At 35.5% G+C, this 72,089-nt stretch overlaps 2 protein-coding genes and 1 long non-coding RNA gene across 4 annotated transcripts; 1 reads left to right on the top strand and 2 right to left on the bottom strand.

The window, feature by feature from the left end:
- Positions 1 to 24,691: 24,691 nt before the first annotated feature.
- On the bottom strand, positions 24,692 to 29,290 carry LOC130716243 (uncharacterized). Its single transcript, XR_009011902.1, has 5 exons — positions 28,805 to 29,290; positions 28,147 to 28,242; positions 26,439 to 26,515; positions 26,097 to 26,257; positions 24,692 to 25,170 (listed from the first exon to the last, which is right to left on the bottom strand). It is a non-coding gene; the product is annotated as an uncharacterized LOC130716243 (long non-coding RNA).
- A 10,760-nt stretch (positions 29,291 to 40,050) lies between these two features.
- Positions 40,051 to 41,442, top strand: LOC130714497 (uncharacterized). 2 transcript variants are annotated; one of them, XM_057564396.1, is made up of 4 exons: positions 40,051 to 40,194; positions 40,281 to 40,568; positions 40,909 to 41,082; positions 41,170 to 41,442. In XM_057564396.1, exons 1-4 carry the CDS (start codon positions 40,180 to 40,182, stop codon positions 41,227 to 41,229), a joined length of 537 nt encoding a protein of 178 aa, XP_057420379.1. In that variant the 5' UTR covers positions 40,051 to 40,179; the 3' UTR covers positions 41,230 to 41,442. The 2 variants fall into 2 exon arrangements, with proteins under 2 accessions (XP_057420379.1, XP_057420378.1); XM_057564395.1 differs by having other exon boundaries at positions 40,281 to 40,577.
- A 743-nt stretch (positions 41,443 to 42,185) lies between these two features.
- On the bottom strand, positions 42,186 to 71,649 carry LOC130710528 (uncharacterized). Its single transcript, XM_057559834.1, has 35 exons — positions 71,367 to 71,649; positions 71,139 to 71,232; positions 70,844 to 70,938; positions 70,254 to 70,756; positions 69,949 to 70,165; positions 69,550 to 69,861; positions 68,473 to 68,623; positions 68,156 to 68,293; positions 66,342 to 66,423; positions 64,399 to 64,673; positions 64,176 to 64,289; positions 61,561 to 61,823; positions 61,054 to 61,296; positions 60,816 to 60,971; positions 58,734 to 58,871; positions 58,399 to 58,638; positions 57,984 to 58,111; positions 57,374 to 57,497; positions 55,363 to 55,524; positions 55,120 to 55,267; positions 54,921 to 55,021; positions 54,148 to 54,309; positions 53,458 to 53,505; positions 51,729 to 51,836; positions 51,238 to 51,312; positions 50,360 to 50,410; positions 48,740 to 48,883; positions 48,528 to 48,658; positions 45,821 to 45,908; positions 45,285 to 45,344; positions 44,956 to 45,196; positions 44,627 to 44,778; positions 44,472 to 44,542; positions 43,170 to 43,326; positions 42,186 to 42,667 (listed from the first exon to the last, which is right to left on the bottom strand). Exons 1-35 carry the CDS (start codon positions 71,544 to 71,546, stop codon positions 42,503 to 42,505), a joined length of 5,517 nt encoding a protein of 1,838 aa, XP_057415817.1. The 5' UTR covers positions 71,547 to 71,649; the 3' UTR covers positions 42,186 to 42,502.
- Between the last annotated feature and the right edge of the window lie 440 nt (positions 71,650 to 72,089).

Below are 72,089 nucleotides of genomic sequence, written 5' to 3'. Positions count from 1 at the left end.
CAGTGAGTTACTGCATCGTCAATGGGAGGTATGTCTTGAGCGTATGCTCCGGAAGGGGAATTCTTGTGCCGACTTCTTCGCCAAAGCAGGAGCTAGCCAGGATCAGAGGTTCAACTTGGTTTTGTGTCCACCTCTAGATTTAGCTCAGGTCCTTTTAGCGGATGCTTTAGGCACAACCTTTATTAGGTGTTAGCTTTTCCCTTTTGTGTTTGTTTTTTCCTTTCCCTTTTGATTCCTTGTATAAAAAAAAGTTGTAAGTTTCGCGTGCAATATGAGTGTAGTTCGATTTCATAAATATAGATATAAATTTTAAATTAGAATACATCATTTTTCTAAATTGAATTTATCTTTCAAAAAAAATTGAATTTCATTCTTTTTTTTAAAGGGAATTTCATTCTTTTAGAAAATATTATTTGATTTGATAATTTCAGAACTTATTTTTTTTTGAAACATAATTTCACAACTTATTTATAGAGAATCAATTTGTTTCATAATTTCAGAACTTATTTAATGGAAAACATTAAACATTTATTGATTAATATCCTTTTAAAAAAAGTAAATAATGATCATAATTTTGATTGATTGAATATCTATTTAAAAATAAATTAAAATCTATTTAACTTATATATATATATATATTTTTTTTTTTTTGAAAAATATTCGACTTATATTTTCTTTTTACAAGAGTAAAGGATTTGACATTTTGACTTATAGTTAAATAAAGAAGTTCATGACGTCATGAAATAAAATTAAAAACATAGCATGGTGAGATTCAAGATTTCTTTTGGCATAGAGATTCAACATTGTGTTCTTTTTTTTTACATAGAAAAGATAAATTGCACTATTTAATTATTGATCCATGTACCTTTTTTTTTTTTAAACTCGTTGATCCATGTACCTCTTCCTCCTCAATCTTAATAATATATAAAGCTCATCCACCAAAGTGGGTCACATTGTTATTTAATTTCCACATGTTTTGATTCTATTGGTTGATAATATTGAATTTCCAAATGTCTAATTTTGATTGGTCTCATATTGTTGACATAAATCATGGAGATGAAAACAAGGTGACAGTTCCGTAAATAAGTAGAGTTTTAAGTGAAACAGGTTCTAAACTTATAACATGAGTCCATGATCGTGAGTTCGAATCTGGCTGAGATATAAAAATAAGAATTTTGACATTTGGTCCATTTGCACTTTGCAGTCTGCATCAATAAAAGTATTCTTTTATACATTTTTTTTACAGCAAGCATTTTTTTATACTGTTTTTCATGCTGTCATCGATAAAAATAATGTGATTAGAGGACTATTTATACTGTTTTTGGTGTTGTCAATATATTGAATATGTATTATAAGTAGTATATTAATAAATGTATAGTACACAACAGTATTAACAATATACGTATTTGACCGTCAAAAAACAATATACATATTTACTTTTAAAAAACAATATACATATTTGCTTCGTAGAAAATAAATATACGTTTTTCCAAAAAAAATAGACCTAAACCATTGATAGAAAAATATATTTATATTTATATATTAATAGAAACACAAAAATCGTTAATATCATTAAATACATATTGTAAAAAATTATTTACAAATTATTCAATAATGAATAGACAAAAATATTATCCTAAAAAAATATACAAAAAAATTATCATTATCCAAAAAAATTGAAATTTATATAAACTATTCATTATTTATTATATTCAAATTATTTTATGAATATTATAGAAATAGTTGAATCAAACACATTTCCAATGAAGTTGCTTTCTTCTCTTATTTTTTTAGGCATTATGTTTCTAAGTCTAAGTATTTTTCTGCATGATGCTTCCAATGTAAAATATACATGGATGTGTGTTTGGAGATATTGATGAAAGATTTCGTGGCAAGCTATCCGCAATACTTGCTTCTATTAACAATGGAGCTAGCTGCATTTTAATGTCTTTGTTGCGAGAAGGCTACATTTTAGTCCATAACGCATTTAGAGAGATTCGTATCAGTTTAAATTTGTTATATTGTTGGTCTATCATACACTATTGAACTGATTTTCCCTTTATAAGAAAAATATACTAATATACTTCTTTTGTCTGACTATTCTGAAATGAATAGAAAAGGACTATGAATCCCAATTAGATTATAATCAAATTTATTATTTGAAATCTTTCTTTTAATTCTTATTTTTTTCTTTTATCTCTTATTAGGATTTTCTTTTGAAAAACCAAGGGAAAAATACTAGATAATTGAATCACAATCTAAACCTAATTGTGTCCCCTTATAAAATATCATCTTATTTTTTTTTGCATAATACAAAATGCATTCCATCATTGTTTTCTCTTTTGGTTGGTTGTAGACACAAAGTATAACAGGACCTATGACATCTTTTGATAGTCATTTACCATTTCAGCTATTGTTAAATTCTGAGAGGTTTCCATTTTTATATAATTAGTAGTTTAAATGTGAAGCACTCTTCACAGAGTGGCGGTATACTGTCCATACTTGCCCTATATTTTCCCATTTAATTTTAGCTTTTGGGGAAAACATAGTCATCCTCAAATTTTCAATGGGTAAGAGAATGCAGTATGTGAAGAATTATGGGTTCTTATGACATTGATGAGGTGGCATATAGAATTGCTCCAATTTCATGGATGACATGTCAGAAACAAATCAAGCCAAGGGATTGGTTGTAGTTCCTCTATATAATAATAGGCCCTCAAGTAATATGCGTTAATGTATTTTTATTTACAGGTTTTTTACTTAAAGTATGGATCTGGAATGATCACATCTCACGAGATCATGCATACATGGCTGGGATGGCGGGAGGCAGGTCTATTTTGGTAAGTGGAAACTTAATTTAACTGGCACTGTTTGATTGATGTATTAGTTTGAAGCTACTTTTGTGTCTGTTTTATATTTTGGTCCATGTGTGTGTTGGTTGGTTGAATTAGGCTAATCTGAAATCGGAACCTCAAAGAATCAAGGCGTCGCTGGACATACGCAACAAGAAGCTGAAAGAAGGAAATGGGCAGCAGGCAGGAGCATAGAGAGAGAGAGAGAGAGAGAGAGAGAGAGAGAGAGAGAGAGAGAGAGAGAGAGAGAGAGAGAATGTTGATTGGATACAAAGAAAGCTAATAAAGTGGTTATATTATTGTCAAACAAAAGCTATACGGGATAAGATTTTAAAAATTACTCTAGAATTTTAAAATGTAAATTAAAAAAAAATGATTGTGTATCAGTTTCATACTTTAGTCTATGTTGTCACTTATCGAGCACTCTCTTCACAACCTAATGCAGAATTACACAAGATAGTGAGCAAAGCACTTCATTCATATAATTTTGGTCTTCTATATTGAATATTTTTCTACTTCTATTCTCAAATTTTAGGGGTAGTTGATGGAGCATGAACTTTATTCATAAGAGTTCATATCCAAGTGATTTGAAATGTGGAACTATTGACATTGAACATATTGGAGTGAAACATATATGATATGTAAATAAGTAACACAAGAAAGGGGGGGTTTGAATTGTGTTCTTAAAAATTACTTGTTAAAACTTTAGTTTATGAAAAGAAGATAAGTTCTTAAGAAAATTGTTCTGGTGACTTTTCAAAAACTGTTTAGTGCAGCGGAAGTAAGTAAATAAAGCAGAACGATCAGCACACAGGAATTTATACTGGTTCACCCTAAACGATTGGGCTACGTCCAGTACTTGGCCACCACCAAGATTTTCACTAGCAAGTATCAAGGACTTCTCCAATACAAGTATTAGACAGGACTTCTCCAAGTATTATCACGGACTTCTCCAAGTATTGTACAGGACTCCTCCTAGTATTATCACGGACTTCTCCAAGTATTGTACAGGACTCCTCCTAGTATTATCACGGACTTCTCCAAGTATTGTACAGGATTCCTCCTACAATCAACAAGATTGTTTGGCTCTACAAGAAATCTCTTCTCAAAAGAGTTGGTGTAGACAATTTATGGCACTGGAACTCTCAAGTGTTTTGGGTTCTGAAAGGACGTTGGAACACACAAGAGTTCGGAATCTAAGAGAGAAGTAAGAGAAGAGGTTTGACTCTTTTAAGGTTTGGTATTCTCTCTTGATTTAGCAGAGGTATGAGATCGGATTTGACTCTTAGGAAATCTGCTGTGAGCTTTTAATGCTTTGAAGAATGTTTTGAGTAACTGCTCTGAGTTCTTTCTTTTCTTGCAATAAATTTTTCTCTTCTTCTATTCTTCAATCTTCAGATATGTCCTTTATATATGATCTTGCTAGTTGTGTAGCCGTTGAGACACAAAATCTGGCCGTTGTTTGTAGCCGTTGTGAGTGTCATCTAACCATTGATTCAAATCTCCGGTTGGTAGCTTCATTAAATGCATGCTGCTGTTCAAAGCTATCCTTTAGCCAAAAAGGTGTACTTTGTCAGCTAGTAGGTGGTGATAGCTTTGGGCTACTTTGCAGAAGAGAGACATTTTGGAAAAGTGATGTTGACGTGTTGTCCTTTTTCCTCTTCATTGGTCATCGAGACTTCTCTCTTCAAAGGTAAATCAGTTTGCACGTGACCAGATTAGTTTCCTTCTGACTAAAGCATGGGGCAAATAGTTGAGATACAATTTTGACTTTCCCGCTCAAAGGCTTCTTCTGAAATTCTGAGGTATGACGTGGCATGAAACGATACAGAATAAGTGTCTTCCTTGTTTACTGGACGATGCGGTCATATCTTGCGTAAACTTCTTTTTCCTTATAAGGCTTAGACATATTCGTTGAAGCATGCGACCATATAATATATATTTCCTGAAAAATGTCATTAACATCTGGAATTAGATTTTAGTAGAGAAAAGTATTTATAAAAATTGTTAGGATCAAAATAAGATTGAAACACGTTGTAACACGTTTGAACTTAACAATCTCCCCCTTTTTGATAATGACAATTTTTATTGAAAAGGATAATGATCAAGAGTAAAAAGAATTTATGATCCCCCTAAATTGGGTAAGATAACTCCCCCTAAATTGGGTAAGATAAAAGTTTAAAAAAAAACTTATTCAAATCATATTACTCCCCCTGAGTTGTATAAAACTTTGGTGTTAGGTTAAGGAAACAGCCTTGAACTTGATCTTAAACTTTTCTATAATTCCTAACCTAATTCCTATTTTCTCCCCCTTTGGCATTATTAAAAAGAAAGGGAAAAGAATTTAGTAGAAAGGTATAATATGCATAGTAAACATGGCAAACGTTAGTTATAAAACGATAAGCATGATAGAACTATAAAATATGCATAATCAGTGAACAATTGTCTGAAAACATAAAAGTAAATGCGAATTGTTCAGGATAGAGAGTTGGCCATTAGCCAAAGCGTGTCAGCAGCTGATCGATTTTCTGGGCAAGAGTCATGAACTGCTGGTTGATGTGGTCACGGTGGTCTTCAAAGTCTTCTCTGGTGACAAATTGAGTCGCCAAGACTTGAGCACTTGAGCTTCCACCTTCAGTCTTGAAATCAGCTTGAAGTCCCTCAGATTCATCTTCTTCTTTTCCATCAGCAGAACTGTTCAGTTGTGACTCTGTATCATCTGCTTCTTCAAGCATCTTCTCCTTTCCTTTTTCAGTGTTGGCTTTCTCAGAATGAGAAACAACTTCAGGAATGTGAGTGGGTAGGAGGACAAACACCCAAGTTCCAAATTTCAGTGAGAGCGCGGAGGTCCGATTCATGAGAGAATATGGCAGAGCACCAACATATCCCTCAGAGACACTCAATTTCCAGAACTCTGGATCAGGAACTTTGCAAGCGTGAAGTTGGAACAAGTAGTTGTCACCCTCTTGTCGTTTCCATGTAGCGGTGAGCTGATTGCTTGAAGACTTGTCAATCTTTCTTGCCAGAAGGTTCAGGTAGCTTTTGAACGATCCCTTGGTAGTCCTCAAGGTGCGTCTGCGTTGGATAGCAGAGGACACTAGCGTCTGAAGGCGCCTCTTTCTTGCTTGAGAAAAATAGAGAACAGTACCGGATCTGCTTGCCTTCTTAGTGCTTGCTTTCGTGAACGGTTTGAGAGTAGAAGTCATATGCTCATCGGCAATCAATGACTTAGGCAAAGATTGAACAAGTTGGAATGCAGAGGCATTCTCTTGTGCAACGACAGTTTGGTCAGTGATGAAAGCAGTGTTCATGGTAGAGTTTGGTTGAGATGTGAGTGGTTCATTTGTTGTTTCAGTCAAGGGTTCATTGAGGTTTGTGTTTGGTGGGAGTTTTGGCAATGGTTCAGTGTGGTGTTGTGAATGTGTTGGAGAGGAGTGTGGTGTTTGAGTATTGTCAACAAACAGTGAATCCAGAAATTCTTGGACATTTCAGAAGGAATTTCTTGATAAGGTAAGAGAGAGTTTGCTAACCTTGTGTGAAGGACAATGTCCTCATCAAAGAAGGGCTCCTCAGGTTCAGCAGAGAGAATCTTCCTTTTCTGATATGCAGGTTGTGGTTCAACAGTTACTTGAGATTCTTCAAATTGCTTCCTCAATCTCTTTAGCTTTTTGGGTTCAGCATTCTTGACAGTCGGAGAACCTTTTCCTGATCTGGTTCTTGAAGCGATGGGGTTGGATTGAGACTGCAATGGTTCACCACTCTTCACAATCTTGATTCGAACAGACTGTTCTTCCTCGTCCTCAGGGAACGGTGCGATACGGAGAGCTGCAGGAACAGTTCTCTTGGACGGTTCCTTCTTTGACACATCGGACAGTTCTGTCAGATTTTTCTTCCTTGTCTGGACAGTCTGTTCATCAGATACCTTTTCTTTTCCTCTGGTGTTTTTCCTTGTTCTGGGCAAGTATTCTTCAGGAACATCAGAGGCATCAAAGGGAATGTTCATTTTGCTCACATCTCCCAGTCTGATCGGTGAAGGAAAGATCACATCTTCATTCAAGCGATCCTCTGATTCCAGAAACTCTTTGATAACACCTTTCTTTTCGAAAATAACGGTCAGCAGCGAGCCAAAAGGAAGGTATCCTTGGCTTTTCTCCAGATAGTTGATCAAGTAGTTCCACATCAAGTGTGCAGGGTTAATTTTCACTCTTTTCAAGATCTTGTACAATGCGTACCTTGCATGCGCATTTACATAATTTCTTGCACCATCCTTTGGTAAGACAACCTTGCTAATCACAGCATTGTTGAACTTTACATCATCAATGAGATTGCCCACTTCCACAGTCAGTGGTTCCTCTTGGTTCTTCCAAATGCACTTCCAGTCATTAACTTTCGCAAACCAATTTGGGGAATATTTTTCACCAACTTCCAACTTCACATTCAGTGCTTCAGCCATGTCGTTGAGAGTCACTGAGATGATCTTGTCATTTACTTTGGACTTAATGACTTGTCTGTGATTTATCACAACGGCACAGTCATAAAATTCCTTTACCAAAGGCACATACACTTCGCGCTGAGCCATGGTGTACACCGTCTCCCAGTCCTGATGAAGTAAGTCTGCAAGCCCAGCCATCTTCACGAAGGCAAACACCTTCAGATCAAAGTACCTTGTGGACACAAGAGAGTTGTCACCCAGTTTCTCAGTTTTCACGGCTCCAACCTCCTTGAGTTGAACAGAGCGTTGGCGGTTGATCCTCTCTGATCTCCTCTGGATGATCTCCATTTCTTCAGCAGAGTAAGGTGTTTTACCACCTTTCTTGAATGGGGCCTTAGATTTGGAAGGGGCTTTGGAAGAGGTAGCAAGAACTCCGGCCATTTGGGAATGAGAGGAAGTTTCAGAGAAGGCTTAGGGTTTCTTTACTTGGAAGAGAGAGAGAGAGTAAATGTCAAATGAAGTGAGGTGAAAGAGAGAGAAGGAAATCTTTTGGATATATTTGATTTGGAATAAGGAATGGCAGTTTTGGGTGGTGTGCAGATGGCGGTTTTCTTTTCATGAGAGGGAAACTATTAAACAATTGAGCAGTTGAGACCACGCGCGTTAAAAGTAAGAGAGATAACTGCTTCGCATTTAATGTGATGAGACCTTTCAAAGTTCACTGTTGTAGCACGTGCAAGAGTAATGATGCATTGAACTAAACAATGTCTTTGCCAGCTGTTAACCAAACGATATAGATTTCCTGAGAGCAACTTCATTGAACGGAGAGTTGTTGAACGATTTGATCTACTGGTTGAACAGTGAGGAGACAGAACAGTGCGGATGTTCTTCGAAGAACGAAACCTGCAAAATAGAAACCTTTGTTTCCATACCTTTTATTGAGCAGAGTGCATATTTATCCTTGTTCTTAGATCTGAGAATCTGCCTTCTAAAAGAGGTTTCGTGAGTATGTCAGCAAGTTGATCTTCTGTGTGTATATGAGATATATCAATGTTTCCCTTTGCCACAAGGTCTCTAATGAAATGATGTTTGATCTCAATGTGCTTTGTTCTTGAATGCTGAACTGGATTCTTGGCAATATTGATCGCACTTGTGTTATCACATAAAAGAGGTATCTTGTTTTCATGAATGTTGTAATCCTCAAGTTGATGCTTTATCCATAGGAGTTGTGTACAACAAGAACTTGTTGCCACATATTCAGCTTCAGCAGTGGATAAGGAAATAGTGCTTTGACGTTTACTTGTCCAGGATACTAAACAGTTTCCCAGAAAGTGACATCCTCCACTAGTGCTTTTCCGTTCAACTCGATCACCAGCATAATCCGCATCACAAAATCCTTTCAACCTGAAATCTTCACCTTTCTCATATAATAGACCAAAATTAGCAGTACCAATTAAATATCTAAAGATTCGCTTAACAGCACTAAGATGAGATTGCTGTGGGTTTACCTGAAACCTTGCACATAGACACACACTAAACATTATGTCTGGTCTGCTGGACGTTAAATAAAGAAGTGAACCAATCATCCCTCTGTACGATGTTGGGTCAACTGGTGAGCTTTCATCACTTTTGTCCAGAACAGTGTTGGGATACATAGGAGTACTCATCTCATTTGACTTGTGCATGTTGTATTTCTTGAGCATATCCTTTATGTACTTGGACTGATGTATGAAGATCTTGTCTTTCTCTTGCTTGATTTGAAGTCCCAGAAAGAATTTCAGTTCTCCCATCATACTCATTTCAAATTCAGTTTGCATGAGAGTAGAAAATTCTTTACACAGTTTATCGCTAGTTGCACCGAAGATGATATCATCAACATACAATTGTACAAGGATGTAGTCGTCCTTCAATTGCTTCCTGAAGAGGGTGTTGTCAATCTTTCCTCTTGAAAAACCATTCTTCATGAGAAAGTTGCTTAGACGATCATACCAAGCCCTTGGGGCTTGTTTTAAACCATACAGAGCTTTCTTCAACCTGTACACGTAGTCTGGAGTGGATGGTTCTTCAAAACCTGGAGGTTGCTTCACATAGACTTCCTCTTCAATTACTCCGTTCAGAAAGGCGCTTTTGACATCCATTTGATATAGCTTGATGGAATGTTGACATGCAAAAGCTAGGAGTATCCTTATTGCTTCAATTCTTGCAACTGGTTGGAACGTTTCAGTGTAGTCAATTCCTTCTTGTTGGTTGTAACCTTGTGCTACTAGTCTCGCTTTGTTTCTAGTGACTTTCCCATTTTCATCCATCTTGTTTCTGAAGACCCATTTAGTACCAATGATAGATTTTCCAGTTGGTCTTGGAACTAGGGTCCATACTTGACTTCTTTCAAATTGATTTAGTTCTTCTTGCATAGCCAGAATCCATCCTTCATCTTGTAGAGCCTCTTCAACGTTCTTTGGTTCAATCTCTGAGATGAGTGCACTGTTTGATTCTTCTCTGAATGCTGATCTGGTCTTTACTCTTTCTGATACACTTCCAATGATTTGCTCTGGTGGATGATCACTTCTGTACTTCCACTCCTTTGGAAGTGAGATTCCGCTTGAAGTCATGACTTGGTCAGACTGTTCAGGAATAGTACCAGGAGGTGACGGAGATTGATCTTCATGAACTGATTCTGATGGTTGAGCTCTTGTTGTGTCGTCATCTGCTTCATCATGATCTTCTCCAACAATGAATCCTTTTTTATTTCCACCAAAGGTTACAAATCCACCATCAGATCTAACTTGAATCTTGAGGAACATAGACTTTTCTCCCGTCATATGACGCGAGCATCCACTGTCCAGGTACCATTGTTGGCGTTTCCTTCGTTCTGTTAAGTAAATCTGCAACAGGAATTATTGATTTCTTAGGTACCCAGATTTTCTTGGGTCCTATAGGGTTAGTTGCACGCTTGGGAGGAATCTTCTTCTCATAGAAGATTTTCTTTCCTTCCCTTTCTATTGAACAGTTCACAACAAATTTAGATTCACTATCAATAGAAGAAGTAAACGATATATCAGACATAGTTTCATTAGACGGTTCACTGCTGTCAAAACCCAGACCACTTTTATCATATAAGTCTCTACTGTTTCCACATAGTTTAACTAAGTTGTCATGCCCTATTGTGAAAGTAGATAAATCATCAATCAAAACTTTGATTCTTTTCTTTAAAGCAGATACTTCCATTGTGGAGTCTTGTTTCTTTAAAAACTCATTTTCATGAATAATGGAATCTTTTTCTTTTAAAACTTTCTCATGTTCTTTTTGCAACTTGGAAAACTGTTTCTTCAGGTTCTTGTATTTTTCATATAAAGTGTAAGAATGTTCAAGCAGTTCATTAAACTCTTCTTCAAGGTTTTCAGATCTTACCTCATCATCTTCATCATCATCTGATCCATCTACTGAAGCCATGAGAGCGAATAGAGATTCTTCATCTTCTTCTTCCTCGTCATCTTCAGAGTTGTTTTCAGAATCATCCCAGCCAGTTACTAGAGCTTTCTTCTTCTTGTAGAATGGTTTCCTGACAGGCTTTTTAGCTAGTCTAGGACAGTCTGGTTTGATGTGACCTGGCTTTTTGCATTCGAAACATGTAATGTTGCTTTTGTCTGCAGTTGAAGTGCTTTCACCTTTGTGTGGAAAGGATTTCTTTTTCTGACTTGATTCTCTTTTGTTGTCCTTCTTCAGGCCTTTTCCTCTTTGTTGTTTGATCCACATCTTTTTGAACTTTCTGTTGAACAGTGCTTGCTCATCATCGGACAGTTCTTCTGAGGAATCTTCTTCATCAGACATTTCTTTCGTCTGACTGTTTTTGGAGATGTTAGCTTTGAAGGCGATGCTTTTCTGCTTCTTTAGGCTTTCATCTTGAGAAAGTTCAATCTCATGAACCTTCAGAGATCCCAGGAGATCTTCAAGTTTTAGTGTGCTAAGATCTCTTGCTTCTTGGATAGCAGTAACTTTGGGTCTCCATCTTTTAGGAAGGCACCTCAGTATTTTTGTGATTTGATCAATATGTGCGTATGTGCGATCGAGATTTCGAAGACCATTGATAATGGTTTGAAATCTTGCGAACATTTCATCAATGGTTTCATTTTCCTTCATTTTGAAGGTTTCATATTCAGCCACTAGTAAACTCACTTTGGCTTGACGTACATTTGCTGTACCTTCATAGGCAAGCCCTAGAGCTTCCCATACTTCTTTGGCAGTTGCGAGTCCATCAACTTTGTCCAACTGAGCTTTGCTTAAGGCACATAAGAGAAATAGTTTTGCCTTTGAATTGAGTTGATAGTCTTTGCGTTGAGCTTCTGTCAGCTGATCTTTCTTGATGGGTTCACCAGCGTCATCTTTATAGACGATGTTGCCATTTTCAATGATATCCCACAACTTGTAGCTTGAGGATTCTATGAAAAGTTGCATGTGCGTCTTCCAGTAGGGATATTCGGTTCCATCAAAGAAAGGAGGCTTGTTGGTGGATGAGCCCGTAGCGATAGCTTGATCTTCTGCCATGGATCTTTACTCTACACCTGTTAAGATGTTAGTTCTAGAGCCTAAGCTCTGATGCCAATTGATATGTAAATAAGTAACACAAGAAAGGGGGGGGTTTGAATTGTGTTCTTAAAAATTACTTGTTAAAACTTTAGTTTATGAAAAGAAGATAAGTTCTTAAGAAAATTGTTCTGGTGACTTTTCAAAAACTGTTTAGTGCAGCGGAAGTAAGTAAATAAAGCAGAACGATCAGCACACAAGAATTTATACTGGTTCACCCTAAACGATTGGGCTACGTCCAGTACTTGGCCACCACCAAGATTTTCACTAGCAAGTATCAAGGACTTCTCCAATACAAGTATTAGACAGGACTTCTCCAAGTATTATCACGGACTTCTCCAAGTATTGTACAGGACTCCTCCTAGTATTATCACGGACTTCTCCAAGTATTGTACAGGACTCCTCCTAGTATTATCACGGACTTCTCCAAGTATTGTACAGGATTCCTCCTACAATCAACAAGATTGTTTGGCTCTACAAGAAATCTCTTCTCAAAAGAGTTGGTGTAGACAATTTATGGCACTGGAACTCTCAAGTGTTTTGGGTTCTGAAAGGACGTTGGAACACACAAGAGTTCGGAATCTAAGAGAGAAGTTTTTTTTTTTTTGAATAAAAAAAATATGCCACAATGAAGCTCCACTTCAAAGCAGATCTAACAGGAAATAATGAAATCATAAAGCATAGTAGTAGAAATAATTTCTATCCCTTTTACTATGCTCCATACATGTATAATAATTAACTGCCAATAATTTGATTTGAAAACAGAATGATGAAAAATTTAGTTGGAAAAATAACTCAACATTCCTATTTTATTTACATGTTGTAACACCTAAAAAACGAGCTCCGCATGTACCTTTACACCTTGAAAATGTGGCGAACCGATTCAACTGCACTTCTGCCACAGCCTTTGATGAACGCCCCAAATTAGGCCATTATTTGAGAGGGAAGGAGGATATTACATGCAACCAAAAATTAGGCATCAGAGAGTAAACCCTGATTCATTATATTAACATACAGGGTAAGGTTGGTTAGTTTCAGAAACTCATGATAAATCAAAGGATCCCTGGCCTTCATTGATTGCATATAGTAGCTTCTTGTACATTATTTCCTTGGTAGAATAAGGAGGAAGCTTCAGGTAATTAGCACATGTCATCACACTTGGCAAGTCGTCATCTGCTGTTTCTGAAGGTCCGTTGCCGTTTGATGAAGCATTAGCTGCAGTTGATGAATCTAAGAGAGAAGTAAGAGAAGAGGTTTGACTCTTTTAAGGTTTGGTATTCTCTCTTGATTTAGCAGAGGTATGAGATCGGATTTGACTCTTAGGAAATCTGCTGTGAGCTTTTAATGCTTTGAAGAATGTTTTGAGTAACTGCTCTGAGTTCTTTCTTTTCTTGCAATAAATTTTTCTCTTCTTCTATTCTTCAATCTTCAGATATGTCCTTTATATATGATCTTGCTAGTTGTGTAGCCGTTGAGACACAAAATCTGGCCGTTGTTTGTAGCCGTTGTGAGTGTCATCTAACCATTGATTCAAATCTCCGGTTGGTAGCTTCATTAAATGCATGCTGCTGTTCAAAGCTATCCTTTAGCCAAAAAGGTGTACTTTGTCAGCTAGTAGGTGGTGATAGCTTTGGGCTACTTTGCAGAAGAGAGACATTTTGGAAAAGTGATGTTGACGTGTTGTCCTTTTTCCTCTTCATTGGTCATCGAGACTTCTCTCTTCAAAGGTAAATCAGTTTGCACGTGACCAGATTAGTTTCCTTCTGACTAAAGCATGGGGCAAATAGTTGAGATACAATTTTGACTTTCCCGCTCAAAGGCTTCTTCTGAAATTCTGAGGTATGACGTGGCATGAAAAGATACAGAATAAGTGTCTTCCTTGTTTACTGGACGATGCGGTCATATCTTGCGTAAACTTCTTTTTCCTTATAAGGCTTAGACATATTCGTTGAAGCATGCGACCTTATAATATATATTTCCTGAAAAATGTCATTAACATCTGGAATTAGATTTTAGTAGAGAAAAGTATTTATAAAAATTGTTAGGATCAAAATAAGATTGAAACACGTTGTAACACGTTTGAACTTAACAATATACATTGTCATTTCCTTTGCTTTTTCTTATTTAATCACAAGTTACCCTCATTGATGTGTACAATATAGAAAGGTAACAATATTTGGATAAGTGAAATCTTTTACTAAAATAATTTCATAAGAAACTGACATTAGTAGCTACATACCAGTATGTGCTTGAAGAAGTAACAATATAAAAAATGAGGCCCCCATTTGAGTTGTTGAGAAATGGAGAGAGGGTGTGATTGCTCGCGCTTACTTTGTGCTTTTCACTGTGGAATTCATATATGTAACTTTTGTACAAAGAGCTGTTAATTTGTTCAGATTTCAAATGATTGATTCTGAGAATATATTTAAAAGATATTTCTTTGGAAGATATAAGATCACTTCTCTATCAGACCCTGAGAATTTGTGTTGAAGATAGTTAATTTTGGAGAGTACAATTGTTTTAGGAAACAAGGTGGTGTCTATTCAGTAGGAGCTGCTCCTGATGGTGTTTTCGGGGTTCGAAGTATTTCAGTTCCAAATTTGCTGGAAAATAGATTGATTAGAAATTCTTCCTCAAGTTGTTTAAATGAAAATGGGTTTGGGATGATTCTTTTCTATTATGATTATAATTGATGTATCAAATGATGTTTCACATTTTGTATGTTTGATATAATTTCAATATTTTTTAGAGTACAAAGGCCCGGTCGAAAGGAAAATTTTAATGAAAATATTGTGTTGTTAAAACTAACATGTTAAGCACATGTCATTGACTCTCGAGCTTTGTTTTTTTTTTAAAGTACCTCGAAATTAGACAATTTATAAAGAGAGTGGTTTTGACACCATATCGAACTAATTCTGATGAAGAACTTGAGCTGTTCAAATCAAATTTGTTTTTCCACTACAAGCATGCTTATGTTGAATGCTTATGTATGAATTTTGCGATTTGAGGAAACATACTATTCGTGCTAATGTACTATAGAATATAAAGGAATTTTATTGCTTTTTATGTCAGGAAATTTCCTGATTAAATTTTATTTTATAGGAAATCGTAATGACATTAAAGTCTCAATCAAAAAACTAGAACAAGAGAGAAATAAAGAAAGAATCAATTAAATTGAATAATCATAACATTAATTGAAATTTAATTTTGAAAATATCAACTTAACTACTTCACCGTCATATTTGTTAAAGATTCCATTTGTAACCCCAAGATAAGGGAACACTTTAGTTAGTATTAAGAATTAAGATTAAATTCTATAAGGAAAAATAATAAATTTGGACTAACATGAGTTTAAGAAATTCTAAAAGTGAAACTAAAAGCACCAGTGTATCACTTTCATTAACTAAAAGTAGGAAAAGAAATTCATCAAACAATATAATGTACTCTTATTTTTGTACAAATTACAGGGTTAAAAGTTCCAACGGGGAGGTACATTTTAAATGAAATTACTTTCATGATAAAACTAACATAAAAAAAAATTCGTATAGTTTATGTACATTCTTTATAATTTTTCAAATAGTTTTAAGAGTAAATATAGAATAAGTATGAACGAGCATATTAGAAAAATCGTTAATATCATTCCAATACCTTTTTCATTGTTGTAAAATAATTTTAGAAGTAAATTTTACATGAAAATACTATAAATGTAAATTTTAAGAAAATCTCACTGCTTTGAAATATAATTTCATGTAAACATAGTTTTCTTTTATTTTTGTATAAATTGCAGGATGAAAATATTTCACGGAAGAAACATTTTACATGAAAATCTATTCCTATTAAAACTATTAAAAATTATTTTTTCATAATTATGATATAATGAAAATGTAGTAGTAAAATTATGTTATATGAGGATTAGAAAAAAATTCAATGTATATATATATATATATATATATATATATATTAAGTTTAAATGACATTGTTAAAAACTTTTACGATAAGATATGTTTTCATGTCAAAAATAATTTTGATATAATTTCATTGTATCTTTTTAATTTTTCAAAATATTTATGTAAATAAAACTATAGAATATCTCCAATACATGAGTATAAAACTAGATATGTCAGATGAGCTCATCCCAATTAGTCTTGACTCAATAATAGAATAGATTAAATTTACATATCTTGACCTTCCGCACAGAATGAAAGACCTGCAATTATTTCAAGATAGAGTAATATTAACTCCTACACTGGAGGTTGTTGAAATGATAAACACTTACATGCTTGGCTAGATAGCTGCACCAGAACATGAATATCTGAGCTCCAACTCTGCCTTGCGATCTTATGAGCGTTCTGAAATCCGAGGTGAGTGGTTTACCACATAATTTTTTAACGACACTAAAAGTTAAGGAATGTCAAACCAAAAACTATTATTAAAAGTTGGTATTCCAATCATGCTTTTGAGAAAGATAGACCAAGCAGCAGGTTTATGCAATGGAACCAGATTAATTGTTGATGAACTTGGTGAACGTTATATTGGTGCAACTGTTATCACTGAAACCAATGCTAATGACAAAGTGCACATTTCAATAATGGACTTGGTTCCTTATGATCCAAATTTCCATTAAATTCAGAAGAAGACAGTTTTCAATTGCAGTATGCTTTGCGATGATCATAAACAAAAGCCAACGACAAACACTATCTCAGGTTGGGCTCTTCTTTCTGAGGCCCGTCTTCACTCATGGTCAGTTATATGTAGCTCTCTCTAGAGTACGCTCAAGAAAAGGTCTTAAACTTTGAATACTGGATGAGTCAGGCAAACAATAGACCAGTACTATAAATGTAGTGTTTAAGGAAGTTTTTGGAAATGTTTGATGTGGACAACACAATTTCATTTATTTATTCTATTTTTCTCTTCATATATATATATTATTACATGATTGACTTATGTATAATTTACAAATTACATATATATGAAAACTAATTTATTTATTACAAAATTCTAACATAAAATTCCGTGCAGCGCACGGGTTATCGTACTAGTTTTCATTTATATAAGATTTTTTATGATATAGGATTGGAGATTGTTCTTGGGTCAGTTGGGTGTGTGTTTGACATGATAATTGGATTCCCTCTTTTCTACTATTTCATTGAGAGCTAAAATCGCTTCAGAGATGTGAGGGCAATGTCTCTTATTTAATTGATGCCGAATCTCAATCGTGGGACATCACGGTGTAAAAATTTGTTTTTTCACCATATTTCGTTGAAAATATGTTTTCCACACTTCCCTCCCTATGGTTTGTAATTTGTAATCTTAATAATATATATAGCCCATCCACCAAAGTGGGTCACATTACTACATAATTTCCACATGTTTGCATTCTATTGGTTATTGTCATTGAATTTCCAAATGACATCGTCTGATCGGTCCACATTGTTTAATTTTCATTGGTCGAATTTAATGAGTCAATAAATTAATCAATAAATGTTGACATTCCAAGTATTTCCATAAATTTTTTGTTTAATTTCATTCACCATAAATGTTGATACCATAAAAAATCACAATCTTACCGTAATTAGAACATTCATTAAACGTATTCAAAATTTTAAATAGACCTTTTTAGAAAAAGACAAAATCGGTGTTTAATTTTTTAAAAATTTTATAATTGGTAATTTTGAAAAAAATATTTTTGCTCTTTTCCAAAATTTAAATTTTTTTGTTTTGAAATGCCAAAATTTACAATTTAAAATTGAGCTCTTTTAGAAAAAAAAAAACAAATCAGTGTTTAATTTTATGAAAAATTTAAAGTTTTATAATTGGTAATTTTGATAAAATCTTTGTGGCCTTTTCCAAAATTTAAAATTGAGTTTTTAAAAAATAAACCATTAAAAATCATAATCTTGCCGTAATTAGAACATTCATTAAGCTTTTTCAAAATTTTAAAATTTAAAATTGAGCTTTTACGCGGGACAGACGGCGCTTCGATGTCGCTCGTGTTTTAATGGAGGTTCCACGACCGTGGACTGGAGGGAAAGAGATTTGGGTACAGGTGGATAATGAGTTGAGGAAATTGATTTGTTTATCGGAGCTTCCTGTTAGTGGCGCAGGGGAATTTCGTGGCTGGAATCGGGGTTCGAAAGTCAGCACGCCGTCGGCAAGTGACAGTGACGATGAAATCAGTATTTAATTTTTAAAAAAATTTATAATTGGTAATTTTGAAAAAAATCTTTTTGCTCTTTTCCAAAATTTTAATTTTTTTTAAAATGCCAATATTTTAAAGTTTAGAATTGAGGTTTTTCAGAAAAAAAAAAACAATCAGTGTTTAATTTTTTGAGTTTTTTTAAAAATTTAAAATTTCATAATTAGTAATTTTGACAAAATCTTTGTGGCTTTTTCCAAAATTTTCAAAATTTAAAATTGAGCTTTTTAAGAAAAAAACTAAATCAGTTTTTATTTTTTTGAAAAAAATTAATTTTTTTAAAAAAATACCGCCTAAGACCAGTGCTTCTAAATAGGATGACTAAAATGTGGTCAAATACTATATATAATGTCTAATTATTAAAAACTATTTTACAATTAGTTTTAAAAAAAAATTTAAATTTCAAAAAGAAGCATATGTTATTAAGATTCTTTTTCCAAAAATTAAAAAATTAAATTTTAAAATTGAGCTTTTTTGGAAAGAACGAAATCAGTGTTTTCTTAAAAAAAAATCAAATTTTTAAAAATTCCACCTTCAGATTATTTAATTGATTTTTCCACATGAGTAACTATATTTTTATTTTAATTAAAATGGAAGGTAATCTTGGTAGTATAATTGAGTTTTAGTGTTCGGACAAAATCTTGCACAATTGATAAATAGCTAAACTACTTAAGCTTTTAGTTCAGAATTTGATCTCTAAACAATGCGTATGAAAAATGATTTATTGAAAGAGACCCACCCATTTAACATAATCTCAGAATCTTAGAAATACCATGAGAAAAAATTGAGTGTCACTATAAAACATTTTTACACTATAAAAATTAAACTAATTAATCAATTATTCATTAAATAAAAAATTAGTATTCAAATATTTTCAATATTTTTATATTATAATTATTTAAATTACTAAAAAAGAAACAACACTAAGAGAAGAAAAGAAAGTGACATTTGATTTTTTTTTAACTGAAACATTCAAGGGGTAAGTTTGGTAAAAGAAAATAAAAATCAATAAGAAATTAACTGATATTAGGTTGTATCTTGAACAAAAAATTCTGCAAGGCTCATCAATGCTTTTTCAGAGAATTATACGGCTCATTGTTTCGGAGCATATAGCAATCCTCTTTTTTTCCTCTCATTCACGATTTAAAATTGCATTGTGAAGACAGGGTTCTGACTCTGTTCATTTGAATTTTCTTCAACTTTTTTTATTAGAATATGAGATAATTTAGTGTCTTTCATTAATCAGTAACAATAGTCTTGAATTATGACGTTCATTTCCACTCATGAGATCTTAGAGTAATCTTTTTACTAAAGAAATACCACTGTAAGACCACTACAAGACAGTACGAATTTAAAGGTAATTGAAAGAGAGACAAAGATTATTTTTAGGGTAGAGAGGCAAGGAATTTGGTGTGTCGTTTAAAGGAAAGTACATATATTTATTTTTTCATTTAAAAGATAGTAAGTCAAGTATTATTCTCATATTGTTATGCAGTTTTTACTTATTTTTTCAAACTACGATCAAATAGAGATTTGGTTATATAACTAATTGGTTTGAATCTGAAGGACCGGATGCTCCTCTATTTGGTATGGTTTCACTCTTTCGTTCCTGAATTAAAGAGTCATACAAAAGTATAAGAACGGTGAAGGGAATAACATATGGTACTTTTAAGGAAGCATGCGATCAATTGGAGTTGCTAACAGATGACAAAGAATATATAGATGCAATTAAAGAAGTCTCTTATTTAGCTTCCGGAGAACAAATGCGAAAACTCTTTGTAAGAATGTTAATGATGAATTTAATCTCAAAACCTAATGATGTTTGGGATGCATGATGACTTCTCTTATCAGAAGGAATTCTACACCCTAAAAGAAAAACATTTCAAAATCCAGGTATGTATATTTTCAAGTTATATTATTAAGATCATGAAATGTTTCTATGATAACATAATTATTTCTTGAATTTAATTTAAATGAAATTCAAAAGTTTAGAATATCACGTTGCGCTCGATAGTTATAAAAAGTGTGTCAACAACATTAGTTATATTCGATATAGTTAGAAATCATTAGTCAATCTTCCTTCTCGCCTGCATGACTACAAATCGTAGATCCTGATTTAAAAAATTTATGTATCATTGAAATTGAGAAGTTTCTCCAAAGAAATGGTAGGTCATTAAATGATTACCCATCTTTGTCATCTCCAGAATGTGTTGAAGTCCTACAATATGACAATAAATTTATTGTCGATGAACTAAACTATAACAAAGATGTATTAAAGATACAATATGAAGAGTTATTTAGTATGCTTACATTTGAGCAACTGTCCGTATATGTGAGGGTTGTCACATATGTGTTGTCAAACTCAAGAGGCTTCTACTTTTTATATCGCTATGGTGGAACCAGAAATACTTTTGTTTGAACACTTTATCCATGTCACTTAGATCAAGATGACTAATTGTACTTAATGTTGCTTCCAGTTGCATAGCATCATTACTCTTACTTGGAGGCAGAACATCTCATTCAATTCTAAATTTTGCATTCCATCAGATGCTATAGAGACCTCAACATATAATATAAAGCAGGGAAGTCTACGAGCAAAGCTTCTGCTTGAAACAAGCCTTATTATATGGGATGGAGCTCCAATGTTGAATTTTTTTGTTTCAAAGCTCTAAACATAATAGTCTGAGATTTAATAAGGTTGAAAAATGAAGACAACGTACATAAACCTTTTGGAGGAAAAGTAGTAATACTTGGAGGTGATTTTAGACAAATACTCCTGTAATAACTAGAGAAAGCAGACAAGAAGTTGTGGAAGCTACTGTAAACTCTTCATCAATGTGGAAGAATTACAAAGTGAGTCATATTATCTAAGAACATGTAGCTAACCGCAATTGAGACGGCTGATGAAGCTAAAGAAATCAAAGAGTTTGCATATTGGATTCTTAAAATTGAAAATTACAATAATCCTGATTTCGGAGCTAGAGAATATGATGTTCAAATCCAGCCAGATCTGCTCATCCCAATTAGTAATGACACATTAATCAAATTGATTAAATATGCATATCCTGACCTTCCACAAAAAATGAAAGACCTGCAATTCTTTCAAGATAGAGCAATATTGACCCCTTACACTGGAGGCTGTTGAAATGATAAACACTTATACGCTTGGCATGATAGCTGCACCAGAACATGAATATCTGAGCTCTAACTCTACCTTGCAATCTGTTGAAGATTCTAAAATATGAGGTGAGTGGTTTACCACAAAATTTTGAACGAAACTGAAAGTTCAGGAATCTCAAACCACAAACTATTATTGAAAGTTGGTACTCCAATCATGCTTTTGAGAAATATAGACCAAACAACAGGTTTATGCAATGGAACCAGGTTAATTGTTGATGACCTTGGTGAATGTGTTATTGGTGCAACTGTTATCACGGGAACAAATGCTAATGACAAAGTGCATATTTTAAGAATAGAATTGGTTCCTTCTAATTCCAATTTTCCAATTAAATTCAGAAGAAGACAGTTTTCAATTTCAGTATGTTTTGCGATGACCATAAACAAAAGTCAAGGACAAACACTATTTGTGCTCTTCCTTTCGAGGCCCGCATTAAGTCATGGTCAGTTATATACAACTCTCTCTAGAATACGCTCAAGAAAGGGTCTTAAATTTGCATACTGGATGAGGCGGGCAAACAACAGACTAGTACTGTAAGTGTAGTGTTTAAGAAAGTTTTTGAAAATGTTTGATGTACACAATACAATTACAATTATTTATTTCATTTTTCTCTTCATATATCTTTACACCGATGGCTTATAAACGAATAGCTTATTTATTTATTAAAATATTACAACATAAAATTTCCGTGAATTATCATTTAGGGATAAAATTGAGTGCTCTAATTTTAAGATTGAGTGCTCTAATTTAATATTTATATATTTGAAATAAAAATGTTGAATTATTTAAACAAACCATATTTTTGATGTACCAAACAAAACCATAAATGCAATTCTTTTAGACAACCCCTTATTTATCACCTAAGATCTTACTATTGAAAAGTATTTGACATAATATTTATTTTAAGTACAAATATATATTAAAAAAAATTGACGTGAAGTAAAAAAAATAGATAAATATCTTTTCCGATGTATAAAAAAAATAGATAAATTTAAACTCAAATTTCAAAATCTTTATTCTTCTTGAATATGAGAATTTCTTCTAAGGATTCTAAAACCGAATGTAATTGGCTAACTGCTCCTAAAATTGGGTCTATATGGCATTTTAGGATTCTGTTTCAATGTAAACCATATAGTGCAGGAAAATAATACTCCTCATCTAATCTATTTTCCTTTCCAATGGCCCATGTGATTTTCACATTAATGGGGAGGTGGACGCATCCAACAAGGAGTGGTGAAAGTAAATATTGATGCAGCGGTTGGCAGGGATAAATTGGCCGGTTTTGAGATGGTTGCAAGAGATAGGCAGTGGCGGAACCAGGACACAAATTTTGGGGGGACCAAATAAAAATTGTTGTTGGTTGTTCGGCGGGTTTGAAACTCAATTTCAAAACATAAATTTAAACATTTTTCATGGCAATATATATATAAAAAAAAGTACAAATTAAACTAATAATCTTCCAAGTATAAGAAAAATGTAAGAATCTCATATACGTTAGCGGTGAAGAAAAATTTAAAACTTCCGTACTAATTATGTATCAATGGTAAGTCCATAAAAAAAGTTGAATGTGGAGAAACTCTATTTCGTGTAGCTAGATCTTATGTGATATAGTTTAATCAATGATCGTGTAATTAATAATCAATCTCAATGGTAAGTCCATAAAAAAGAATAGTAAGTACCAATTAATCAAAAATAAAAAATGTGACAATTAATAAAAATGTGAGTTTTAGTTAAAAAAGGTCCAAAGCCTTGCTCGAACCCAGGCTTTCCTTGCATCATGCAGCGACAGTTACCACTATGTCCAAGTCATTGTTTTGATATACTAGGATAGAGCCCGTTTGCCCGTGCGATGCACGGGTAAGTTTTTAACAAATTAATTGTTAATTATAATTATTGAGTACTTGATATATATATATATATATATATATATATATATATGGAATTATACAATGATATATTTACGAAAACATACAATTTTAATTAGTGAAACACTTATATGTTGTTATTATCTTCCATTTTCTCTTAATGTTTCATCTTACTTATAGTCATTAATTGGATAACTCTGCAATATTAAGTTTAATTCGCCCTTAATGTGTTTCAAATTTACCCAATCTTTCACTTTTGTTAACAACTCTTATTTCTTCTATCTCCATTAATAAGAATTAGAATATGTACCAAAAAAAATATCCATCGAGTAACGGTTAACCGTTTTCTGGATCAATCTGATTCATCACTTAGATCAGTAGTTCCTTTTCATGATAAAAGAGGAATACAATGATAAAATGAATATTTTTATATTTATTTACTGGTTTGTTTGTGTTAATTGACATGTAAATCCTTACAAAAGAGGAAACTGTATTTAAAATACTATCCATTAATTCCACAAAGTGAGGTCGTCCTGCACTCGTATCGCAAGGAAAAATCATTCGACAATTTAATAGTGAATCAAGAAATTAACAAACTAAATATATAAATTGTTGGAATATTATTTAAAGTTAAATTTAGTAATCAATAAAATATTTACATATCATATTCGTATTAATTGTTATTTTTACGAAACATAACATTGACTGCATAATCTATACACTACATAAAAATTTTAGCTTCCTTAAATTATACTAAAAGAAATAAGGACATAAAAATAGCAGTAGCGGTCAAGAAATATGAATGTACTTTATGAAATAGATGCCCTTTTGCTCCCCTGCTAGTACTCCTAATAGATTAGAGCAAGTAGCTCCCTATGCATATGTACAGGACTGCAAAAGCCAATTGGCAGCATCCATCCAATGCTCACAAATTTGCCTCATCAATCAATGCACATGCCATGGGTTTAAAACTATGCTGGAACGAAGAAAAATATCAAAATGATCCATCTAATTCTGCATTCACATAGTGGCATGTGTCTAATTTTAAATAAATTACATTTATTTTAAGAAATAAAATCCATGCCATGCTTTGAATAAAGAACTTGACAAAATGAACATAAAGAACATATTGATTCCATATGTTTTAATGTATCATTCTCATATTATTTTTAATTTTTTTTCTCACTATATATTTCATGGGGCACTTGTGCAAACACCCCCAACAGATTTTTAGTGTAAACTGTAAAGACTAAAGAGTCATAATGGAATAAGATGATAACATTATAAAAAATATATTTAATGTAGTGTAGTACTTTTACACATGGAATGGAACCAATGTGTTTTATATCAAGTACAATCATATCCAGGGGCAAAACATAAAGTTCGATACTTCATTAATCACTTAACCAAAATCCAACACCCCACCACCATCTCTTGAGGAATTATACTACCAGCCAAAGATACATAAGAAGAGTGGGGCTTGGTCAAGAAAACATAAACTCTTCCTTGCACGCTCAATTCCAGCAACAATTCAAAACTCATCAACTCAGCAACAAACAGCATCACTACAGGCAGTGAGACCATATATGACCTATACCAACAACACACACACCCCACATTATATAGTCCCAACTTCAATAAGTAAATTGTATCAAGCTTTGAAAAAATAGAAAAATTCAGAAAAACAATAAAGCAAATAATTCGCGAGAAATAGTAGAGCAAATTACATAAAGCAATTAATTTTGCTGCCAAAGTTTTAGGGTTTTCAGAACCCATATAATTATAAAACATACACCAACAGAGAACCCTAACAACCGGTACAGAAACACTCAGCTCTCTCTCTCTCTCCTTCTTCTCCCAAAACTCTAAGTCGCGCGGCCACCACCTCATTCTCCCTAATCGCGCCGCCACCTCCTCCACTCTTCCATTCAGCGCCGCCACCACTTCCTCTCTTCCCATCACCACCGAGCCACAACCACCAAATCAACTATCACCGCATCAACCCACACCATCGAAGGGTCCTTATTGTTTTCAGGTTATTTAGGTGCCATTGACGTCCAGCAATTCTGCAAATGTAAAAGACTTTGTTTAGCATTAATTAATTTAGCTATTAAAAAACAGAACTTAAGACCTAATGGTGACCAGTACATCATTTCATCCAAGCTAATCTAAAATTGAACTTTTCTCCATCTTAGATTAATCATTATCTAAAATATAAAGAAAGGCATAGCAACTTTTTTTTTGGTGCTTCGGAAGAACATAACAACTAATTAAATTTGGAAAAGAAACAAAAAACATTGGGCCATTTTCACTATGTAGTTAGGATAGGATTAGGAAACCCAGGGAAGTTGAATGAGAAACTAATACCTACAAAGGAAATAAACTGTTTTATTAAAAACTGAGAATATGAAAAACTTTTATTTAAACTTCCTAACTTACTGAAGAATCCTTCCATAATTACCAATATTTCTAAACCATATGACCATATCCCCTCTCAATACTAAATTCTCAAATTGTACCTAATCAACATACCATAGAACTAATTCCTCTAACTGCCTCCTTTCCCTCTATCCTTAAATATTCTAATATATAAAAATGCTTCAAATTTGAATAGCTTATGTTTAGCTACTCCTCTTGAATCATTTTGTTTCAGTCCTCAAAAAATTGCATCAATCGATTCACTATGACCATATGAACCTAGCTAGCATGTGATTCATGAATGTGTTATCCACAAAACCACCAAACTGAATTAAACTTTTAGCTACCCTTGCTCGCTAGAATGAAATCAACTTAATCACAAGCAGAACAATAGTAACAGTTTCATAGACAATGCTGCTACGATTTGCAAGTGATAGATGCTATACATGGAACAGTTAAGCCTGGTAGTTATATCAGATCAAAATAGTATAGCTTCAAATCTAGGCAACGTATGAAAAATAAATGCAAGGGAAGTTTGAAGACAAATGAAGCGGAAAAAATAGTTATACATCACCTTAGTTGTAGGAATCAAAACATTTCTCGGAACAGGCAATCCAGTGGAGGTTGTATATTCCTGTGCAACTAAGAGTTTGGCCTGTGTAAAGCGTGTTCCTTCTACAAATAGAGCCAACCAAAATGAAAGCGGGAAATCACTCAGCCGTTGGAGGCGCATGACTGCAGAAAGAGTAATGAAACACTTAAATTCCAGAATACAAACTAAAAGCTTATTCAGGGGTTCCTAGTCATTTCATATATATTGCTGCATATGTTAGAAGAAAATAATATGGCAAGCAAAAGCAAGTATCTTTATCATATAAAAGGGTATAGCTTGTAATTATAATTTAGAAACTCGTACCTTTAATGTGCTTTCATCCTTAGCCTAACTTTTCTCCAAAAAGAGATACTCAGAAACCAAATTAACCAGCCAATGACCTGCATACATAGAATTTAGCACAAATATCAATATTGAGAGAAATAACCGGCGTAACATACTTCTAATGCTTTACTAATTATAATTACATGCCAAAGTTATGCCTGTGATCAGAAAACAAAAAGTAATCTTCAAGGCAGGTAAATTGCACATAGAAAGTGAAACATTAAAAAAAGAATTAAATGTTATTATTTCCAAGGACTAAATCAAAATACTATATAGCGCGGGGTACACTTTTGGCGATATATTCTTAATCATAGAATAAAAAAAACATCCAATCTTTTCATTTCAAAAGTAAAAGCCAAAACAAAGCATGTATCGGAAGAAATTTCGATGATTTCTTCATCACAGCTAGAGTACTGCCAAGGAAACCTGAACGCTGTTGGATAATGTTAAATAAACTGTCAACAGTTGAAGGACAAATCAAATAAAAAAATGTCAAATCAAAGATTAGCATCCATGTTCCATCCATGTGTTATGGCTATAATCAACCAACTATGTAAATGATTAGCATTGAAAAGGAAACATGTAATATTTGGTCTCACTTTTCTGTCTATAATAACAATAAAGAAGAGAAATGTGTGATCAGAACATGATTCAAGCTAAGAAAGTATAAAAAACTCTAATCATGACTAATACCTCTTAAAAAAGAGGGCGTTATAAGCAATTAAATAATGCTTCCAAAGGGGTAATACCAGGAATATGGACCAACAATATAGAATCATTAAAAGACATCAGTATCAGTATAACTCACAACTTCATATGCAATATCAATTGAGGATGAGGATGGGAAAACAACAAAACAATGGGAGTATTTATAGAGAATGAAAAGGGAAAAGCTCATTACTCTATAGTCTATAACCAATAGGAGATAATTAAAATATTAATAGGGTAACAGGTAACTATTTGTATGATCAATGGAGTATGTCATCTTATTGGAAATGTGAACACTTGAACAAAAGAAGCTAACCTGTTTTTACACAATTGTTGTGAACACTTGAATAAAACATTATGTGAGCTCTGAAGGTTTTAATATCAAATATCAAATTCTCTAATATTATAAAATTAAAATAGCTTCATGCCTTTCAGCAATTGGCTTTCAAGAACATGTGAAGAATAAGGAAAAACACAGCCATGAAGGGAGAGTAAACCAGACCATTTTATATACAACTAACTAAAACACGAGTGTGATACCAAAAGCACAATAATACAAAATGTCCAAAACAAAAATTAAAAACTTTTGCAAACAATGAAGGTTTTAAGATCTTCAACAGATTCTCCATTATAATATTATAAAAAATAGCCCAAGACAAATTATGAATAATCCAATCTCATATTTATTGACTTCAAAGTCCTTCCACCAATGATTCAACCACCATTCAAAATAATAAATAGTTCTCGTAATAGGATAAAGATTGAAGTTGGACCATCATCACAATCACGATTATAAACAAAGCCAAACATTTAATCAAGTACCAAACTGATATTCAGACCTCTTCGCATTTAGGATCTGAAAACTACTTAAAATGAATGAGATACATGAAATTTAAAGAAAATTAATCATGTAAACTTACAAAAGTTAAAATAAGCTTTCAAATTGTGATATAATCAAATGAATTAGCTGCAAAATTACCTTCCTGCACAATTACCATTGCCCCTTCTGCATAGTTTTATTAGTTGCTCCAGCAGAACCTTGATTTACAAAAGTAGAGCTCCAGAATACACATATCTGAGAAAAAGAGAAAAGAAATCAGGCAAGGCAACAAATGGCAAGACAAAATATTTTGCAGAACAGTTGATAACACACAAATCCTGAATCTTTTGTTACTCCTGATTGAATTAATAGTGCTGATCATCTAAAGAGTTCATAACACACAAATAAAAGGGTTAAATAGCAGAGCTAACCGGAAGGGGAGGTAAAGTGTGAATGAGAACTAAGGGGATATTTATAGCCAAATCTATCTGAAGAAACAAAATAATAGAAGAGTCTCTGTAAAGCCTTCCACCTATAACCCTCCATCTACATCTACATACCTAATCCCAACTTCTGCTCAGAATAGAAATGATAGATGCATAAAAAATGAAAGAATCGAAGATAACAATGGGATGGAATTAGGAGGAAACGTATGAGAAGTGCTAAACCAAGTACCAAATCCCCTAAAAAAAATGCACATCTAATCAACTATATCAGATAAAAAATACATAAAAAGGACGAAATTAGGAGAAAACGTATGAGAAGGGTTAAGATACAGTGGGTTGAAGTACAAAAAAGAATTGTTACAAAGGCTTACCCACGTAATAGTAGACAGGGAGATGTGATGGCCATCACCGGAGAATCCGTGGGAGCACACCGAGGGTCGTGGAAAGTAAGTCTTTTGCGCTGAGTGACGTCGGTAACCGCTGGAAACGGGGGAAATCGGTGACATTGATATAGAGGAAGCGAAAAATCGGGGAAAAAGGACGGAAGGGCGGCGGCGGCGGTACGATCTGGAAAGAAAGGGAGCGATGGCGGTGGTGCTCAATTTAGGTTGTGTTGAAGGTGGCGGCACAATTCTGACGGTGAAGAGGTGGTCGGTGGTGGTGGGTTTGAGGGGGAAGAGAGGAGCTGGTGCGGTGGTGATGGGAAAAGAGGAGGTGGTGGCAGCGCTGAATGGAGCCGAGTGGAGGTGGTCGGTGGTGGTGGGTTCGAGGGGAAGAGAGAAGGTGATGGGAAAAGAGGAGGCGGCGTGAAGAGTGCAGAAGGAAGGACTGCAAATTGGGGTTCGTCATCGTAGGGGAGTCACAGTGAAAAAGGGAGAACGACGTCGTTTCCCAAAGTTCCAACTGAAAAAAAAAAATAACTTGTTAAAGTTGCAGACACGTGGCGAGCAGCGATTGGAGGTTTTGAAGGAATAGTGAAATTGAAACTTACAAATAAGAAGTAGTAGATTTTCGTTCTTATTCAATATAACTATTTCCTAAAACAATTTTTCTTTTATATACTTAATTTTTTCAAGGAAATTTTTAGAGGTTTGGAAGGGCCAAGGCCCCCCTCTGCCCTCAAGTAGTTCTGCCCCTGGAGATAGCAATGGGGAAATAATGGCTTCAGCTTCTTTGTATCCTATGGTGTTGTCTCCCACTATTGGGGAAGCTCTCTCACTAAGATGGGCTTTTTTCAAAAGGAAAAAAGATGGGCTTTTGGAGTTGGCATCTCAGCTGGGTTAAGGAGGGTTCAGTTCGAAACTGACTTTCTTCCTCTCTTCCATCTTGGAAGAAGGTTTTAGGAAGTTCTTATTTATTTTTTGTTATTTAGGATTGTTTCCATTTTACTGGTTTGTTTGACTTTGTTCATCTTTCTTTTGTGTGTCGTGAGGGTAATTCAGCAGCTGATTTCCTTCGTGCGGAATGCTTCCATCGTTTCGAATGTTGTTTGGGTCGAGGAAGGTCCACCGGGTTCATTTCCTTTGTTTCACAGTGACGTTGTGGCTTCTTTGCCAACTATAATTTAATGGAATTATGTTTCGTTCAAAAAAAAATCACATCCATTACTTTTTTATATTTTAATTGACTCGTTTAGTATGTTATATAATATAAAGTCGGATAGCATTGTGTCTGATTGTATTAGGCCCGAAATGGTAAGGCATGATAAAAGTTTAATATTCTACAACGTTGGTGATACCCTGTCTAACTTATCATATCGTTTAAGTTGATACAATCATTTTTTTTTGTGTGGCGGTGATGATGGTTGTGGCGGTAGAGATGGTGGCGGTGGTAGCGATAGTGGACGGTTGTAGTGTTGGGATAGTGGCGTCGAAAAGGCTAGTGGTGGTCCATTCCAGGAAGCAGAAGTTTTGTCTTGCATTGCCTTTTGGCTTCAGCTTCCTCCACAGTCTGAGCGGCTTTCTTATCAAAAATAGGATTGCACATCGGGCATAACATCACCTCAGAATATAATTTCTTGCAACGCTGTAAAAAGTCGAGCAGACCCTCGTCTAAGCGGGGGTACACTGTTTTCTTAGCAGTTTCCACATCCTCTTCCACAGTTGGATACTCCATACCTGCTTCAGATACTTTGACCTTCTCCGTGCCCGGAGTCGGTCCCACAGCTTCGATCTCATCATCATCAGTTGCAAGTTGATTCAAATCAGACAATTCAACCATCATAATCCCAACTGACTCGACATAATTAGCATTCCCAATATGCATTGGGTCAAAGTCAATCTTCATCGCAGCCTTGTCCTTTTCCTCGAATTTCAATCGCCCTTCCTTGATAGCAGTTTGCACCAAATCCCTGAAACGCACACAATTGTTAGTCCAATGACTAAACACATTATGAAATTTACAAAACTTCTTCCCCTTCCTCGGATCGAAAGGTATATCCTTCTGATCTGGAGGGGTTTTGATTTGACCATCCTTCAACAGAATGTCAAAAATCAAGTCACACTTAGTTATGTCGAAGTTATAAAATTTTACAGGGAATTTGCTGACATTTTTATTCGACTCAGCCGTTTTCGACTCATAAGGTTTCAACATTTTACAAACATATGGAGGTCCTGACACTAACTCGGCTACATCTACCTCATGTTGTTCGATCTCTTCACAACTATCCTGATAGGAAGCGTAATCGATTTCATATTCACTGCTTTCAACAAATGCTACCTTACCCTTCTTTGGGACTTTATTGAACTTTTCCTTTTCGAGCCTCAAATTCTCTATCTGCCTAACCCTATCAGCCAACTGAGCCATGTCCCTAAGATGCTGAGTATCGATCTTCTTACGGATCGAATAGTCTAAACCACCAGCTGCCATTTCGACAAGCTCGTGCTCTGGGACTTGTGTAAAACATTGCGACTTCAATTGCGTAAACCTGTTTAGGTAGTCATCTGTAGACTCTTTAAACTTTCTTTTCACGCTAGCCAGTTCTTTCAGACTTACCTTCGACTCACCCCTAAAGAACTGCTCATGAAAAACTCTCTCTAACTGAACCCAATTATGGATTGAATTAGGCAACAAAGTAGTGAACCAAGTGAAGGCATTCATAGTCAAAGAACTAGGGAAATATTTCATTTTTAAGTTCTCATTACTTGCAAAGTCACCTGCCTCTATTTGGTATCTAGCAACATGTGCGACCGTGGATTCTCTTGTATCCCCCGAAAACTTAGTGAATTTTGGGACCTTCCACCCTCGAGGTAACTCGGTCTGGAGGATGAAATCGGAGAAAGCTGAGGCAAAGTGGGGTCGATTCGCATAACCCACATTGAACCCATGCTGGTTCAACAATTGCTCGACTATGCCAGCTATATTCTGATGCCCCCCCAATATTATTTTGTCTAATTCTTTCGACTACCCTATCCGCGTTTACATTTCGATTCACTAGGACAGGATTTTCGATGTTCTGTGGCACTAGGGCGCCAACATAGTCAGGCGGATTTCGACCCCTATCCACGGCTGCTATTCCAACATTATTTGCTGGTACGGTTCATTTATTTTGACAGCATTATTTGCCACCACATTTTCGGGATTAGCCAATTCGTTTTGAGGGACTCTGAATGCATCCGCAATTCGACCCATTTGCCTTGTCAACTGTTGGTAAGATTCATTAGTATTCTGAATCAAAGGGTTAAATACAGTTCCTATTTGTTGGGCCAACATATTCACCATGTCATGATTACTATCATCCATTTGTTGCCTCAACACATTGACAGACGTGTTGGTCAAAGGGTTCCCTAAAGGATTAACACTAATCCCTGCCATCCCTTGGGGATAAACATTGTTTCGGCCTCCCACATTTGAGGCCGAATCCTGAAATGGATTCCTAGGAGACCCGACTGACATCAAGTTCTTAGAATAAGGCGGGGAATGTCCCCACCCTAGCCATCATCCAAGGAGGCATGCCAAATGGAGGGTTTGCCGGAATGTTCATCGGTGGGGGTCGAGATGCCCCCATTGCCACTTGCGACACCACTGGAGTTGTCGGAGAGGGCATTGTAACCGCTTGCGATGCCACATGCACCGCTGTTTCGGCCACCGTGGTTGTTGTCGCCTGTGCAGTTCCCGAGTCTATGGCGTTCCCCTCATCATTTACCCCATTGTTGGAGTTTCCAACCTCGTTCCTTGGGGGTCAATTCGCTGACGGCCCCGAATTCCCGAGGGGGGGGGGGGAATTACCATTCCTTGATGTACTCTTCGCCATACTCACTAATCTTCCACTCCCCAAACGCATAAAAGTGGGTTAGACAAGTTGTATGACACAAAACCACACCAATTATTTTCACAAGGATGTCCCACTAGGCGTGCCAATTTATTTACAGCAAATATTGGTAAAACAAATAGAAAATCCAAAGAGTAATCTAGGGACTGGATTTGAATCCTCTTAGGTTCTTTAGTGAAAATGTTTGTTATGATCAAAATGTAAATTGTAAATATTTTGTAAAAAGTAATAACATATCATAAAAAGTCAATGAGATTAAAAGAACGAATATAGAAACTTCACTTATATAATAATTGGACCTAAAAATATAAGAGTTTCACAAGATTCATACTCTTTTCCTCTGAATTCACTTGTAGTCATAGCGTTCGACTGTAAGCTTTTTGAGTATATTCGAGTAAGTAAATTTGTGAACCCCTATTTCGATGAAGAACTTGCTATTTATAAGGCTAGAACATAACAATCCTCCAACGGTCTAATGATAATATGGTTACAAGTGTCTTTTGAGGATTTCCTCGTCCTACACGTGTATCCCATGCGCCATGTAATTAATAACCGACCTGGTAACTAACTTCTGAACCATGCCGGACAATCCTTTTTAAAAAATAAATTCCCTTTTCGACATGTGCCATTATCCATCCAACACTTAGAAAATTTAATCCAATATAATTACTATCTTTGACCTAACCTTCACATTAGTCGAAATTTTCACCATCATGTAGTTAACAATAATTAAAAGTGAAATTGTAATATGCATTTTCAATTTTTATAACGTTTGATGAAGATCACAAGTTATAGAGACTTAGAGAAATGGTAAAAAATAAAATATAAGTAATAAATGTGATATATGATTATGATATGAATATAAAAAAAAAGAGATAGAGAGAAAAATAAAGGTGTATGAAAAGTGTCGTTATTGTTAGTGGTTCAAGACCGTTTTTAGATATCAAACAATGTAGACATCTATCAAACACCTATTTTTTCTCTTTATTTTTTTTTATCATATATCACATATATTATTTCTCTCTCTCCTCTTCTTTCCCATTACAATTAGTTGGATGTTTTATTTGGTGTGTGTTAATTTGTTTTGAACTCAAGATAGATCTACGTTTTTTCTTTGATAGGAAAATGTTAGTGGTTAGTTATTAGTAAGTTAGAAAATTCCTTCAAATTTTAAGGTAGATCTACGTTAAAATTAATATGGTAAACTTTTATTTTACCGGGTCAAGTTTTACGTGATAAATTTTAGCTTTCTTATTAATACATAAAGATATATGAAATAACGTTTACGTTTCTAAAAACAATATCAAACAAAACATACTCTAATTTACACAAATTTTAGCCCCTCCAGACATTTATGTCTAGTTCTGCCACTGCTAGCGAGAGTTTTTTCCATTCACAAGACTCAAATCTGAGAGTCAGAAACCTTAGTTCAGGGGAATCAAACATGTACTACTTGAACCAACCACCTAACTTATATATAAACATTTGATTGCATATAAACAAATAAATAGAGTGCGGAAATCAGAGGATGAAAAGGAAAGGAATTTTAAAGAGCAAAGGGGGATGGAGAAACATACAAAGGCACAAAATAACCGGACTAACGAAAAGAAGAAAAAGAAGAGGAGGAGAAACATTTATAAGTCTTACACCGCATTTTCAACCAACATGTTTCCATTCACAAAGAAAACATATTTTGCAATTTAGACAAGCGTACTTTTAGAGTTTTAGTCCCCATTTTATTTTTTTACTGAAAAGAAAAATAGAAAATAAGTAAACCAAACACACTCTAAGAATCAATTTCATGTAAAAAAAAGTTTAAATACTCTGGAGGTCCCTGAAATTGTATGACGTATGAAAATAAGTCCCTGCAAAATATTTTTCTGATTCGGGATCCCTGAAATTTTTTTAATCTAAATAAGTCCTTACACGTGTTTTCAGCCTATGTGTCACAAATTTTACCCTGTCATCGTGTCCACGTTGCTTTTTATATTTATTTTTATTTCCAGGTGACTTTTATAATTTTCAAGTCATATATATATTTTCCTTAAAATTTTCTATTTTTCACATTAACATTATTAATACTAATAACCCTAAATGTATCACTAACTTAATTTTAATCATTAACTTAATTATCACCAAACTAATTATTGCCCGTACTTCAGTTTTAGAGACACATGCTACAATGTTCAAACCTAGAACCTTGCTACAATGTTCAAACATAGGCTACAATCTTCTCCATCTTCACACTATTATTCCAAAACATGCTCACACTAGAGCATCCAGAACCTTGTTCCCTCTCCGTCACCCTCTGCCTTCCGTGGAAGCCACCGCCATCACCTTCTTCTTCCATGGTCGTGCATCCCTTGCTGTTGAGAAGCACCCACAGCCGTCCATGCGACCAGCCACTACCGGAGGTCCTTCTTTCGTTTTCGGTGAACACGAGGCAGCAACCATCGTGGTCTCTGCTCCCTGGTACCAGTGAGTACCGTCGCACCACCACCACCCCCATGGACGACGTAAAACAGAGAAGAGAGAACCCTAACCACCGCCACCTTCAACCCTCGATCTCCGGCGAATCACTCATCATTTGGAGAAACCAACACCACTATTGCACTCCCCTCATCGTCCACAACAAAACCCGTCAACCAATTTTCCATTCCGCCGTGAGCCGCCACCGGAGGCTATTTTCGGCGAGTCTGCCGACCTGGAAGGTCGGGTGCAAGAAGAAGAGGAAGAAGGTGGGGTGTAGGAAGAAGAGGAAGGAGGATAGAGTTTGATAATAATATGTGAAGGTAGAGAAGGTGAAGGTTGTGAGTTTTGTGACATTGTTGTTGCTGTTTGTGAAGGTTGTGGGTTGGTTTTCATGTTGTTGTTGGTGTTCATGTTGGTTGTGGATGAAGGGAGAGAGGGGGTTGGTGATGTTGGGTTTTTGGATTGGGGGAGATACAGGGGAGAGGGAGAAACTGGATTTCTGGGCTTTTGGGGGTTGGTTTTTGGGATTTTGGTGGTTGGGGGTGATGGGGGGTGGGTTGCGATGGAGTTTTGGCTGTGGGGGTGGGGGTGGATGAATGAAGAAGATGAAGAGGTTGAAGATGATGAAGATGAAAATTAATTCATGATGAAGATGAATAAGAATTACATAATGAATAATAATTTGTTTTCTTCTGATTTATTTGTTAGGGATTATGAATTAATTGATTTAGGGTTAATTTTAAGATATATTTGTTAATTATAATTGGTTAACACATGTGTAATAAAAGAAAAATAAAAAATCCATGTGGAAATGATGATTGTGCAAAATAAGAGTCACATAAGCACATAACACGGGTAGGGCCTTATTTAGATTAAAAAAATTCCAGGGATCCCGAATCCAAAAAACATTTTTCAGGGACTTATTTTCATATGTCATACAATTTCATGGACCTCCAGAGTAATTTTTTTTTCGAATTTCCAAAATGTGCGTTTACATTTATCAAACATCAAGGCAACCATACTCAACGAAGCTGGAAACGAATCATGTCAATTATGAAAAAAAACTAGATCATGTCATATTTTACCATTTAACAATTGATTTTTATGCTTCAATTATTAAAGAAATAAAAGATATTTAATTAAGCCAATGTTTAAGGTAAAATTTGAGCATAAAAACATATCAATCCTCAAACAAGAGGAGTTATTATGGTACCAGCGGGCTAGAGGAAACAGTATCCGATTCGGTGACAGAAATACAACGTATTTTCATATGCATGTTGTTATTCGAAAACGGAGGAACAAAATACATAGACTCAAGCTGTCACATGATTCGTGGTGTACAGATGAATTGGTTTTGGCTCAAGAAGTCCAAAATAACTTTCAAAGGCTTTTTGCCAACGACCCTATGCGTCAAAATATGGGTTTTAACCACTCCAGGATTACCTCGTTGACGGATCAAGAAAAATTTGTGCTCTCATACCCAATTGAAAAGGAAGAAGTCCGCCAAGCGATAATGACAATGAAATCATTTACTGCCCCTGGTCCTGATTGGTTCCAACTGTTCTTTTATAAGAAGTTTTGGGAGGTGATCGGTGAGGATGTTTGGAGAACGGTCCGTACAACCTTTGAAGGTGGTGTGGTAGACCCAAAGCTTCTTGAAACTCTTGTGGTGCTAATTCCTAAAGTAGATTGTCCAACTATAGCTAAGGACATGCGCCCCATCAGTCTCTGCAATGTGTTGTATAAGATCATCACGAAAGTCATTGTCAACTGTGTTCGTCCTATGATGAATAAATTGATTGGTCCAATGCAGAGTAGTTTCCTCCCGGGTCGAGGAACTATGGATAATGCTTTCCTAACTCAGGAGATTGTGCATCATATGAACTCTTCGGTTGCCCGCAAGGGGACTCTAGCCTTTAACATAGATCTTGAGAAGGCCTATGACACCGTGTCTTGGGATTTCCTAGAAGAAACCTTACTTTTGTTTGGTTTTCCGAGGAAATTGGTGGACTTGATGATGTGTTGCGTTACTGGTTCAAATCTTTCTATTCTTTGGAATGGCACGCGACTTTCTCCCTTCCATCCTGGTCGTGGGCTTCACCAAGGCGACCCTCTCTCACCTTACTTATTTGTCATGTGTATGGAGATGTTGTCCGTTCGAATTCATGAACTCGTTGACATGGGGACTTGGAAACCTATCAAAATCTCTCCTCAGGGTCCCCCAATATCTCATTTATTTTTTGCGGATGATGTTTTACTCTTCTACCAAGCTAGTCCAGCACAGGTACAAATGGTGGCAGAAAATTTACAAACCTTCTGTTGTCATTCAGGGTTGAAGATCAACATCAACAAATCAAAGGCTATTGCTTTAAAAGGTGTTCGTCATAACGTGAGAGAGGATATCCGCAGTATTGCTCCTATCCCGTTTATTCATGATCTTGGCAAATATTTGGGTTTTCCGATGAGTGGAAGGAGAGCAACCAAGAGCACTTTCAACTATTGGTTGGACAATGTTGCCAGGAAATAATCTTCCTGGAAGACTAACCTTTTGAATTTTACAGGAAAATTTTGCTTGACCAAAGCGGTCATATCTGCCTTGCCTACGTACACAATGCAGGTATTCTGGCTGCCTCGTAGCATCATCAACAGTATAAATCAATCCATGAGGAAATTCATTTGGTCGAAGGTGAATGGCAATCCTGCGTGGCACCATGTTTCTTGGCACACCATCACGCGTAGCAAAGCTCATGGCGAGCTAGGTGTGAAGGACATGGCGTGGCACAACACAGCGCTCCTCGGCAAAGCAGTGTGGCAACTGCAGATGAATTCCAATAAACTTTGGTCTCAGGTGTTGTCCCATAAGTATCTTCAAGGAGGCTCAATTATGCAAGGCTACAGTACCCCAAAACGCTTCACCAGTTTGGAAGGGGATCATGAGGGCTCGCGATAGTTTAAGAGAGGGTTTAAAATTTAAGATGGGCAGTGGGTTAACTTCTGTTTGGTACCACGACTGGACGGGTACAGGAAAGATTGCTGAACAGTTGGATTTTGTCCACATCTCAGATGCAAATCTCATACTGAGAGACTTGGTGAACAATGATGAGTGGTGCTTTCATCGTTTATTAACAATTCTGCCCATGGAGGTGAAAATTTACTTTGGAAATGTCAATCCTCATTTAGAGCCCAACTCAATAGACACCTGGTATTGGGATGGGAGTAGGTCGGGTGCTTACTCGGTGAATGATGGATAGGCATGGTTGTATGATCATCACAGAAACGAGGATGAAGAGGTTCATTGGAGATGGCTTTGGAAGCTTCCAGTTCCGGAAAAGGTGCGCATGTTTGATTTGGCAATGACTCCATGCAGCCCTGCCTACAAATGCTAATCGATTTAGGTGTCACATGGCAATTTCTGCGGCGTGTTCCAGGTGCTCTTTGCCGTTGGAAGACATGCTTCACACCTTGAGGGGCTGCCCTCACTCGCGAGTGCTTTGGAGAAGGTTGGGGGCTCTCCGCTGGCGAGGTTTTTGGACCCAGAATGCGACTGAATGGATAATTCGTCAGTCCCGTGGCTACCATCCTGTCAAATTCCTTGCAGGGTTGTGAAACATTTGGAGGTGGCGCTGTAACATGTGTCTAGATATTCAGCCATGGACAGTGGAGGTGGCCTGGCGGAAGTTATGTCACGATCATGATGATTTCAATCACTTTCTCCTCTCTAATGGATCTGACGAAGTCAGGGAACGTTTACATAGTGGATGGCAACCACCGACCCAGGATTTTCTCAAATTAAATGTGGATGGAAGCTATACAGAGGATGGAAATCGAATGGGAGCTGGTGGAGTGCTCAGGGATACCAAGGGAAATTGGGTGCACGGTTTCATGACTCATGACACCGGAGGGAACTCTTTTATTGCAGATGCTATAGCACTCAGGAATGGCTTAGCTTTTGCTTGGAACAAGGGTGTGAGGAAACTGCTCTGTGAAACTGACTGCCAGGAGCTTACACAAGCTCTTACAGATACAACCCGAGTGATGTGTCATGACCATTCCATGGTGTTGTACGAAATTAAGGAGTTGATCGAGAGGCAATGGCAGGTCTTGGTGAGCTGGGTTCCGCGGGAGGCTAATGTAGTGGCTGATTGACTTGCAAAATAAGGCTTACATAGTCGTGTTCAGGAACTTGCTGTTGTTGATACTCCAAGTTATGATTTGCAAGTCTTTCTTCTTAAGGATGCTTTAGGAGTGTAGTTGTTTTATTGCTTTTGTAATCTTCCGATGTATCAAAAAAAAGAAGGGAAAATTTGACAATATCAATTTTTTTTCTTTACAATTGAGAGAATCTAATTCGAACAAAGTGAGGTCTTTTTTTGAGAGCGTAACACAATTTTTTCACATGCACCACCAAAATTAGCTTTTAAAAACTTAATTTTAAAAAGTAATTAAATTGTCAACATAGATTGGCACAACTGTCTTTAGGTTTCAGGTTTAGCTCTCACCTCCCAAAGGTCGAGGGCTTGAATCCCCTAGGGTCAGTAAAATCCCAGTTGGTGGGCAACCCTCCTCGGGAGATTCCCCGCGCTCCTTTTAGGAGTGGGCCTCTACTGGCCTCCCCAGCATGCCATTGGCGTCCTGCCCAATAGTCTGGAGGTGCTTTTTCTCCGTTCTCCCATTTTTTGTAAAAAAATAATAATTAAATTCCTGAGAAATATTTTCCAAAAGAACCTTAAAAAAAAATTCCGAAAGAAACAAACCGGCGTTCCACCCATTTGAGCTGATGGTCTTGTCACCCACCCCACAATTGAGTCCTAACATTGGTGGTAACGATAATTCGATAATCACCTTATAATATTTCTTTAACACATAGTTTGGTTATTCCACCCAATGAATTATAAATATATGGTTCTCTCGCTTAGGCTAACTTTGACACTGATGATGGTAACATCTTCCTGGGCAAACATGAATTCTTGAAAAGCATTTATATGTTTCCTTCCTTATCCCAAAATGCCAACCAAACAGGTAATTAAATTACTTCTATGTGTTCTATTAGTGCCTTCTTCCTAGCTATGCTTGACATATGGGTTTCCCCATGTTATCATTTGTAGGTAGTTTACCGCAGAGATAGGGCAGTGCTATTGAGGGTGTATGTTGAGAAGCCTAGGAAGAAGAAACCGCCACCAATTCAACATCAACATCATCATCATCACCATTATCATATCCATCACACAGTGAGAAAAGAGGAGATTCATGGCTCTGGTAGTAAGGGATCATATGATAGAAGATCAGGGTTGCTTAAGTACTCGCGTCTCTTGCGCGAATCTGCAAGAGGAGCATCATCCACACCCTTACCCTCTAAGGGGTCTACAACCAAGAATCTCCAACCTCCAACATTGGTACCATTGGTATTGTAGATAATTTGTTGTTTATGATCTTCTATAATTTATGAAGAGCTGTATAGCTTATATGTGGATACTTGTTTGCACCATATATTAACATTCAATTCGAAATAAAACTTGAAGGAACTTTTCTTATAAATTGTGACGAAAGTTTATTAGTATTACGCTCACCTGATATTCAAATACTTACATTGATTATAATAACATTTTTTTAATGTAATAGGCTTGGGGTTTTCTACCAGTTACCTAACCAGTGCCTCAATATATATTATATTGCACCACAAGATCAGTGTTTATGTAATGCAGTGTTTTTAATTTTCATGCTATGCTTTGGCAGATGGCCCCTTTCAAGAAGAAGCAACCAAAGTATGCTGAAAGGCCTGCTTGCTTTGGCGATTGGAAACTACTAATTCCAAGCTGCTTAAGACAAATGTTAAGTGCCCCGAAAAAGGGGCAAAAGAAGAAAAAGATGCATGGAGGATTTTCAGGAAATCTAATGAAAAAATTACAGGTATTTTAATGCTAATTTTCACAATGATCTCCTGTTATAACTCATAAGTCTTAGCATGCCCCTCTCTTGCATGTATTTTATGTTCAGGTGAGGAGAGGAAAAAGTTTCATTCCGAATGTGTTCTCTACGACACGCAAGCGTGCTTAAGGTTGAATGTTCAATTTTTGGTGGCTATTCACCTTTGACAAGGTGTAATATCTCGCTGTCATTTTAGTTCATGTCTAATTTATTTACAAGTCCCTTCATACTGCTTAAGGAGCAGTACCATTTCTGGATTGTGATAGCTATGAAATTTCAGCGGTGCACAAAGGTTCTCTATACTTATTTCTAATTAAAAAATACATACACTATTTCTAATTTTTTAAATAATAGTGTTTTAGTTCTTAATTTGATTAAAGTGAAGAAGGCACACAAATAAGACGGTCAAATTAATTCTTAACAACCGACTAGCAAGATTTTTATTTTTTTGGTTACAAAGGAAAGAATAAACAGCAAAGAAATGGCAAAATAATGCAATAATCCTAGAAGGGAATCCTCCAAACACGCCGAGGAGAGCTTTCACAGGTGGCTTCACGGGCAAGGCAAGCCAACTTGCAGCTCTCTTTCTTTTTTTTGTCTTGACCAAGGTATCCCCACAACCGACAGCCGTAAGACTAATCTCTCGCCCCACGGTCAGCGCACTAAGCGGTATGGGGCTGACCAAGGAGTTTTTTCTATTCGTAAGAGTTGGGATTCGAACCCCCAACCACTTGCTTAAAGGATGAAGCACTGAACCACTATATCAACTCACTTAGTTGATATGCTACTATAGATATATTCTTCATTTCTACAAGAATTTTTTTATTTAAATGCTTGTCTAGAGATAAATTGAATAAAGTTTAGATTTAACTGTTGTTTTATACTCTAAAAAAATGTACCAAAATTTCTCCTAGTTTTTTCGAACTAATTAAATCTCTATTTTTTAAATTTAGCAATTTCAGCATCTGTCGATTGTTATATCTTTATGTACTGAGAATCCTAAAATATTCATTTTTATTCAAATATTTCAAAGGTTAATAATGGATTGAGGATATAATATAAATTGAAAGTCGAAAAGTCTAAAATTTAACAAAAGTATAATAAATCAGACCCGCTCTAAATTTTAGCCAAGAAATAGCCAACCCAGCTTGATCGAAGTCCGCTGGTAGGTTAAACAGGTTTATTCACCTAAATTAAATTCAAAAATTGAATGAATAAAATAAAATAAGTTAAATAAATAAAAAAACTCAACCCAACCCAACTCAACTAACCGCCGCCGGTTAAGTGAGCCAACCCACTTATAACCCAAATAATTGGGAATTAATTTTCTTTTACAACACAGCCCACCTGTGAGCCAGGTTTACTCACGAGCTGGAAACCTATATTAACAGCTACTCACAAGCTAACGAGATCTCTGTTGTCTAGTGTACTCCCAGAGAGCAATAGCGCCACTGACATGAACATTGAGAGATCTAACAACCCCAAGTTGAGGAATTTCAATGCAAGCATCCAAAATATGAATTATATCCACAGGTATACCTTCTTTCTCTCGGCCGAGAACAAGGACCTGAGTAAACAATCAAATAACATTTTTAGAATAAGAAATGTCAGAACTCAGAAATCTGTGGCATAAAATTGGAGCTAACATAAGCATATCAATGACTGATGACAAAAAGCAGCTAACAGGTTAAATATGTTTCTGCCAAGCATCATTTCAGAAGGCCATTCAATGGAACCATAAGATACAAATAAGCGAATTCAGACAATTGGTTTAACCGTGATCTGGTGACTAATTCACCGGTAATTTAGCAGTTAAATTTCATCGTTCTCAATTCTGGTAAATATTTTCTATTTAGAATCTCTTAACAGTTAATGAAAATGCACTATTCTATATAAAGAAGTCAGAAAAATTTTAGGGAAGAAAATTCAAGAGGGAGTAAACCCACTGTAAAAGTCAAAACAAGAGGGTAGGAGGATATTTGACTATTGCTGATTTACTAATGATTTGATGACCCCAATGTTACCACAATATTCAAAACTGGAAGGTCGGAATTCTATTGAGAACTTACCATTTTTTGTGGAAAGACATACTGATCAAGGGCTACACTGTTTGCAGTTTGTTCCAAACCCAAGATGGAATATCCTTCTCTCTTCTTTTTCTGTAAGTACGCCTTTATGCTATCTACCGGGAGTTCTATTATAGGAACCCACTTTTCAGCTGTCACACTGTAAACAATAATTTTGAGAAAGATTGACCAAATTATAGTGCAATGAATTAAAAAACTTTCTAAAACATACATCATGAATTCTTCCTCTTGTAACCAAAAAAAAAAAAAATACATCATGAAAAATGTTGCTACCTTGAAGGGCTCTACATTTTATTAATAATATTTATTCAAACTCTACTACATATTTTTCTTTTATAGAAAAGTTATTACACAGGAAGTTTCAACAAAGATGAAATTAGTTTATCTACAATTAATAGGGAAAGAGGAGCATAAGCATTGCACCTAATTGCGTGACTCTAGACAGTGAGATACTAATTCTGTAGTAAAAAAGGTGTACTCAGGTTACGAATAGTCATATCCAACAAAAAGGCACAGAGTATGGATAACTATTGCATGCTATCTTAAAGATGAGTTATACTTATGTCTTTGAGAAATTTTAATAAAAGGCAGAATCTTGTGCATAGAACTCAGATTCCTGACACATCTTTGAATAACATGTATTTATAATTATAATCCTTTATTGGCAAGCCTCATATCTACAACTCCGTCTTTTCCAATCAAGAAACTTCTTTACTATGGAACAGCCACCGGACCAGAATCTTGTCACTTGGATTCTTCAGCCATATAGGAAGTTTTTATTGATGAAGAAAGAATTGAAAACATGTTAAATGAGTGAATGATAATGGGCACATGAAAAGGAAAGAAGTCTAACTGAGTTAACAGATGAGTTTGTGGTTGACCGTTGCTCCCTCAGAGTTAAGAGTGACTTCCTTTGCCAAATAATTTCAATTCATTATATATGTCAATATGTTAAATGAGTGAATGATAATGGGGACATGGAAAGGCCAGAAGTCTAACTGAGTTAACAGATGAGTTTGTGGTTGACCGTTGCTCCATCAGAGTTAAAAGTGGCTTCCTTTGCCAAATAATTTCAATTCATTATATGTCAATATGTCCTTTATAGCAGTATAAAACATGAGAAATATAAAGTATGCTCATTAGTTCCTATATATAAGAAGTTTCTAATCCATATTCAGACATCCCTGTTCTCTAAATATTTGAGCAACCGTGCTTCCCTTTAGACAAGCAGAACCCAAGATTGTTTATTAAGGGTAAAAAGAAAATTTCTATTATCATCCAAACCTGATTAGTTGGAACTGTTTGTCACTTATGATATTTTTATCAGCAATGGCCAGCCCTGATGCTCCAAATACCTGCTTTAAACAACAATTGGAGTGAAGAAAAGAAGACAACAATATGTATAGAGATTGAGAAGGGGAGCAGAATGAGAAACTTACCTCACATGAACGTGCCAAACCAGCAAGATTGGGTATGCGGTCAAGCAGTGATGCTACAAGGATACAATTCTGTCGACTTGCCTTTTGTTGATCTAGAGATGATCTTTTTGACTGCAATAATTGATCCAGCAGGAGATCATCCCTTTCTATCTCTGTCATGTTGATGTTCAAATTAAAATATAGTATATGCAAAACTATGAAGCACATATAGAATATGGACCCCAGATATCAGGTACAACAAAACATGATCATAATAAGAAAACAAAACAAACTAAAAGTGCCAGATTGTCCGTTCCCTTTATTAGTTGCTGAACAAATTTAGAACATACCAGCCATTTTTCTGTAAGTTTCATCATTGCTATAAAGGAAACCTGCCTCATTGTCCCCCTTGTTATGTTTGGCTAAAGTAACCTTTTTCTGGAAATCTGAAGACATATCTTTGAGCACAATTCCTTCAGTGTCACCAGATACATTTTTCATGCAATTTGTATCCCCATAGGACTTTAAAGTCTCATTTCTGAGAGTCACCACATCCTTTGCCATTGAACACCGTAGATCTTCTCTAACATCCTGTAATGATGGAAGAGAAAATCTCATAAGATGAAACAGAAAATATAGCATTTCTATTTTAAAAAGGGAAGCATGACCAAGTACTCACATTTAAAAATTTGAGAACTTGCTCCATGAGAGATGTTGGAACACATTCAAAATTATCCTCCTTTACACAAAAAACAAAAAGAGAGAATAAACAGATTTATCATCTATAAAAGCCGAAATATATTATAAACTCATTACATGTTAGATTCGAAATTTTGGCATGTCAATTTTGTCCAGTTTGTACATATATGTCTCAGGGGATGAGTAATTCTAGGCTAGCATTAGGAAACTTAATAGAAATCAGGTAAATATTATATGCAAATAAAAGTAATGATACAATGGTGCAACCTCAGTTTAGCTAAGAAAGTGAAGATGTTAAAACAGCGAAGCAATTGCAGTTCAGTGACAGTTTCTGTACGCAGACAGATAAAAGATAAGCGTGTGGCAAGGGATTTCGTTTACCATCCCAACTATAGCATGTGTCCAACTGATCAAAATAAAAATATAAACTGCCTCATTTTGCGATTTAGATTTCTTTTCCAGAAACAGTAGCATAAGCATGATTATCCAATTATAAACTAACACACAGGCCCGCACCTCGACTCGATTGACGAAAATTCCAGCAGGTGTGACAGAGCTATTTGGGTTGTAAGCATCAAGATATCCTTCCATTGACGCGCGTAAGCTGATAAATAGACAATATTAAATTAATGAGTATAATTCCTAAAAAATTCGTTATGACAGCTTTTCTCAGCTGAACTTTCTTCCAATAACAAGAAATTGAATAAATATTTTTACTTGAGTAGGAAAGGAGACTGCGAATACTAATGAAAAAGATTATGATATTAGAGATAAAGTGTTGTTTACACTCAGGAAAGTCTAGTTAAGTCTCTTGTAATAATATAGCACAGCTTATATAGCTGCAGGTCTAGCTTACTAGAGAAGCTTCTTCCTAAGCTCTATATATATGAGAATCTGGTACTTAACAGAATTAGAATAACAATAACAGAAATACAGTTACAGATTCTGATAGAACCCAGAAAATATGAATGTGTTATTGATGAAGAACCCTAATTCCCAATTGAGAATTAGGGGAAAGATACAAGGAAGGATACCAAACACCTTCCCTAACCTAAGAGAGAACCACTTCTCTCTCTAGAACCCAATTCCCAAATGAATAACAAGATATCCCTAATGTTCACTCACTTCTTATTTATAGGCAACATGCCTTATAACTGTCTAACTAACTTTCTATAACTGTCTAACTAAGATACAAGGAAGGATACCAAACACCTTCCCTAACCTAAGAGAGAACCACTTCTCTCTCTAGAACCCAATTCCCAAATGAATAACAAGATATCCCTAATGTTCACTCACTTCGTATTTATAGGCAACATGCCTTATAACTGTCTAACTAACTTTCTATAACTGTCTAACTATCTAACAACTAACAATTCCTAACTAACCCTGCATTCCTATCAGATTCTCTCTCTAACTCTCTCTTCCTGGTTCCTCTTATCTCTATTATTATATTTCATGACATAAAATTCAAAGCACTAACACCTATTTGTACTAATAATTAAGTCAAGTACTAGTATAGTACTATTATTACAAGCCCAACCTCAATTAAACAATAAGACTCATAAGGCTAATTAAGTAAGGAATCAATTAGGAAACATATTGAAGTTAGGAGAAACTTTTTTGATAGTATCACCATCACCAATTAGAGGACCGATAGATTCAATCATGGTTGTCAAACTTGCGAGTCAACTTGTAGACTCTGGTAGACTCAACGAGTTTGCGAGTCTGCCTAGCAAAATTGAGTTGACTCGCTGGTAAACTCGTTTTCTATGTGGCTTGAGCAAACTCAGATGGAATCGGTAGAATCGCGAGTCTACCTCCGAGTTTGCGAGTCGGGCGAAATTTTAATCTAACATGAATCCCAAATTTAAACGAGGCACTGTAGGAGTTTTGGGTTACCAAACCTAGTTTTCACGATATCTCCTCATTCCTTCCTGATTCGTGACCTGAGAGATGGAGCTGGGCCACCTCCTGGAATGTCGTCGCCGCCTGGACCTGCTTCGCCACCACTGCTTTGTCCTACTTGCCTCTTGAAGTAAGTATCAACTTCCAATATTCTTCTTGCTTCTTCTAGTTGTTCTTCTTCCTGCTTTATTTGTTCTTCTCTTCCTGGCTTCATCCTCCTTGATTACTCAAGTCTCCTTCTTATTGATTATGAATTATCCACTCTTGTTTTTAATTGAGCTCTCTTAATTTCTCTAGTATCTAATAACTTATGGTTTGGTACTTTGCTTATTTATGTACTTTGTTGAACTTCGCTTTATTATGAAGTTGGATGTTGAATTATTTGGTTATTGCCTCTTTGATGGTCCTAGTAGGTTATCTTTCATGACATGTTTTTTAAGTATTTTTCCATTTTTTGTAGACAAACCCAAAACGAGTCTACTTAGACTCGCGTGTCTCTGACAACCTTGGATTCAATAATATTCTAAAGATCTTTTATAGAAATTTTAAGATATACTGAAGATATTCTCATAATAAAGTTGTTTATGTTGTATTTAGGTACGGGGACCAGATTTTGAGCAACATCAAACCTTCTTATTTGTGTCGCTACTCGCTATGTACATCCTCATAACATGATGCGCAAATAAGAAGAAAACAAGATAGTGAAGCTTATGAAATTGTGGTTGACAATCAAGAAGCCATTCAAATTGCTTGTGATTCTTTATTTCATGAAAGAACAATGGATGATCAGGCTAATTGTTCTACCATATGTGAAAAAATTAACAGAGGTTTCTTGTCACGGGATACATGCAACTAGATAACAACTTACCGACATCTTCACAAAAGCATTCAACAAGAATTACATAAATTATATCTGCAACACGGGCGTAATTCGAGGGTTGGAGGGGGGTAGTTGGAGAAGAGCTACAAGGTTTATGTGAGCACATTAGGTTATTTGTACTATTCGGCTGGGCCTGTCTTTCGTGTTTTGGTCTTTTCCTTTCAGTATAAATATAGTAACAGGGGAGACGGATATTTATATCATAAATTATGATAATTAAGCTTTTGATTCCGATTCATATTCTACTTTTGATTCTCTAACAAAGTGGACAACTAAGCTTACAAAAATACAATATAATAGAAGAGCATACCAAACAATGATAAGCACTATTGCTACTTTACAGATGCCATAAATTTGGAATTCTACATGCATCCACTACAGAAGACAACTATTTATGATAAAATATATATATAACAAGAACAAAAATAAAAGCAATACCGTGCACAATCAGAATTCCTTGCAAGGTATAATTTCAAATCAACAAGGCACCTCTTCTCCAAAGGTAGTATCTCTGAAGATCCATCATTCAACAATGGAAACAGTTTATGTAGAATTTGATAAACTAGTAACTGCAAAAACAGTCAAGCATATCATGGCCCATACGTGAGACTGAAAAAGTAGAGAGAAATATCAACAACGTAAATGATAACCTGTGTAAAACCACGTAAGCTGTGATGATGTGATGTTAACAATGGAACTAAAGGAGGAAACAATTCATCCAAATGCCTCGGTTGAACATCTTTAGATGAATGGAGAATGACGTTAGCTGCAATGAATACGTATGAAGATAGAGCCTGCATTTTAAGCCTAAGAAATTAGATCTTTTAAGCAAGAAGCATACAGCAGAATGTTCGTTCTAACTTCTAAAAGCGTATAATATAACCTGTAATTTTTAAATCCTATTTTATGTTTAAAAATGTAATAGTACAATTTGTCAAGTCATCAAACATATTAACCTAAGAGAAGATCATAAACCAAAGAAGTCTATTTTATGCCAAAGTGATAAAGAACATGTAACTGCAAGTCCACTCTAATATATAATTTCAGCATTGGGAAATATGGGAGTCAGATTATTCATAGGAGATAGTTTGATTCTTTGTTATTGTTCATGTAAATGTCAATATATTTATTGTTTCTTATATATAATGTCAACAGACTGAAATAGAGCATTGAATGCTCTTAATTGGCAGTTATGGTTTTGTCTGTATATAACTATGTTGTTTCCTGTTTGTGCTTAGTTTATTTTAGGTAGTTTCTTATTTTCATTTATTCTTCTTAATTCTTTCTTTAGTCAAGGATTTCCATCTTTGACTTTAATCAATCACATTATGTAATTCCCTCTATAAAAAGAGTCCCTGTACAGTTTTTTTGTATCAATAACATGACCAAATATTTCAACTTATAATATTGAGGATGTTCAATACTCTCTCACTCAATAACCCACAAACTTCTGTTGAGGATGCTGCCTCTAACCTTCTCCTTCATGTCTTTGAAATTTGTTCAGTTTATAATTGGATGTTATTCAACTTAATTTCCCTTAGCCATCTCTTAATACTTTATAAGTTCCAATGCAGATTCCCTTGTTTTACAGGAATACAGGATGAGCCAGAATGCAGGACAATTGGCATAAAAAATGAATAATTTACTACCTCTAATCAACTCCTACAATTTGTGCCACAGTTCGATCACGACATCATCTTCATGAATACCTAGGTCATCCAAGTTTGCGAGGCCAAGTTTTGAAAACTTAAAACTATTAAAATTTAGGTTAGCTGTTGGGCGAATAAAGTGATGGGCCAAGGAGATCACCTCCATATTGGGCAAAGAGCACGAGTGATTTGGACATCATCCACATTCACCACAAAACCTTAAGGTCATGGGCAGCGAGTGGGTCATTTCACTTATATACCGATCAACCCTTGTTTTTCCATCCAATGTGGGGCTTCTTTATTCACACTTGTACTCCAACAAAAACCTTTAGTTTCAACATATAATTGTGCCCCTACTCTCTAGTCCACATTATCCCCTATAATTTCAACAAGGATCAGGTTTACATGGTAATTTTCTTGACAATGCCCAACGTAATCACAATTATGCTACTGAAATTTAATAGGAAAGGAAACACGTAAGAGATGTTATGAAGTTTATGCTTCAATTGTGACATTATTGTCTGTTTTACAAGCTAAATTTAAATACAGTCTGATGTGTATCAATTAACAACAAATAAAACAGTAAACCAAAATTTTCATGGCATAGAAAACAATATTTACCTGCTGTCTCATGTTATAATCCCGCAATATAGGGACCAATTGTTCTTTGACCTGTGAATTTGACATTATGAGAAATGGAATAGAGATGATTTCAACATAGACAGGTGACAAATTACAAACTTTGCATATAGGCTGGGCACTAAATTGTACATGTAACCGATTTACAAGAAATTTAGCCTGTCAATATTCTCATACAACTTGATGTGAAGTTAATGTGAACACAGAAGGAAACTGAAGGCGTAGTTTTTTTTATGCGCGAATAAAATGAACAAGAAACAAGTGCCAAACCTGATTTCATTTAAATAATATAATGAGACCCAATAAACTAAATCTCAACTAAACCAACCAAGCATATAACTTTTTGGCCATGCTATAAAACAAGCAAAAAGTTGCCCTTTAGTTTTAACAAACACTTCAATTTTTAGGTTTTTGGCCAAATTACATAGTGTACTTACGTAAATGCAGAAGCACAGAATCTGATTTTAAAAGTGAATCAATTAACTTGCCCTTCAACTAGAAAACAAAAGCAAAAACAGAAAACCTGCTATTATTATGTTATCTGGATCTTAAAAGGACAATTTTTTACTATTGCCCCTGTTAAAGAAAGAAGAAGCCCTATGCCTCGTTATGGTTCGTTACCCCTACTTTTAGAAAACTTTCTCTACTGGACATGAAGAGAGATAAGTGATATTTGCATAGATAACTTTCTTTCTTGTTTGTTTAGGGTTTTTTTTTTCAGTTTCTTCTAGGAGGGTATTATATCCTCTCCTCTTGCGCTCTTATATTTTTCTTCCCTAATCAAAACAAAGAGGAAAAAAATATAGTTGGCTAGTTGCAAATAAATAAATAAACATGAAGGGGGAAGAAGAAAGTCTTACAAGTGATGGAAACTTCAAATAGGTGTTGATTGCAAATGTTTCTAAATATTGACGAACAGCAGGTAAGTTATTTCTCTGCAAGAATACAAAAGATGTAACCATATTAAAAATGGTAAAATAAAAAATGGCTGTGCCATATCAAAAATGCAATTAATATGTTAAAGCAATTTTCCCATTTTTCACCAGAGGTGATTTCCATTTATCAAAATAAACAGCAAACTTAATCAATCACAGTACTATGAAAACATGGCAATTACTTAAAGTTCAACACAAAGATATGAAAAACTTAGCTAAAAATTCCATCTAATAAAGTATATATGAAATTTAAATGGAGAAGAACATGCATATACTTAACAAATATATACATCCATACAATCATATATATATATATATATATATTTAAAAAAACAAATATATATATCCATACAAACAAATGCACGACATAAACATTAGAGTTATATCATTATATGATGTGAAAAAAAAATACTTACGTTAAGTGATATGTACATGTAATCTACAACTTTCCCAACTATATCTTCTTCAACAAATGGTGACAAGACACATATTATTTGCCAAGCACGTATTTTGCGTCTATGAATCTGCAACATCAATAAAACAAGTTATAGCAAAGATTGACAGTAGCAAAAAGTGCGTCTATTAATTTTCTGGTATCAGATCATATTTAGACCATTGAAAGAAGCAAATCTTGGAGATATTCTCTTCGAAAGAGAACTAAAAGCCAGGGTAACTGGCATTATAGTTGGGATATGTGTAATAGTGTACATCACATTGTGTTGATTAGGTAGAGTTGAGATATGAGATATGTTTTGTAATGATGAGATAATATTAGTTATGATAAGTAATCTCATGTTCTGTCATCATAAGATTAGATTAGATAATCTTCTAGGTAGGATCAGCTTTGTTACACTGTCGATAACATTCTAGTTTTATTGTTGTGCTAGACTAGGAAACTAACTGTAGACAGAGACCTTGTCTATATATCATGCTTATAAGTCATATGGAAGACACGTCAAATTATTCAAATACTTAAGTTTCAAGTTGGCACCAGAGCTTTCTTGTTTAAAAACCGTATTTGGGTTCAGCCGCCGCTGTAAGGTGCTGATTTTCAAATATTTTCTTCATTACGATAAGTGACATGATTAACACTTACGCTTATCAGAGCCATTACTTGGTTTAGTAGTATGATAATAATAACGCCAAGTATAAATAGTCACAGGAATGTTTTCATTTAGTATCGTTTTAACAATAATATTATTGTAATAAACCAACTATTCCAAAAGCTTAACCTATTAGACTAAAGTACATGAGTGAGTTTATATCTAACACACCCTCTCACGCAGAGAGTCCTTTAGGCTTCAATTAAGACCAATGCACAGGCCCACCCTAACTTTTGTTGTAATTTTACTTTTTTAATTAGAAAAAATAGGGTAGTAATGTTCAAAGTATTGGTCTAGGTACGATTAATATTTTAAATTGCAGATATGGAGGTGAGAAGTAGAGTATCTTATCCCAGTCCTACTAATTGTCATCCCAATTGTAGCCACCTTTATGTACATTTACTACTCTCACTAAGTTTCCTACTTGTGCCAAATTTTATTAGCTTAAAGATCAACAATTGTGGGGACATCATGGGTAACCTGAATATATCCTCATGCGAATTATTCACACGAGATACATACAAAACACTAAACAAATGGGGCCCTCTCAAAATTTACAGGACCATGTGTAAAGCTTTTCAGCCCCTTTCTTGATATGAGCTAGTCATGAGAAAATTTCACATGAGAGGATCCATTCCCTCTACTTGTAGGCATCAGGATTCCTTGTCACCTTGGTGAAGAAGTCATGAACTTCGAAGTCAGAACTCCTCTAATGCAATATTTTTATGCTTTTTATTACTTTTCCATTTTGAATTAGGGGAAAATAAGAAAAAAATAAAATTTGCTTACAAGACATGGCACCTTATGACAGCTTTCATTTCCTATTAGAATTTAGGTTACATCCCCATCACCACAAAACCTTAAGGCACTTAAGCCAATTTGTGAGTGAGTCCTTTAACTTATATACTATTGTATACTGGCTTCTCTATACAATGTGGGACTTCTTGTAGTCACACTTGTTACTCTAATATTTCCAAACAGGCTCCTCTAATAATTCCCATTTCCTCAAGCTAAAAGAATGAAAAGAACAAGGAGTACTTACAGCACTATATTTTTTGTATAACTCCTTTGCAAGATCTTTATCATTTACCTACATCAACAGACAGGTATTATAGTCAATATATGCATTCCAAAATACCAACCTGAACTTTTTCTTAGATGAACACCCTGAGCCAAAAAAGGTATGGACAGAATCAAAATGGCATTGCCTAAAAGAAAATAGGTTAAGATGCAGACATTCATCCTCCTAGCCCAAATGCTCTCTGAATTTAAATCAGTAATCAATGGGTATTCTGATGTTAGAACCATCTGTTAATAGCAACTATATTACAACAGTTATGTCTCCCCTATTGACTAACAACACATCATATTCTTAAAAGCATTCATTTTTATTGGCAGTTGTTCCATGCATGAATTAACAGTGGGGGCTAATGTTCATTGTTCTTTTCATACTTCAATATTACCTTAAACCAGAGAACAGTCTGAATTCTGAAATCATCCTAAAACCTATTCATAACACCTCAAAATTCTTCCAAAATTTGAAGCCTTTATAGCAACAGAACTATCAGAGCAAATCTGGCTTATATAAAACTAGCATGACAGAATCTTACAGTAGCCGAAATACATAGCATACAGTGCATATTTCTGTCTGTAAAATAATCAAGTAGCAAAAATTACGATATAATTTAGCATGGAATTGATTCCTGATCGTCAATAGATAGTAATCACCTACCGCAGAGTCCAGAAGCTCAAGCAGAAATGATTTGCCAGATTCTAGTGCCGCCTTGCAATGTGCATTTTCATCTGGTGATCCCACCATACAAGCCAAGTCTGCCAACTTGCAAAACATAACAGCAACTGATACACGTGCATACAGCTCTGTGTTAATAAATGCCTGACAAGAGAAGAAACCAATTATTACAAAATCAAAAGCTTCTAAAAACATTTCTAAAGTAAATTATTATTTTGCAAGACTCATAGAATTCGGGCTAGGCCTAACTCTAGGCCAAAAGCTAGCATAGGGGTCAGGGTTGCTCTACCCTTTATAAGGGCTATTTTGGCCATATCTCCAGTCAATGTGGGACTTCTCAACACACTCCCTCATGTACAGGGCTGAACATCATCTAGAGCTTGGAATTTACAGGAATGACCATTTGCGGGTGGCCCATGAATCGGTGGTCTCCAATAAACGGATCTAGGATAGACCCTGATACCATCATAGAATTCGGGTGGCTTGCAATAAACGGATCTAGGATAGGCTATTAGGCTTTGATACCATATTAAAATTCGGGTTAGGCCCAACTCTACCCCAAAAGCGCTTAGGGGTGAGTGTTGCCCTACCCTTTATAAGGACTATTTTGGCCATATCTCTAGTTAATGTGGGACTTTTCAACAATGACAATTAGCATAGCATGTTGTTGAGATAAAATACATCATCTTCAATAAATTTGGGTAGAAAAACAGAATATTAAATTAGCCAAATTGTTTAAATGTGGAGTTACTCACTTCAGTCAGTTCAGGATCAGGGCTCCTGGCCAACAACGAGACTTCCAGTCTTGCATCATTGTTGTCACCTAGTTCAGCTTCAAAATCCTCATCAAACGCAACTGAGAGATAATTTCAAATTCATATGATAAGTATATAGTAAAACAACAGACAGCCAAGTAAATCACATATTGATACAGAAAAGAAACATGTTTGGTACCTGAACCATAGAGAGAGAGCAGTTTAAGCTCCTTCAGATAGAATCTTATAATCCTAGGATTTAAGAGCAATAACCCTGTTATGTGCAATGCTGCAAGACGAATTGTACGAGGACTTTTTGTGCCTTCCTCAAGAAGATTTTCAATAAACTGAATGCCAGACAAGAAAAGAAAATAGTCACTATTTGCAAGAATTAGCAGAGAAAACACAAAGGACCAGAAAATTTACTAGAGAGAAAACATACCCATTTCAGGGGTCCAGGTGCATTGTCAGTTTGATGCATTCTCTCATCATTAAATAGAAAAGGATGCAAAACAGATGACAACAAAGCAGCAATAGAAGCAACCCTTCTCTTGTTGCAATTTACATGCAATATCCAAGATGAATGGACCAAATTCCACATCATCTAATCAAAGATTGGATATCATTAGATCGGTGAACACTGCTAGTGGGTGAGAAACGATTATGTACGCAATAAAATACAAGAAAATTTCATCTTTCTAATTATAAACCACTGCAAAATAGAATTATGCAATGTCATGCATGCTATAAAAAGAAAAAACAAATAAAACGAAGCTAGAAGCAATGCAGCGGAATATATATATATATAAGTTGTTTAAATCACAAAAATGCTATAACCAACCATTATTATAGGATCATACTTAGCGGTTATCAATATCAGCCAAGATCAAATCGATTCAATCGCTGGTTTGTGGCTGGTTTCTTTTCTTTTTTCTTTTCATGGCAGCTTATGTGTTTTTTTTCCAGTTTAACAAAGGTCTTGGTCTGGTTTTAGGGATAGTTCTCTTGCTTTCCTTTCGTGTTTTTGTTGCTTTTGCTGTTCTTTGCTGTTGGTGGCTTTTTGTCAGCTACTTTTATCCTACATGAGAAGGTTGTTCTCATGGTTTTCTATCTTTAAATAATATTTCCCTTTTCGAAAAAAAAAATCCATTCAATCGCTGAAAGTCAGGCAGACTAAAGTTAGAGGCATCATGCTAGGGCATAAGATGCATAGGTATTAAGGATTCACATGTTTGGTATGAAAATTGTCCATCACCTTAAATTCCCATGCAAACTTATGCCCTTGTTTCACTTAGCATTGTAAAATATTTTACTTAGGGGGGGGGGGATGTCATTCACAAGCGAACACACATTGGGCATCTCAGATAAAGAGAGGGAATATAAAATGCATGTGATAATCTCATATTTATATGTTGAAAATAGGCATCTTGCAAGATGTTTGGCCACCAAATAAATGTTTGGGGATAAAAATTAATGGAATGAAGTAAAATAATACTGGGAACTATGGTTTGAATTATTAAATTAAGATGGAATGGAATACGTCATGCATCCTATTCCACTCTATCCAATACCTACTTTTTCTTCCCCTTCAAGTAGAGGGATATTGGATGAAATCGTCCTTTTGCCATTCTATTATAAAAATAATTGGAAAAAATGGAATGATAACTTCATTCCATTTATTCCACTCCATTTCATCACATTTCATTCCACTTTGTATCAAATATCCAAATATAATGCAAGCGCCTCGCATAGTATCACCATGACCGTGTTGAATGTTAGCATAAATAGTACTACTATAGGACACATTATTTCCACTTTTTTTCTGTAGAAATTGGCTGCTTTATTTGCTGTTATTAAGGCAGATTTTCCCTGTGAAATATATCTCTGTTCTAGGCAGGTAGTTTTTAGCATAAATATATATAATATATATAATGTAAATCAACTCCTCAGTATCAGGAGATTTTTAGGTTCTAGTTTGTGATCCCAATCAATGAGCACAGTGCAATCTCAATGACAATGCTATTCCAATAAAAATGACAGCACACATGCTTCAACTGGTATAGACAACTGTAAGAAAACCTTCACTCTTGATAGATAGCTGTTATGTCTGGAAACCCGTTTACTTCGAAGTAAAAGCACATTCACACGAATTTAGACTTTAGAGAGAAAATGTAAAAGGAACTTGGTAATTGTGTTGGGTTTAAAGCACTTTTAGTCATCTGCAACTTGTATCCAAACACACATTATCTAAGCACCTAGTGCCATATAATTGATCCCAGGCAAATTAACAAAACCAAAAACAGGCTAGCTTATCAGTCTTGGGGGTAATCAGCATAGACAGAACTCCAAGTTTGTCTCATGGAAACATGTGCACTGAAAATTTATTCAATTAAAGGCAACACTTTTATTTGAACATAAGGTACACAAACTAAATAGCCAGCTACGAAGTAAACCTGTGAGTCTATCAAATGACAGCAGGAAACAATTGCAGTTGATGTCACTTTGGCAACTAGCTCAAATAACAACCGGAGTGATCTTAGTATGGGTAAAACAGAACTTTCTCCAGCATTTTCAAGGCTGCAAAACACATTTCAGTAAGCAAAGTGTCATTAACCAACTATCCCAAAAGCTCAAGTCATTGGGTAAAGAACACATGAATGTTTTATATTATATTTCTAATGCGTCCCCTACGTGGACAATGGATAGGCCCAATTTTAACTTTTTCAACAAGGATCGAACTCTAGACCACTAGGTCATAGAGGCTCCAATACCATGTCATGAACCAACTATCCCAAAAGCTTAAATTCGATGGACAAGAGACACATTGATGGTTTTATACTATATTACTAACAGTAAGCTTCACGAATAAGACCAAAACCAGGGCAAGAGGGAAGATATACCAAAACATGAACAGATCAAACATGATGTGTTGAGACAAACTGTGAATATTCACCTAGTTTCACCCCTAGATAACCACAACAGCAACAGCACAAATCCCACAAATCGTGCATGTGCACCCACAACACAGATGCATAATTGCATATAGATCATCATGTTACTTACCTCTCAACAAGATCACCAAAAATGTATCTCAGAGTGCCATCTAAGAAGAAAGTGTGGTTTTCCTCCAAATGAAACCCATTCTTGAGAGCATAAGAAGGAATTGACAACAAAGATTCCAAGCACACCCACTGCATTCAGTAATAAATCAGTTAATCTTTCAATTTATCACTTAACATCCTATGATTAGAGTAAGCATAACATTAGTTAAATTTTGAAGCTTTATGACCATTAATTGGAACAGATTGATTGGAAATTATATGCCAGGACACGGGTAAGGACCGACACAAACAATTAAATTAGTGGAAAAAATAGGAAATGAATATGCCAAGTACAAACGCAGATTATCACAATCCAAAAATCAGACAATACAGCAATGAAGGTATGTGCCTCTGGACAAAGAAAGAGAAATTAGCACCTTTATATCCAACAAAACAGCCTTTCGAGATCTTGCCAAAATTCCTGCTCCAAGAAGATCATTGATATTCTGAATAAAAGATGTGCACATGTAATCTAACTGAGGCCTTCCTTCTGTCTCTGAAAACAAATGCTCATTCTCCTCAATGAGATGAAAATTTTGGGGAAAGTATGTGGAAGTTAGAACTTTAAGAACAGAGACCAACGTTTCATATGCCGCAAGACAAACTTCTGCTTGTGTCTGCATTAAACATACATAAGAAATCCATCATCACACGTCAATTGTGACAGAATACAAATTTATATAGCAGACAATTCATCTAATATGGCAGGTACCTCTGAGCAAGAAGGTGGAGATCTAGTAGTCCTCCAGAAGAATTGCCACATAAGAGTGAAAGCAGAGTTAAGGGGAGCATCTCTTTTAATTTGTGTACACCATGACAAGAATAATGATATCACCTTAACTGACATCTTCTGCTTAAGGAAACGAAGGAAAATCAGACAAGTTGCAAGAAAATGGAGAGACTTAATCTAAGTAAATATGGAAAATGAGGAGAACAGGTTTATTAACAACTATAATATAAAACCACTTATGTGTTTTCACCCAACAGCTTAAGTTTTTGGGGAAGTTAATTCATGGCATGGTATCAAATCCTCAATCATCAAGTGGTCTGAAGTTCGATCATTTCCTTGTTGGCCCCATTACTCTATGGCCAAGTGGTCTTGTGCATTGTCCACACTTCAAGCCTAAAGGTCTCTCATGTAAACCTTTGGGACAGTTGGTTCATAACAGTGACAAATGACAAAGTTAACTTGTAAAAAAATTCATGCTTTGAGCAAAAAATAAAAAATCAGCCATTTGAAAACAAAAAGAAATAGAATAGGATCAAACATATATATATATATATATAGGTCTTGATAATAATATGGCAGTACATGGATTCGACATCATTACATCCTTTCAGGCATCAATGATGCGTATTCTATAAAGGAAAAACAAAATTCCAATAGTAACAATCCCTGCAAGTTTAAAGGAGAACTCCAGCATGGAATCTTGACCTAAATTTTTCTCTCTATTCCAGATAGAGACCAACTCGTTAGGTTTCTCCTACTAGCTAAGCTTAGACCTTTTGAAGTTTTGATTAAATGGATAACAGCCTACTTGACTGAACTACCATGAATTTGATCCTCACAACACAATTACCTTAATTAAATTTTGTTCAACACAAGATAGTTCAAGGTTTGTATTTTGTTCGCATTCCAAGCCTCACAAGAAGGGGTTCGTTAAAATTATTGAAAAAACATTCTTGGTCCTACACTTATCAGCTTAGCTTTTACTAGGCTGATTCCTCAACAACTTTAAGTGTGAGTTCGAAGCCTCACATTAATAATGGGTTTCATAGATATAATATAAGAGAGCAGGCCAACTTAAGTTTGAGGTGAAGAAATGGTGCAAGTTCGCCCTCTGTGATTTTTACTTGGCTGTTGGCCCATTGTCGCAGGTTCCCTTACTCTCAGGCTCCACATGTCTTCAACAAGTGATATCATAGCCAATCGTTTGACTGATGAGATCTTGGAGGCGATGGTTAGTATATAGGCTTTGAACTTCCCCGTTTTTGGTAGAGCTCTTAACTCTCAGAACTCTGCTGACCTATTTGCACTCGAAAAAGTTGTTAGCGGCCTAATAGGAAGCATATTAATGTGATCGTGACTCGCACTTGTGGGGGAAAATGTAGAGAACACAAATCAGTTTGAAGTCTCACACTGGTTAATAATGTGTTAGGTAAAGATCATGTAAGAGAACGGAGCCACATTCCCAAAACCTAAAGGTTTTGGATAGGTTTTGGTGAATATGTGGTGCCAAGTTTGCTCTTTGTGCTTTATTCTTGGTTCATTGTTGCATGTCCCCAGCTTTCAATCTCCCCTTGTCCCCAACAGAACTATCTATAGAAATTGCTACAGTGCCCAAACTATTGAAGGACTTCCATTAAAGAGATTGCATTGGTGAATAAAGTAAAATGTTGAAGCTCGCAAGAAAGAAATTTCAAAGATTGACAAAATGAATGAATGGATCTGTAAGACATCTTGTAAATAAGTAGGATATCTTATATTAATTGAAAATAGGTAGCGTAATCATTGTAAATAGGGTAACAATGATATTGTACATTTATTGCACCTATTATATATAACAGACTTTGTTGCGTAGTTGAAACACACGGATTCAGTCCAATGTTGTCTCTCGGTTTCTCCTTATTCAACAGAATCTTAGGTAACTTTACTATAAGAGTATCACTACAATTCACCATTTAAGATAAAAATATTCAAGGAACAATGGTACCACTTCCAATAAATGGTTTTCTACTATCTCTGTAGAATAGCCAAACAGCCAATGATACTAAAAGTGCAGAAAGTACCTACCGCCTGCAATACAGTAGTGGTGGCAGAAATTGACAACCTCCTTTGACTAGGACCTCCGAGTTTTCCTTTCACTGCACCAGGTAGTGAAGTGTCCTCTGCAACAACACCAGCCCAGAAAACAGAACAAGACTGGTTTGCAAACTGAACCAGATCATCCTACATTTTAATAACATTTAAGAATCACAGAGATGTAAACAGCTCGCCACACTATAACAGAAAAAAGTATAAGAGATGATACCAATAAATAAAGAAATTTGTCAATAAGCTTCTCAGAAACGTCATCTATAAAACTCAGGTCATCAACTACACCAGGGAAGGCACTCCCCAAGTTTTTTCTGACTTTATTACCACATTCAATCACTCTTTCCTTTGTTCTGCGAAGCTCCAGAACGAAGCTCGAGGCAAGAATCAAGAATTTGACTGCTATGTATTTTGTATCGTCGTTCTGTTTAAAGATATTAGAACCAATGTCTTGAATGAACTGCAATAACAGATACCCATTGTCATTGTAAGTGTTCGCAACAGAGAATTTATACAGGGAATCAGGGATAACGAATGCAGGAACCAGAGCCAATTGCAATTTTCCAAATCCTAAAATTATCGTATTAATGAATAGAAAACAGATACAGAGCCCAGGCCATCAATGGTGATTTTTCCTTTTTCCTAGATTATGTTAATTGCACAATATTCAAAGGGGATTAATAAGTAGTTATAGCAATAAAAAAGGAAGTAGGAAAATGCAAACCATTAAAATGGGTTCCAGCAAATGTTCCTCCTTGACTGCCAGGAAAAGAACTCTAGCCCATCTATTCGCTTCAAACTCCCATGCACTCAAGTCATCATCACCATAGTTAAAAGAAATATCAATGGAAAGATGACCACTGACAAAGCTCTCTGGGAAGTCATAAAGACTCTTCCAGAGCTTCATTTCATTAGTACAGCAAGTGGTACAGAAATCCGTGTAGCTACAACCCAAAAGCCAACTTTGCAAAGTCAACCTTAACTGACCTGGGGGGAAGAGGATAGCAAAAACTCAAAATTTAGCAGCTGAAAATCAGATCTCATCAGATTTTATTGTCTAGTTCATTGACCAAAAAATGGTCAGATTCACAAACATGAAGAATGATCAATGGAGAGAAGTCATTGCTGAAACATCAATCTGCAGTCAAATTTTTAGTAGAAATATCCTACACAAGTCCAAACTTCCAAACTTCGACACTAATATCAGGATTCAGGAACGAGGAACAATTTCAGGAAGGAATTTAGTCGATATCCAACAAGAGAAACTTGGTTCAATTCTGGTCAGATAATTAATCTGAGCTCCCTAGTGGCTTAGTGTGCTTGAATTACTTTAATTCCATAAAACCCTGTCTAACTTTGGCATTCAAATATAAAGAGAAAAACCTAATACATCTGTATTAGAGAATACCAAGTGGAGACTCAAAGAAGTCCCACATTGCCTAGATTAGTTAGTGTACAAGTGTATATATAATAAAGAACACACAAACCCATTGCCTTAAGCCTAAGGTTTTGTGGTGTGTGGTTCTATAGGATTTCTAACAAGGTATCAGAGCAGGACTGATCCAAGTCCCGCTTCCAAAAAAAACAAAGCTGAAAAAAAATGGTCAAAAAATGTTAAAAAAACGAAAAAAAAGTTTTAAAAACAGAGAAAAAACGAAAGATGTATATACAGTACAAGGCCTCTGAGACTCAAGAACAGAAGTCTAACACCTAATGACGTTCCGGTGAGCTCAAGCCCGAGACAACGCAAGCCGTAAGGCCTCTGAGACTCAGACGAAGGAGCACAAGTCTGACGACCACCGAAGTTCCTCGCTGGAGTAAGGCCAGACAAAGCAAGCCGTAAGGCCTCTGAGACTCGGACGAACGAGTACAAGCCCAGGCAAGAAGAAGAAGAAAAATGGAGTCCCACTTGAAGGGGGAGTATTAGAGAATACCAAGTGGAGACTCAAAGAAGTCCCACATTGCCTAGATTAGCTAGTGTACAAGTGTATATATAATAAAGAACACACCTACCCATTGCCTTAAGCCTAAGGTTTTATGGTGTGTGGTTCTTTAGGATTTCTAACAATCTGAACTTGTTAGTGTGAATGCCAGATGACAGAGTGCAACTCGTAGTTAGCTTTGGCTTACTAGCTAACTTGTAAGTCTAACTTGCCAGTTCAGTTATACGGTTAGTTCTGCTATTAGAAATTAGCTTTTAGTAACAGAAACATAATTCAGTTAGAAGTTTGTTTATCACTTACATAATTCAGTAACTGAAATCTATTACAGTTGCTGGGTATTGTAACAGACCTTATCAGCTCAACAGATTTGACTCTATAAATATGTATAATGGTATATTATCCAGACTCGTTCAGATCAGCTAATACACAATTAAAGATAATCTGAGTGTTTTTCTCTCCTTTTATCTGAGTCCTATACTTTTCCCACTTTCTCGAGACTGTTCAGTTTCTATTACCAGACAGCTGAATCATGAGAATACATTCATTGCCCTAAGAGACGAGAACATGGACCCCCATATGCAGTGGTATGATTCAGTATTGTGATGGTGCATCCATTCAACATCTTTTATTATCCATATGCACCTCATTGGGTTAATGCTTGATTTCTGATATTTATATATATGGCGTCCCTATTAGAGAAGATAACCAATATAAAGGACCTTGAAAGCATAGACATAAACATCAAAGTTTAACCAGACAATTTCCGCTAGAAGTAGATTATTTAAAGATATTCAGTTGGTATCTCGGGATAGGAAATGGTTAGTATTTGATATTTCTCTCTTCCAGCTTCATTTGATCAGTATATCTGAATATTATGAAGATTGACGAATTTGTGGGTTCATTTGTTTTTCTCTCGCAAGCAATTAAGAGGAAACTAGTGTTTAGCATTATTTCTTTCTTCTGCTTTCAAAATAGAGTAGAGAAATAAGTTCATGACTAAGGTTAGACTGTCCTAGAATTTGGAACTCGCTTTAACTCTACCCAACAGCTAGCTCAAGCGTGCGGATTGCTCTACCCTTTATCAGGACTCATTTGGCCATATCTCTAATCCATATGGAACCTTAACATAAACCTCTCAAGACAAGGTTGTACATCTGGAGCGTGAAGCTTGCAGGATTAGACATTTGCAGGTGGTACATTGAATGACGCCCAATAAAAAGATCTAGGATAGGTCCTCCTAACACCATCTTAGAATTTGGGTCAAAGTCAAACTCTACCCTTAAAGCTAGCTTAGGGGTGATGATTGATCTACCTTTTAAAAGGACTTATTTAACCGTATCTCGGTAGGACCTTAACAAACTGATAGGTAACACTAGATATTAGATATTTCACTTACCACCATAATCTGTGAATTCCCGTGGCAATGCTGAAATGAAAAGCATAAGAGTTTCAAGAGGAATATCAAACGTACACACCACGGAAACAGCAGCCTCCAGAATTTTTCGACAAACTGTCAACATAATCATCATGTAAGTTGAGTTATAGTTCTATGACTCCTAAATTGATGAAAATCAAATAATATTAAAAATCAGACAATACAAGCAGACTAAATTAAAAACCTTGAAGTCGGTAACTGGGATTAAAATGTTGCTTGCTTCTCCCGACAACATATCTAAAGATATCCAGTAATTCTTTTTTATCAGCCTCATTTTCAAATCCAGAAACATAATCCACAAGTGACGTGCCTTTGTATGACTCTGTCCTGGCATGGATAAGTATTCCTATGCCAGAGGCAGCTGAAGCAATGCATTCAGCAAGGCCCATAAGTCCAGCTCGTCCAAAAGGTTGATGTTTAGCAGTAGATGCTAAATTACATAAAAATGCAAAGCGTTTCCTGTAATTAATTTTCACAGAATAAGAAAGGTAAAGCCAAAGTATTTTCATTACATATTTACATGTTTGGACAAATAAAGGATAAGCATAAGACAGGATAATTGGTAGCATTACTATCAAAGTATAGACAAACAAGCTTGCATGCCATGACTTTTCAATAAAAGAAAAATTTGTGGAGAGAGAGAGAGAGCATGAGAATCACAGTCCTCCTGAAGCAACTATAAAGTTAAAACCTAGAAAAAGAACAGAGAGAGAAAAACTAAATTTAAAGGTTTCAATTTCTTCTATCCCTTTAAACATATGATGAAGAAAACCCCTAACATACCAAAGAACTGTGCATTTAAGGGTCTCTGGCTGATAACTCTTACGTTACACTCAAGCCAAATGCACGAGAACTCAGCAACAACATTTTGCTCCAAAATACTTGAGAAAGACTAAGCAGGAAGCATGACATTCACCATATTATTATTGAGATTATGTCGAAAAGATTCCAGATCATAGGGTTCAAAATAATTTGAATTTGTGCAACACCGAAAATCTAAAATCCAAATCAAAACTATATCAAGCAAATAAAGATCCGAAGATTAGCTAAGTGGTATGAGCTATGGGACATAAGGGATTGGGAGGGTGAAGGGTGAATGGTCCAGGGTTCGAACCCTGAGGAGGACTAATTTACTAACAATACTAACAACTAACATTTTCCTATCAAAAAAAAAAGCAAATAAAGATCAAGATCAAAAGAAATGCAGCATGTCCCAACATAGCCAAAGACCAAATGCATCTCTAGGAAATTATGCTCAAGTAAATACCTAAAGTGAAATCAAAACTGAAGCTCTATTTATCAGACCAATACGGAAATGTATATATTTTAAACCTGATAGAACGCTTCTCCTGCTGCCATAACCTTTACAGGCACCCATTTTCCTTCCCAAAAGAAATTTATTCCATCAGCACTAAGGCATAACAACTAAAATCAGAACTCAAGAAATCTATTCCTTCCCATTGAAGCTTTATTTATCTGACCAATATGGAAATGCATATATTTTAAACCTGATAGAACTCTTCTTCTGCTGCCATAACCTTTACAGGCACCCCATTTTCCTTCCCAAAAGAAATCTATTCCATCAGCACTAAGGCATAACCAACTAAAATCAGTAAGTAGAACACCAGGGTATCTAAAAATGGATGCTTCAGTCATTTCTTCAAACAATCAGAAAATAACAAACCATGACTAATACATTTAGGATGCGTTTGGAAAAAAATGAGTTTATCTTATAGCATAAGCGCTTATGCAAGCGTTTGGGTAGACTTATGAGCACAGCTTATGACTTACGATGAGGTGACAGGTGACATTGACCATAGTTGAAATACACTGCTTATATTCAAATTTAGAGGGTTGAAAAAATAAATTAATATTATTTTTCAAATAAGTATAATAATTAATAATATTTTTCAAATATATTTTGATTTTTTATTTTGATTTTGTGAATTAATATATAATTTTTTATTCAGATTTAAATTTTTCAAAAAAATATTCTCTTAAAATTAAAATTTGAGACATTTAACAGAAATTTCTTATTTATCATATTTTTAAAATCAACTATATATTTTTGCTGTAGATAACTCCACCCAAATTATAATGTATATAATTTTCTAATTTTAAACATACCTTGGAGCTAGAAACCCAACGTAATGCCGCATAAACTGGGCTGCACCTTCAATCACGTGTGACATATAAACCCCATTCACACCTAAAATGGAAAGTCAATCATGACAGTATTAAGTAGAATATAATATTTTTCAAGTAGCATAAGGAGATGAAGGAGACATATTTTATTAGTGAACAAATGGAACACTTTTTTTTGAACGTGAACAAATGGAACACTAGAGTTGGAGAAAGTAACAATCCATGTAATATTAAATCATTGTGTAAGTACATTAGAGGGGGGACAACTTACCATAAATTCAAACGAGAATAAAAAGAAATTCACTTGACTGGCGAAAGAAATGCGTGAGAGATTAGCTCTCAAGTCTCAACAATTAAATTATAGTTATATTAATACAAAAAATGGAATCCCTTAATTTTAGGGTGTAAATAAGATAATTACATCTGATTGCTAATCTACATAAATACACAATTAAATCTGTATATACAAGGAAAGGGGGAATTCTCAACTTTCCCCCTCAAAGTTCGTGCATATTTGTCATACGAATCAAGCTTATAAAAAATATGTTATCCTTTGGCCTCGAAGTGACTTAGTAAGAATATCTGCCAGCTAGATATTAGAATTCACAAATAATGTAACAATTTCTCTAGAAAAAGCACTCACATGTAATATAGCAGTCAATCTCTGTGTTTAGTCCATTTAGGGAAGATAGGATTGAAGGCAGTGTAAGGCTGGCTGATTATCACAAATAAAGCTCATAGACCCTTTACTACAATACCTTGACTCAGTGGGATGCTATTTCCACCAGGCTTGTTAATAGCGCTATAGCGGCGCAATAGCGCTATAGCGTAGCGCCCTAGGGGTTCACCGCTATTTGCCGCAATAGCGCTCGAAATAGCGTTTTTTGGGTTTGCCGCTATGCTACGCTATCCGCCATTAACAACCCTGATTTCAACCATATGAGTTCACAATTAGAAGGGCCATAGCTCGATACTCTACCTCTGCACTTGATCGAGTGACACCATTTTGCTTCTTGCTCTTCCAAGGCATCAGGTTACCCCAAATAAGCACACAATATTATTAAAGAACAGTTTGATTTCCTGTGATGTCATTGACCCCATTCTCCTAGATAGCATTGATCATAGAAATGAATGACTGGTCAGAGAAATGGGTGGAGAGGGTGAAAATGCTGAAAATTACTTGGTTTTTTATGGTGAAAACTTAACTTGGGAAGATGTTGCCAATATGTCTGGTGTTTTTGTGAGCCCTTAACATATACTACGCAGCAAACAAGGTAAGAAAGCTACTGCCCCTACATCTAGGTCTTCAACCTCTAGGGATGGGCCGCTTAAAACGAGGTTCTTTTGCTGGTGGTCTTGTCAAAAAGCAGCAGACTAGCCAGGAAAAACACCAGCTGCTGAAGATAGCAGACGGAGTGAAGACACAACAATGAAGCTCAAAAACCAAAACTTGGCGCCGATACTAGGGCCGAGGCCCAGATGGTGGCTGATCGACAGGACTACTAGTGATGGCTAGCATTTTCTTTTTCTCAAACCCATTGAACATGGGCTCTTATAACACACTAGAGAACCTAATTTGGTTGAACGGGGTGCTTGAGAAATTAGCTCTCAGCCATTGAATTTATATTTATATCAATATAAAAATGGAATCCCTTGATTTTAGACATTAAATAAGGTGATTGCAGTTGATTTGTAATCTACATAAATAGACAATCAAATAGAACCAAATTTGTATATACAAGGAAAGGGCAAAATCTCAATGACTTTAAAAAGGGTCAAAGGAGAGAAGCACTTACCAAACTCTTTGTGGTGTATTGGGTCATTCATCCCTTGAATAAATGGACCAATGACAAAAGTTTCAGGCACCAATTTTATGTAGTTCCCACAATTCTCCGAATGAATATCAAGAAAAGACTGCATGATCAGGCACCTTACTGCATTTATTTAGGAAACACCATAGAAGGAAAAGGATGAGAAAGGATGAAAGGATTAATTTCATACATGACAAACTACAGAATTTCGGTAACTGTAATTGTATTCTAACTTCAAAGCTTTACTATCAAATATATCAATTATTCCTCACTTGGTCATAATTAGGGAGGACCACACTAACCTTGAGGGTTGTCATGATGAAGGCCTCGTTCCCACAAAATAGATAACCAATCAAAAGTATCACCATATATTTCAAATTGATCTAGTTGAACTTTATGCATGATGTTTCCAACACTGAGATATGACTTAGAGAACTGAAGCAACAAAGAGACCTGTATGAAACAATTATTTCAGCATGTTAGATGCATTGGTTGTGGGAAGCACAAAACCAAGAAACCAAAACATCAAGTCCGACAGAAATAAGATTTTTAAGGGGGAAATATACATTAAAAGTATCTGGCAAGAGGTGAAACCTATGTACACAGAATGTATACATGTCAAAACAGACTCCAAAAAAGAAAAGAGCACTAGGATTTATTTGATGCAGAAGCTTCAAAATAAAATGCCCTAGAAACAACAACGTTGTGACAACTTTGTATCCAAAATACACTAAATTTTCTGCAATTTAAAAAGGTTTATCAATTAAATCAACCATATAAATTGTAAAAAACAGTGCAGATATTTCTAAGCTAGACACACCTAACACATATCTCTCAATATCGAAAAACATATTTGCACTATCACCTCTTCTATGTATAAAAAGAAATTAATATTTCAAGCATGAGACAAAAATAGCAGACAACAATTCAGGTAAGGATGTTTTACAACTTGCTACCTCTTTGTTCTCCTTCATTTCGCAGTTCCCAACATATTCCTAAATAACAAGCCTTCCTCCCATCTTTTATCAATCTAAAACTATCAATTTACAGCAAGGTTTGGATGGTTGTTACAACATAGAAAAGTATCCCATAATACCATTATTGTATCTTAAAACACCTCAGATATTCTCTTAGAAGTGGTCTGGTATTTCATTATTTGTTTCGTTATTTAATTAGAATGGGGAATCTTGTATTAGTATACATAGAAGCTAGCCCATTGAACTTTTTAACACATTATTACACAAAATATATCAATTATCAATAGTATATTCTATTACACAGGGTTTGTTCTCTCTTTTATTCCTTTTCTACCCAATTCCTATAACTTTAAAAAAGCTCAAGGATACATAAGATAGCAATGTTAACCACTTATTACGCACCTGATGATTCCAAGCTGCTTCAACTAAATGAGTACCATATTCTTCAAGCATTTCATATAAAAGCACAAATGCATCCCAATATTGCTGGCTGTTAAAAATCTGGTCATCTGACGTTGAAAGCTTCCCAACGCCAAGTGACTTGGCTTCCTTGTCAGCCCATATTTCCCTTTTTGTCACACAATGAGGTACTGAGTGCATTCCATCAGTATTCCTTTTTGAAATGTGGGAGACAGAATTAGTTCCATCTTGTATATTCAGAGCAATCTTCAATATATGTAAACTTTGCTTTCTCACTGAATTCTCCTTGTCAACCTGACCAGATTCAGTTTGATTCTTGAGTAAGCAACACAACAACAAATTACACAATATAACACAAAACTATATAAAGAGCTCAAGTACCAGCCCCATCTTTATTTCATCCCAGAACTCTTTTTCTGCTCTTATGTCAAATTCTTCAGTTTTAATGATAGTATCACTATTAGCATCTTGATATTCATCTGTAGACCAAGAAAAAGAGAAATACAAAGAGAGTATATTATATCCCTCTCTTCTCTCCAAAGGTCCCATTGAAAATAATGTTCTGCAGCAGTTCCACATTTTGATCAAGAAATACTCCCTGGAAATCAACAAGATACAATATGAGTTCATTCAGATAAAGAATGTGTATAAATCAGATGAATAATAATTCATTCAACGGATTCTACCGAGAAAAACCGTGTTTCTGCCCACGAATCAAGATTTCAAATAAGCAATTGGCAGGGAATGCTTTGAGAATGATAGGAAGAAGAAAGCCAACTGCACAAGACCTGTGCTCTGGACTATGTAAAAGCATCCGTTCAGTCATATTACACAAATCCCAAGTCAAGACTTTAACAAACTTATCTGCAATACACCATTTTCTTTCTGCTGATTTAGATATTGTGTCTGATTGCAGAAACTGAAGGGTGGTTTCCATAATTACAGACAAAACATTGCACGATGTTGCCAATTTGAAACAATTTGATGAAGACAGCAAGAGTTCCTTGTCCGTTGCATCATTCAAATCCTGGTGAGATGATTTGTCACTCCATTCATAAAAATCAAAATTGCCATTATGTACCATACCCATGGAAAGGCCAAGTGACCTTAAAAAAACCGGCACTAAAGTTGCTTCAAGAACTTCCCAGGTGCAAGTTTCAATCACAACGCTCATGAACGATTCTACGATCTGGCATATCAGATGGTAAAAATGTTAGACAATAAAAAGCTCTCCCTATAAAACAAGGTTTCCTAACTATTTAACAAAGTATTATACCTGATTCAGCAAGTCATGCTGATTTGGCTGCAGCGCCTTAGCTAAAGGAAGAAAACATCTCCGCACAAAAGATACTGCCGCATCACAATCAGCCCCTGCAAATAAATAAACTAGATGTGGGCACCAAGAAGAAAATGAAAGGCAATGTATTGCGACGACTAATGCTCCATTTCAGCATAGCATTATAGTTTGTACACAGAAATGCTGCATTTCCAAATGCAGAATGGAGAAAGGCCATGTAGTTTACCAAAAGCCTTCAATTACAATGCTGAAAACAAGAGGGTAAGTAGCTCACCTATTTTCTTCAGGAGGTGACAAAATGCGCCCACCAGCGACACAAGATGGAGACGGTGATCAGAATCCAAATTCTTATCTTCCGTGATAATATCCTATCACAATCAACAAATATAACCAAATCAGTAAATTGACAAGGCTTAAAATCAAAATCAAACCAAAAATCATTTAGATAGATTGTGAGAAGCGCATAGAGGAATTGATAGAGTAAGAAGAAGAAGAGTGGTACCTTGAGAAGACGAGGGAAATCATGGAGAAGCGAATCGAAGAGCGAGCGAGGAGACAAACCAGTGGTCAAGATGATGCAATCCAGCATCGCCGGAACAGCTGAAGGTGGCACTTGACTGAAGCTTTTCGATAGCGAAGCGACCACAGAAGCCATGGAACCTGCTTCGGACATTGAACTCATTGTTCTCAGATGCTGCTGGGAGGGTGGAGGTAAAACCCTAATGTTTCGGTTGCTAAACCCTCAACTGCGTGCCCCACCTAACGTCAAATGGCAATTCTTCGCGCCTTGTTTTATATCCCCGCAGATGACAACAATCCACTGCACTGTTTTTGGTTTTGTTCACTAAAAACTAAAACTGAAGTCAAAGCAAGTTCATTAGTTTGTGTTTGGTTTTGAGTTCACACCACGTTACCAAATATTTTCAACTGAAAAACACGAATTTCAAGTGTGAATGTGAAAGTAAGTAATTCTTAAGTTCCGTTGGATTAAAAGTGGAGTAAACAGTCATTATGGTCCTTGAATGTGTTCACTTATGACGGAGTGGTCCTCAAACCTTGAAAATGGGCATTTTTCATCCTTGAATGTGTTGTCGTCGGTCAAGTTAGTCATTGGTTCAGTTTTTTGTTAATCCCTCAGACGGAAAACACCACATGTCACGTGTTTTTACACGTTGGCATCCTAGTTGGCTCCTTATTCATATTCTCACCTAAACTTCACTGTCAA

This window comes from Lotus japonicus, chromosome 4 (genome assembly GCF_012489685.1).
Source record: "Lotus japonicus ecotype B-129 chromosome 4, LjGifu_v1.2".
Lineage (NCBI taxonomy): Eukaryota > Viridiplantae > Streptophyta > Magnoliopsida > Fabales > Fabaceae > Lotus > Lotus japonicus.
The sequence above is the reverse complement of the archived record's forward strand: the minus strand, read 5'-3'. Positions and strand labels throughout refer to the sequence as shown.

Bases quoted from the DNA above. Each gene is read 5' to 3' on its own strand.
- LOC130714497 (XM_057564395.1), top strand. The intron at 40,578-40,908 runs GTATTGTAGATA...ATGCTTTGGCAG, and splicing joins CTCCAACATTGGTACCATTG to ATGGCCCCTTTCAAGAAGAA. The intron at 41,083-41,169 runs GTATTTTAATGC...TTTTATGTTCAG, and splicing joins ATCTAATGAAAAAATTACAG to GTGAGGAGAGGAAAAAGTTT.
- LOC130710528 (XM_057559834.1), bottom strand. From the start codon at position 71,546: ATGAGTTCAATGTCCGAAGCAGGTTCCATGGCTTCTGTGGTCGCTTCG. The intron at 51,313-51,728 runs GTAAGTATTTTT...GTATTCTTGCAG, and splicing joins ACATGTACATATCACTTAAC to AGAAATAACTTACCTGCTGT. The intron at 43,327-44,471 runs GTTTGGATGATA...TATTGTTTACAG, and splicing joins AAACAGTTCCAACTAATCAG to TGTGACAGCTGAAAAGTGGG.